Source organism: Medicago truncatula, chromosome 1 (genome assembly GCF_003473485.1).
Source record: "Medicago truncatula cultivar Jemalong A17 chromosome 1, MtrunA17r5.0-ANR, whole genome shotgun sequence".
Lineage (NCBI taxonomy): Eukaryota > Viridiplantae > Streptophyta > Magnoliopsida > Fabales > Fabaceae > Medicago > Medicago truncatula.
This window is the reverse complement of record NC_053042.1, coordinates 50,198,301-50,270,389: the sequence shown is the minus strand read 5'-3', so window position 1 is coordinate 50,270,389 and position 72,089 is coordinate 50,198,301. Positions and strand designations below refer to the sequence as shown.

The 72,089-nt window shown below is 31.1% G+C and overlaps 3 protein-coding genes and 2 long non-coding RNA genes across 18 annotated transcripts in view; 2 read left to right on the top strand and 3 right to left on the bottom strand.

Moving 5' to 3' along the window:
• LOC25485150 (3-oxoacyl-[acyl-carrier-protein] synthase I, chloroplastic) overlaps window positions 1-1,708 on the top strand; it is a 5,318-nt gene extending 3,610 nt beyond the window's left edge. The window contains exons 5-7 of the mRNA XM_013614319.3: window positions 1-96; window positions 1,136-1,202; window positions 1,299-1,708. The exon at window positions 1-96 is cut by the window's left edge and continues 6 nt beyond it. Coding sequence (XP_013469773.1) covers window positions 1-96; window positions 1,136-1,202; window positions 1,299-1,366 — 231 coding nt within the window. The 3' untranslated portion in view covers window positions 1,367-1,708. The remainder of the gene's footprint in view (window positions 97-1,135; window positions 1,203-1,298) is intronic.
• Window positions 1,709-29,428: 27,720 nt separating this feature from the next.
• Window positions 29,429-33,089, top strand: LOC25485148 (VAN3-binding protein). Its single transcript, XM_013614317.3, has 7 exons — window positions 29,429-29,725; window positions 29,845-29,949; window positions 30,561-30,978; window positions 31,136-31,363; window positions 31,798-31,847; window positions 32,082-32,139; window positions 32,292-33,089. Exons 1-7 carry the CDS (start codon window positions 29,429-29,431, stop codon window positions 32,504-32,506), a joined length of 1,371 nt encoding a protein of 456 aa, XP_013469771.1. The 3' UTR covers window positions 32,507-33,089.
• A 7,115-nt stretch (window positions 33,090-40,204) lies between these two features.
• On the bottom strand, window positions 40,205-46,231 carry LOC112416414 (uncharacterized). 5 transcript variants are annotated; one of them, XR_005643875.1, is made up of 9 exons: window positions 45,067-46,231; window positions 44,818-44,910; window positions 44,248-44,346; window positions 43,444-43,528; window positions 43,252-43,351; window positions 41,772-42,546; window positions 41,253-41,343; window positions 41,052-41,128; window positions 40,205-40,938 (listed from the first exon to the last, which is right to left on the bottom strand). It is a non-coding gene; the product is annotated as an uncharacterized lncRNA (long non-coding RNA). The 5 variants fall into 5 exon arrangements; XR_003006866.2 differs by lacking the exon at window positions 43,252-43,351 and having other exon boundaries at window positions 40,205-40,785; window positions 40,876-40,938; XR_005643873.1 differs by lacking the exon at window positions 43,252-43,351.
• A 3,846-nt stretch (window positions 46,232-50,077) lies between these two features.
• On the bottom strand, window positions 50,078-53,515 carry LOC112416386 (uncharacterized). Its single transcript, XR_003006803.2, has 4 exons — window positions 52,655-53,515; window positions 52,487-52,555; window positions 50,893-50,990; window positions 50,078-50,540 (listed from the first exon to the last, which is right to left on the bottom strand). It is a non-coding gene; the product is annotated as an uncharacterized lncRNA (long non-coding RNA).
• Window positions 53,516-53,843: 328 nt separating this feature from the next.
• On the bottom strand, window positions 53,844-62,683 carry LOC25485147 (NADPH-dependent diflavin oxidoreductase 1). 10 transcript variants are annotated; one of them, XM_024770056.2, is made up of 14 exons: window positions 62,076-62,683; window positions 61,428-61,510; window positions 60,817-60,978; window positions 60,556-60,633; window positions 59,874-59,978; window positions 59,504-59,595; window positions 58,880-59,055; window positions 58,261-58,340; window positions 57,870-57,944; window positions 57,520-57,630; window positions 56,671-56,793; window positions 55,916-56,035; window positions 55,374-55,590; window positions 53,844-55,053 (listed from the first exon to the last, which is right to left on the bottom strand). In XM_024770056.2, exons 3-14 carry the CDS (start codon window positions 60,970-60,972, stop codon window positions 54,524-54,526), a joined length of 1,863 nt encoding a protein of 620 aa, XP_024625824.1. In that variant the 5' UTR covers window positions 60,973-60,978; window positions 61,428-61,510; window positions 62,076-62,683; the 3' UTR covers window positions 53,844-54,523. The 10 variants fall into 10 exon arrangements, with proteins under 10 accessions (XP_024625824.1, XP_024625842.1, XP_024625846.1 ...); XM_024770074.2 differs by having other exon boundaries at window positions 61,428-61,497; XM_024770078.2 differs by having other exon boundaries at window positions 61,428-61,490.
• Window positions 62,684-72,089: the final 9,406 nt, after the last annotated feature.

Below are 72,089 nucleotides of genomic sequence, written 5' to 3'. Positions count from 1 at the left end.
ATAGGTCACTGTCTTGGTGCAGCTGGGGGTTTGGAAGCTATTGCCACGGTGAAAGCCATAACAACAGGATGGCTACATCCATCAATCAATCAATTCGTACGTTTATTTAATTCTTTGTTTTTCAGGATTAGGATTGTTGTGTCTTTGTTAGAATCAACTGAGTGCACGGGCATTTATTATTGGTAGATAAATTGTTGTTACTCCCAAGTCAAGATCCTCTCCATTTATGTCCTCCATTTCTTCCATTTGGAGAAATAAAGACACAAAGTTTTGAAAAAAGTAAAAAATAATTAATGATGGTGGGTCCCACTTAGTGGTAGGACCCACATCGTATTTTGTGTGTATCTCTTTCTAAATGGCATCCTCCCTTTATTTTCATAAATGGAGAGGATCCTTGCTCGTTACTCCCTCTGTCTCATTTTATCTTTCAATAATGGCTTGTCTCAAATTATCGTTCACTTTAGAATATCAGTAAAATATTAATTATTTTCCGTTCAATAATAACCTTATTTATCGGTACCTCAACCTGTTTTTTAGCTTTCATTTTGCTCTTGCTACAATAAGGACATTTTAGATGGGACATTTTTTTTTTCTCTTAAAAAGAAGTATAATTAATGATTTCTTTACTGTGTGTCCATTGTCTTAAATGACAAATAAAAGGAGACAATGGGAGTATTAATCAATGTCCGTATTTTATCCCTTTATTTATTTTATTTTTTTTTGTTTTGAAAACTCGATATCCGATCCAAGGACCGACTAATCCGAGGGGATCAATCCCACCGCCCACTTGCGGGGGGGCCTTTTAAAGTCAGAGCAAGCTCTGTATGGACTTAGCCCACCGAAATTGGCACCAGAGGGAATCGAACCTGAGACCTTTGGAGGAGCAAACTCCAAGATCCCAAGTCAACCACTAGGCCAACCCCAAATGGGTTTTTCCCTTTATTTTTATTCACCTGGATTCTTTTTGTTGTGCTGATATATTGACTATCGTGTTATTATTGAGAAGTCAAGTCTTGTTGTTTTCATTGCTCGGTAATTGGGATGGACGTTAGACTAAAAGACGTGTTTTAGGTTTCATTGTTAATTAGATGTTATCTTTTCATAATCATTCTGTTTGCCTTGGTCTTGAGTGCAGAATCCAGAACCTGCAGTTGATTTTGATACGGTGGCAAATGTCAAGCAGCAGCATGAAATTAATGTTGGTAAGATTATAAATAATTCAGCGACCGGTGCATTTTTCATTTTCACATGATAAAGATCATAATTTGGACTGCTAACTAACTGGCCTTTTTTTCCAGGCATTTCAAATTCATTTGGATTCGGTGGACACAACTCTGTCGTGGCTTTTTCTGCTTTCAGGCCCTGATTGCCAGGCTTGTCTTCTCTTCATGTAGAACACTGAATCTAAATTAATTGAAATTTTGTTCTCTCTACGTCATTGAGGCTATTTATTAATGAGTTCATAATATATAAAAGTGTAGTCCTGTAATTGTTCATTATATGCTAATTGTGAACAGCCAGTTAGCTCCAAAGACTTTTGCTGTAGAACTTTTTAAATGTAGCACTAAGATTTCATTGGTTTGAAGTTATATAGCGGAGAGAAAGTGTCGAGAGAGCTTATTTAGACATTCTTCCTTATTGTTAATTAAAGATATATATTAGCATGTATTTATGATACTTCTTGTTATTGAATCTTTGTCGGTTATAATTAAATTAGTTCATAGCCTTTTTCGATACATGCTATAAAATAAAGTTGTTAAAAAAAATTATTTTGTTTTTTGCCAATTTCAGGATAAATTTGTAGTTTCCTGAAAACCAGTTATCTGCACCTGGAATTTCTGTAATAAGCATGTCTTATTTTGTTTTATTTTTTGGCTGATTATTCGACTGCATGCTGATCTGTTTTATGGTTGGATAATCTTCAGAGAAATATAGTAGACTGATATAATAGTAGTTTGAAATCATCGTTATGGTACTTTAAATCTTAGAGTTCAGATAATTGTCTCACAAATTTAAGTGACAAATTAGTTTCTAAAATTAACTAGACTTAATTACATATTTGGCTCATCAAGCATCGCCATTAGACAATTTTGACCTCGATTTTTAAAACAAGCAATTTTGACCTTTAATGATTTGTATTTTGGAATCCCCTTCATTTTGACGACCACATTTTTTAGCCTATGTGAAGATGCCAACATTTTTTTTTTAGAAAAAATAACAAAGGCCATTCATTGTGTCTATTTGTTAGTCGATTGTGTTGTTATTTCTACCCCATAATATCCCTCTTCACCAAAGCCAAATGTGTCTTTAAGTTGCCTTAGATGTTCTCACTCCATTACAATTTTCTTGTCACCATTGAATTAACATTTGAAAAAATGAGACAAAAATAAAGCACCTCGAATGAGCCAATTGAATCCTCATACACACCTCCAAACAAACCTATGTCTATGATTTTTTTTATATATATAAAAAAGTCATTACGTCTCTTTGTTATTCGACTATGTGTTGTAATATTTGTCCAGTCTCTACAAATAACGAACAATTACAATCATCTCGAACTCTACATGTGTATCATCAATCACAAACCAGAAGCCACTCACGTGCAATTCATGAGCAATCAACAATATCGAACTATATTTCTGCAAATAAAAAACAATTATACAAAAACATGAGGTGTGACTTCATCACCTATCTTAAGAATTTATCTGCCTCAGCCTCATAAGCATTAGTCCTCCATGATAAAGAAAATTTAAAGGCTTAAATAAGAAAAAGGTCCCTGAAAGTCCGCGCGTTTTTTGTTTTAGTCCCTGTAAGTTTTTTTGTTGCGAAACAACCCTTGTATTTTCTTAACTTTTTGAAATTCGTCCCTGCCGTCACCATCCGTTAAAAAAACGCACATGTGGCTAACGGAGGCTGATGTGGCGAACTGTGACGTGGCGAAATTGGTTGATGTGTCCATCCATGTGACCAGTCACCATATTCAAAGGACCAAATCCAAAAACGAAAATTACGAGAGGGACTAAATCCAAAAAAAGACGGTAGTCACGAAAAATTTAAATTAAAAACCAATTTCTCTTCCATCTTCTTCCTCAATCCTCACTTCCTCACTTCCAAGTTCTTTATCTTCCTTCTGCATCTTCCTCATCTTTGTAATTACACGCCTAAGAATGTCTTCATCATCCATTGCTAACTCTTAGGTGAGGATCCGGATCCTCTAAATCTGTATTTTCTCTCAATCCTCTCAACAATAAAATCCAAACATTAATTTAATCTAAGGGTGAAAAATTGAAAGACCAAATTATTAAAACCAACACATTCCACAAAACAGAACACAATCCTAATAGCGCATAGAACCATTCTAGCGTCGACTTGTTTTCTTCTTCGGTGTGTATCTTCTCTCTTTCCTTTTTATTGATTTCTATAGAGTTGTTATGTCTTCTTCCGATATATAGCTGCAAATCCAAATTGTGCTGCCCACAAAGCAATTCCTCTTTCAATTGATTTTACACAAGTTGTTGACTATAGTCTTGTGATATCACCGATATGTATAATCATTTGCAGGGAAGTATATAATCATTTGAATTATAACAAAATCATATATGCCTATATTTAAAGAAGATGCCAAATTTTTGTATAGCAATTTTTCTTCTAATTTTGTATAGCAAAATAATGAATAATTATCGAAGTAAATATTCCTAACACTCCTCACCATGTTTCCATAAACAATTAAACGACGTTCAAAACTGTGTCCAGCAATAAGAGCAGAAAGAAAAAGTAGACGCATTTGCTACCAATTCCCCTTATGAACATCCTTTACCATATAAGCAGCTTTCTTAGTCTTCCCTTCTTTAAAATATCAGGTTTCACTTTATTCCTCTCTATCTCCTCAAAAAGCCCAATCCCCATTTTACTATTACCATCTGTTGTTAGAGATGAAGAAAATGAGGTTGGAGATGAAGAAGAAAAAACAGAGAGATGAAGAAGATCTACTTTTTAAATTTTAAATTTTGATTTTTATGTTTTTTCAATTTCATCCCTTTGCACTTTTACGTTTTTGGTTTTGGTCTCTCAAATCTAGTCACTTATGATCTGTCAGTACACATAAGCATGTTTTGTCATGTCAGCGATTGCCACGTGTGACTCCGTTTGCCAACTAAGCGTTTTTCTAACAGAGGTTAACGTTAGGGACTAAAACCAAAATGTTCACAACTTACAGGGTTTGTGTTAGAAAAAAAAAAATACAAGGACGAAAACCAAAAACACGCAAACTTACAGGGACCTTTTACATATTTAAGCCAAATCTAAACTCTTGCTTACTATTGTCAAAGTATCACAAGTAGGTGAGTGATATGAATACTTTCTTTAATACTCATTTCCTTATTAGATGAAATTTACATGAATTTTACAATTTGTAAATGATTTCGTATAAAGTGGTGAAAGCCACGTGAGTTTAACCCAATAAAAAGTGAAATGTAAAGATAATATTAAAAAGAGAGTGTTTCTAATATGCCTCATATCACAAGATTGTGTGTAGTCGGAGGAAAAAAAAAAGATTTATTGTCTTTATTTCGCATCCCCCTTATATATTTTTTCTCCACAGGCTAGTTTATTTTTGTACATAGTCAAAAAAAACTTGCTCAATGATTTTTTTTTTTTTTAAGAAACTTACTCAATATAAAGATAATATTAAAAAGAAAGTGTTTCTAATATGTCTCATATCACAAGAATGTGTGTAGTTATAGGAAAGAAAAAAAAAAGATTTATTGTCTTTATTTCGCAACCCCCTTATATATTTTTTTTCTCCACAGGCTAGTTTATTTTTGTACCTAGTCAAAAAAAACTTGCTCAATGATTTTAAGTGAATGTTAATTTACTTAATGTTTTTGCATGGAGGTAAATTAATATCCCCCCCTTTTTTTTAACTACAAATTTTATTAAAAATGAGATCCCTACTCAAGACGAATAAAGACCGGTGGTTCAGATAATACAAACAAAAGACGTTGTATATAGGCGGAACACCCGAAAATAAAACATCATAAAAGACCCCTGAAGACAACACCCACCAAAATAAAATCACCATCTAAAACAGACTTCTTCACGAAACGACCACTGGAACACGTTATCCATAATCAACATCGCCACTACTCTTCCCAAAATAACACCCCTCTAAATAAACATTATGTCCTTATCACCAAAGTTGAGCCAATTCTACAGATCAATCAACTCCCACCACCTCTCAACCTCCGGTCCGCCGAAAAAATACCCAAAATCAAAAATTGAACCAAAGAACTGACTCTCGATCTCGAATCAAAAGCGAATGGCCCACCAGACTACATGACCTAATCAGGAGGGCATCCCAAACTCTCGATCCACCAGAGAAACAATGTAACCAGCCAAACAAAATTGGTGGGTATCAACTTTAGCTCAGAAGAAAAAGAGCATCAACTTCTGTAATTTGGTTCAAAATTTTACCATAAATCAAAGAAGAATAAATATTTTTGTAATAAACATATTTTCCCATATTTCGCATTTAAAGTTATGAATCAAAATATTTTTAAAGTTTTTAAAATATACTTCAAATTTACAACAATGTTTATTTACCATTGAATGTGTCTTCTTGTTGCCTCAGTTGTTGCTCTACCATCGCAATCTTCTTGCCGCGATTGAATTCACGTTTAAAAAGAAAGAAAAAAAGAGACACCAATAAAAAAAGTTTGGGTGTAGCAAGAACAAATTCTCCTCCCTCTCTCTTCTCCCTATCTTGAACAACCTGTAATTAGGTATAGATAAAATTGTAATTTAAATAGTTTTTAAATGAATTGTATAATTTGAATAGCTTCAACATCTTCGGGAGAATTTTTTTTCTGACCCTGTTTCTCAAATCAATTCCACTTTAGACCCCATATGAGAATTAATGACATAAATGACCTACTTTCACTTTTTTTTTTGAGAAAAAATTTCAATTTTGCTCCCAGAGGGAGTCGAACGAGGCGCCTATGGGACATTGCTATTCTGTTTTGCCATTAAACTAGTGTACATTTGATGATAATTTTCGCATCCAATAATATATATACCATTTTTAAAACCAGATTCACACACCATGAGGCATGAACCAACCAATTTTTCATTTGTGTTCCCTCAAAAAAATAATTCATTTTTGTTTTTTTAATATAAGTCTTATAAAAAAAATATAGGGTGAAAAATTTTCGCATTATTGATGATAATTTTCGCATCCAATAATATATAGGAGATTTTATAATTTTAATTGGATTCTAGATTTTATTTTGAAAAATTACTCGAATATGAACAAAATCTAGATTTTATTTTGAATATATATATATATATATATATATATATATATATATATATATATATATATATATATATATATATCATTTCGTCAGATAATTTATCGGTGAAAAATATATATTTTGTCGGATAATAATATATATATTTTGTCGGATAATTTTTCACCGATAAATTATATATATATTAGTCGGATATTTTATCAAAATATATTTCGTCGGAGATCCTAAATTATCCAATAAAAAAACAAAAATGAAAAAGTTGCATGGTTCATGCCTCATGGTGTGTGAATCTGATTTTAAAAATGGTATATATATTATTGGATGCGAAAATTAATATCAAATGTACGCTTGCTTAGTGGCAAAACAGAAAAGCAATGTCTCATAGGCTCCTGCTTCGACTCCCTTTGGAAACAAAATTGAAATTTTTTCTCAATTTTCTGAATACACTACAGGACAAAAAAAAATAAAAAATATGAATGGGTCATTTATCATGGAACCATGTTTGTTATAGGATTTGAATTGTATAATTTGAATAGCTTCAATTGGAGGGGAATAGAAAGCCAAACAACTTAGGCAAAATTTATTTCTTGGGAACAAACCGTTGGTTCCATGATAACAAACATGTTAACTTTTTATTCCAATCTTATAACTTTGGAATGTGTTGAAATTCCATGAAACATGCTTAGTCAGAGTTTTGTATTGAGAATATTATGATAGAGACTATGTTGAGTCCTTAAAATTAATAAAATCTTTTGAAATCTTATAGTAAATTCATAAAATCATTTCAAATCCTTTAAAATTTTATGACGTAAATCCATTGAAATCCAAATTATAAATCCTAATAGTCTTTCATAAAGGTCATTAAAATCCTACAAAGTCTTTCAAAATCTTCAAGACTTTTTTAAATAAAAATTGTCTTTTAAAATCCTAATTGAATATACCCTAATTATAATATATAAACACAAATTAAAGTTGTAATAAGCATCAAGCAAATTTGTTAATGGATATTATGCAGGAGATTTGAAACCCATGCAAATTTGTGCGTTTATAAGCCTTCGCTAACATGGGTATAAGCATCACAAAAATCACATATGCCACTTTTGAAATCGGGGAAAACCATAACGGTTAAAAAATTGTTTAAAGTCTCGCAAAATAGATTTATAATTGAATTATTTAAATTTTTCGGATGGGCCACTGCACCACTTTGCGGGAATTTAGACCAACTGAATTCTAAAACCGACACAAAGTTGTATAATCTTTCACAAAATAGACATAGGATCGTTAATTTTTAAATTTTTCCGGATGGGCCCCATCAAGGGCTTCGCCACTCTAACGCTCCTCTACTCAAACGTGTAATCTAATGGTTAAAAGGTTGGAACATTGACACTCTGTTTGGTTGGAGAGAGTTAAAGAAGAGAGAGTTAGTGAAGAGAGAAATACAAGAGAAGTAACAAACTTCTCTTGTTTGGATAGGAAAGAGTTTGTGAAGAGAGAATAAAAATAGGTGGACCCTACCACCTTTTTGCTTCTCTTCAATTAAGGGAAGAAATGTAGAGGAGTGACGTAGAGATGGTAAGTTTACACTTATGCCACTACAAATTCATCATACTTATGCAATTTTAATTCTTTTTAATGAATTTTGGGATGAAAATGCCAAACCCATTTTTTTTCAACAAATACAAAAAAAAGAAAACTTGACGTGTGTATTATAAAAAAATAAATAAATGAGGCTGAACCAACAACAAGCCATAGCGGTGCTCTTTTTTTTTTTTTTTTTTGAGGGAACAGCGGTGCTCAAATTTGTGTTTCGAAAATATAAAATACACTTTAAGTTAGTTAGATTGTTAAATTATATAAACTAATTTTGTCTAAGATTGAATTAAAGGATATTTTTACATCAGTTAATAATAATTTGATTATATCCTTAAAAAAATTAATTATATAGAACCAATAAATTATATTTTAGTTTTAATTCAAGGGTATTTTTGTCTTTTTGTCTTTTAAAAAAAAGTAGCTTCTTTTTCTCTTCTATTTCTCTCTTCTTTCTCTTATACCAAACAACTCATTAAATCTACCTTATTTTTTACCTTTTTCTCTCTTCACAACTTCTCTCTTACCTATCTCTCTCTTCATAACTTCTCTTCTAAACCAAACACACCCTGAAGGAGATACAGTTTCATCCATAACTACTAAAATTTTCCTTCTTTAATAATATATTAACAAACTAATATTTATAAAAAAATAAAAAATAAAAACTCTCACAATTTGATTCTTTATTACACAAAAATACGCGAATGATAAATGAATCAATGTTTTAAAAATTGGATCGGTGATGTTGCTCGAATTATTAAATAATTGATCGAACTGCATGACAAAACCGATTGATTGAATCTTTGAATTCCGCAGAACAATTTATTAAGATCATGTGCATACATATTGATAGTTGAACAAAACTCGTTGAAGATACTTGATCTATGATCAACCATCAATTTTTTTAAGTTCAATTCAGTTTTGTTAGACGGTTCAACCAATCATCTAATTGTTGACCCGGTGAAAATATTCTATTGGTTGAATCCAATTTTTATCATGCACTTCAAAAATTGATAGCTGAACAAGATATTATTCACTTTCTATAGTTTGGAACCCTGCAAAAAAGAAAGGAAAGAAAGTTTTAGGCAGGACTCATGCTAAAATCTTTTCTTTGCTGGATTGGACGTAAACAAAAGTGGAGACCATATTTTATTGAAAAAGATAAAAATAACCCTATTTAATGTAATATTAGCAATATGTAACGCATTTTTTTTCCAGAATAAACAATGTATACATTGGTATTAAATTCCTAAAAAAACAATATATGATGTCCCTAACAAAACAATATATAATGCTGAGACAACATTGCATAAGCAAAATATATCTTTTTTGAACAAATAAGTAAAATATTATATTTTTTAAACTGCAGCGCATTAAAAATTATCTACAAATTACTGTCGTTTTGCCGGTTAAAATTCTTGTATTTAAAGTTGGAAAATCATGTCATTAAAAAAAATGTTAGAATATCATGTACTCAAGATAAAGTTGGAAAATTGTTGTTAATATTGTTTAATTGAAAATTTTAAAAAGTTTACTTAAGATTTAATTAAGATATATTGTATATATTAATAATTCTATAGAAGGGTATTTATGTCAATTATTGAACATAGATCATTCTTTCCTCTTACTTTCTATTCTACTTTCTCTTGTACCAAACAATCATAACAATCCTCTTACTTTCTACTCTCTTTCTTTTTTGATATAATCATTCCTTTCCTTTCACTTTCATTCACCAACCAAACACAGCATTAGTATCTATCTATCTTTCCACTGATTTCAGTCGCTCGACTATGTGGAAAATTGAACTACAATCGTTCTTTTCCAACACATTGATTTCAATCACTGATACTACTGGTCAGCGAAACCATCATTAAACTGCTAGTGCTAGAGAAGTTTCTACCAGAAAAACTTTCCATAGCCAGCAGCAGCTACTAAAACCTAAGCTAGGACTATATCTGTTCCATTGCATAAATAAATAAATAAAATGTCTAATGTCAAATGACACAACACCTACTGCAACTGCACAGACAACGTAACATGGACAGATTCTAATAATAGGATTTTCAAAAAACAATATCCTCCATTTTAAAATGAATTTTTGTTTTATTGTTGCTTATGTATCAAAATTGTGATGACAAATATATTTGATCAATTTTTTTTTATCTATTTGATTCAAATTTTTGACAAAATACAGCTATTTTTGTTGATGCATAAGCAGCAATAAAATAAATTCCAATGATTGAAAATCTCCAAAATTGAGAATTTATGTTTTTGAATTTAGAATTTGGTACAAGTACATCAAAAACATTTGTTGAACTTTTATTTGTATTTAAAAACTAAATAGTGAAAAAAATATTGAAAATAATTGGATGCATAGTATTGATTGGCACCCCTTAAAAGAAAGGTCTTGTTAATCGGTGTTTCCAGGATTTCTAAGAAAAAACAATAATTTACATTAAAAAAAGTAATATTATAACTTGTAAAAAATAGAATACATAACTTTCAAGAAAATATTTTCTTTCTTAATTCCTTAATCAGTGCTTTGAAGGCACGGTTAACATTTTCCTTAAAAAAATATCATTGATTCACAATGACTATAGAAACTCTTTACATGCACCCATTGTAAAAAAAATTGATTAGTTCGTAAAAAAAATTGATTAATAATTTTTTTAAGAGGTGTTATAAATTCTCTCATCAGATAACAGATGATACAATAAATTTATAAATAGAGGTGATTTTGAATTTACAAGTCAATTTTTAAAAAATTGTGTTAGACCTGGTCACAAATTCTAAGGAAAACATTAATTAGTAAACCTTTATTTTATTATGTGTTAGAGTGTTGGGGGTGTGGTAGGGGAAAATGTAAATAACGACCTATTTACGGCGTACATAGGTAAATTGTATTGGACTGGGTAATGAAATTTTGCAACCTAATGGTTGTAGTACTCAAATGACTGGCTTCAGAAGCAGTAGCCTAGTAGTAGTTACTATGATGCATAATCTTTTTGGAAAATCATTATACTGTAGATATTTTTTTTTTGTAGATAATCAATTCTTTTGCTTTCAATCTTCTGTATACATTTACATCCATCTATCGCTTGCTTATTGATGCCGATCAGTCGCATCTCATTATGTCCCCTCTTGTCTTTCAACTTTCGCTAGCTCAACTGCAAATTCAAAATAGACTAGTACTTTTTCTATTCGGCTGCCTTCTCGCGCACCCTGCAAAATTTATTAAAATACCCTTGATTCGGATTACATAATCGGATCAGGTTGTTAGTGATTTCCGAAAACATAAATCCGAATCAGATGTTATGTAATTTTCTGTGTCTTTATTTGATGTCAAGGATCTTTGTTGACCGTTATATAACAATGCAATGCATTGTTATATGAACCCCACATATTCTAATAAATAATAAAAATACATCATTTAATAAAATACAACACACCACAAAATCAACGTAATTCATATAAGTCATATAAAAGAAATTAGGTTATTTGGTTTGTTGTTGAAATTTCACAATTGAGAGAGACATTGAAGGGAGAAAATATATTTGCATTATTGTGTAGTCCTAGGCTCATGGCGGTATTAGCTTTTGGGTTAATTAAGTTTTTAGTCCTTACTTAATTTTAATAGTTGTTTTAGTCCTTACAAAAATACTATCCATTCAGTATTAGTCTCAGCTCAATTCAAATTTGTTTAATTTATGCTTAAACTCTTAAGTTTTTTAACAATTTTTTGTAGACGTGTTAAGAACATTACTAAAAGTTCATCCGCAAAAAATTATCGCAAAATTTAGTTGATATGTCCAGATTTATTACTTTTATCTTTAACTTTTATCGTTTTCAAAAATTCATATTTAATTCGTTTTATGTTAAAAAAATCTAAATTTTAATAATTGAACCTTTCACAGTGTTCTAAACTTGTCTAAAAAAAACCGTTCAAAAATTTAAGAGTTTAAGAATAATTAAACAAACTTTGTTTTAGCATAGACTAAAATTAGAAGTAATTTTTTTTTGTAGGGACTAAAAAATCTACTAAAATTAGTTATGATAATATTTTCATCATGAAAAGATATTTTTGATTAGTAATTATTCCAAAAAAAAAATATCAATTAGGCAACCAAACCACTCATGCCGGACAATGCAAGAGAAGTCATCGATAAGATAGTGAAAATCGTGAATATTTTTGGCATTGGGATAGCCATTCCGCTCATTTCGTCAAGATAAAGAAGACGTAGTTTATCATAACTAGTTCCTGCCAAGAAAAAAAGGGCAGCACCAATAAATCCATGATATATTATTTGTAAAACGGCCTCGTTGAGCCCAATTTCACTTATAAAACCAATTCCTATAATTATGAAACTCATATGAGATACCGAAGAATAAGCTATTCTTTTTTTAAAATTATGTTGACCAAAAGATGTTGAATGGCATAGATTATTTGAATAGAACCTAATATCATTAACCATGGGCAAAATATTGAATGAGCGTGGGAAAATAATTCCATATTAATTCGAACCAACCCATATGCTCCCATTTCATGCAAAACTAGTGGCAGTATACAAGAGTTTAAGCATAAATTGAACAAATTTGAATTGAGTATGGACTAATACTGAGTGCATAGTATTTTTGTAAGAACTAAAACAATTATTAAAATTAAGTAAGGACTAAACTTAAAATGCCTCAATTTTACAGGGACTAAAAACATATTTAACAAAAAAAAAAAGTCAGACGTGACATCCATGTGTGCTTCACCGTTTGCTCAATCAACAACAATTAACAACGAGGACTTATTTTGCTAACGGAAAAAAACGTTGGGGACAAAAAATTTAATAAAATTTAAGTAGGGACTAACGTTGAAAACGCGCCTATTTATAGGGACCTAATTAAAACATAATTAACCTTTTTATTCAAGCATTTTAGGGACCAAAAATGTTAATGCAAAATTTTGTACAGGGACTAAAAATGTTGATAGAAAATTTTTATAAGGACTAAAAATGTTGTTGGAAATAAAAAGTGTGATTTTATTTTATAGAAACTAAAAACAAAATTTTAATATTTACACAGATCATTTACTTAATTAACCCATAAGTTTTTATCATGAAAAAAGGAAAACACATATTGACATTTTTTTTTTTTTACATGTGGGGTAATTTGTACCTAATCTTTCACCATTCAAACAAAAAGAGAAACATATAAAAAGTTACATGAGATAAATTTCAATGATAACTTATTTTAGGGTTAATTAAGTTTTTAGACTATATAAATATTCACAGTTTTATTTTTAATCTCTATAAAATAAAATTACACTTTTTAGTCTCTGCGATATTTTCCTTAAGCATTTTAAAGACAAAAAATGTTGATGGAAATTTTTTACACTAAAAATGATGATGGAAAAATTTTATAGGGACTAAAAATATTAATAAAATTTTGTATAAGAACTAAAAAATGCAATTTTATTTTGTAGAGAATAAAAACAAAATTCTAAATATTTATAAGAATCATTTACTTAATTAACCGAAGATTGTATATTACCATCTCCCGTGATAATCACACATTAGAGCATCTATACCCTATAAAAGCCTAATATGTGCTTATGGTAATAGACTTTTAAGGTTAGGAAGTTGATTGAATAACGTGTTGATTAAAGTCGCTTCAACCTTCAAAGCGCTATACATAATTTTAGAATACAAAAGTGGTAAATGAAATTCTCAATTTAAAAGAAAAGAAATGCGAGAATTTTTAATGATCAAGCAAAGGATGTTTATGAGATTGTGGATGAAATTAAAGTGGTGTCTTGGTTTTGGGTATTGAGTAGACTTAACATAGCTTCCTTTCTCTTTTACGAGTGGACTTGAAATCCTAAAGAATGTTTAAATAGGAGATGAAAGTGGCTTTCTTTTTGGATCTGCTGTAGGGTCTCTGTTGTGACCGTATCAGCTGTTATGGCAGGGGATTTTCCTGCGTTGTAGTTCAGCATGTTGGGAGGGGTCCTTGTGCTTAGTTTTGTTTTATTTTTGGTTTGCATGTTTGTAATGCCCCATTCAGCCGCTGTACTACTTGTTTTTGCCTCCTGTAACAGTAGCCTGTGCACTTCTTGTGCTAGGCAATATTCAATATTCATAAGTTGAATCAAAAACAAAAGTAGACATTAGAAATGATTTTTAAGTGTTAGAATGAATTCTAGGGTCATGTATGAAGCCCTCATACTCTAAAATGGAGACGTATCCGTATCCGATATGTATCGAATACTGATACTCCGCAGATACTGTCAGATACGTACTCACGGAGTATTGGAATTAATTATTTTAATTTAAAATATATATTTTACCGGATATTTATAAGATACTCGACAGATATACACATATACTTATAAGATACTTCACAGAGACATATCCTGAAGAAAAAAAAATGAAGTATAAAAAAATGAGACTATGTTGTGAAAATTCAATGGAGATGTATATGATTCAATTTAAGATATGAATCACTATAATTGTTTTTCGATGACCAATTAAAAATTATGTTTTTGGTGGATGAAAGTAACGAGAGAGAGAGGAGATAACCTAACATTAATGAAAATGGAAGATGATTTATACGAAAACTTTACATTTTTTAATTTGATCACATGTATTATTTTTTGTAAATTGTGAATTTATGATTATATAGTATTGAAGAGTAGTCAATGTTTTTTTTTAAGTATTTTACATGCATATAAATTTTAGTATAAATATTTTGTTAACGTATCTTAACTGTATCGTATCCTAATTTTAAAAATTTCGCGTATCCGTGTACCCATATCGTATCGTACCCGTATCCGTACTACATATCCGGGCTTCATAACCAGTGCCCCAAGGAATTGGTTAAGGAAGCAAATATAGTAATATTAGCATTGAAATTTGTGTAATCAATGTATAAAAAACTTAAAAAGTATATTTTTTGACTTACAAAATTCTTCTTTTGGCTTCCTTAACCAGTGTTCTGGTTAACATTTCTCTTAATTCTAACTCTATCGAATTATGTTTAACATTTTATGAGTAATCAATTTTCGAAACTAAAAATAATTTATTTTAGGCTAAATTACTTTTTTGGTCCTCTAACTATTTAATTGGTATCGGATTGGTCCTCTAACTAAAAATTGATTTATTTCGGTCCTTAAGTTTCTCACTGTTACTATATTTAGTCATTTCCGTTAAATTTAATTAAAAAAAACGTTAGGTTTTATACAATCATCATCTTCATTCAACTTCTTCATCATCTTCCTCATTCACCTTCATCAAAAAACAACAAAACAAAAATCTGAAAAATAAACCTCCCTAAAGAAACCAAGTTGTTACGAGCCAATAGGAGGAAGAAAAACTGCAACAAACAAAAATAAACCTAGTAAAAAAACTTCCTTTTCATCATCATCTTCATCAAATCCCAGCAACCAAATCAACCAAAATCTCAAACCCCCAAACTCAGAATCGAATTCAAGAAGAAACCCTATATCAATTTTGAATTTAATTTGCCTTTCAACAAGGAATCATAATCGAAAAAAGGTTTTCAATTGAATATAGAATTCGTTTTATGTCATTCAAGCAAAGCAGATTTATCAGATTCAATTTTATCCCTTTTTGTTTTCCCCCCTTTTAGAACCCTAATTTTATGTTGGTAGTGCTAGATTTTGTTGCTGTGGTTAATGGGTTGTTGTGATTTTTTATTGTTGGGTTTCGTTGTTGTTGTTTGTTCATGTTGCTGAGTTTTGTTCTTGCTGTTGTTGATGGTGTTCTTCCTATTTTTCAGAAATTGATGAACCCTAACGTTTTTTAATTAAATTTAACGGAAATGACTAAATGCAGTAACAGTGAGAAACTTAAGGGATCGAAATAAATCATTTTTTAGTTAGAGGATCAATCTGATATCAATTAAATAGTTAGAGGGCCAAAAAGGTAATTTAGCTTTTATTTTATTTTATTTTTCTAATCAAGGCAAGAGAAATTAAAATGCAAAACATGAGGAGGTTTGAACTTATTACAACAGAAAGACCCAATAAAGGAAGCTAAGACTAACCTTAATCTAGTCAACAAGAAACAGCGAAAGGAAGTGGTGTTTGCACTTTGCAGGAGAAGATTATTCAGGCCAATTGACCACTCTCTATAAAACAAGGATTTTGTTAACGAGTGTTACAGGGTACTCTTTAAGCATGCTAAATTAGGAAGTTATTCTTTAAAAAAGTCAAACAGTTTAATTTCCAATATATTAAATAGACAAGTTTTCATAAAAAGTTACTATTCTAGGCTCTTAAAGAGTGCTCCGGGGACACTCGTTAACATTTATCAAAAAAAGTTCTTAGAGCATCCACAATGGAGACCCTCAATTTAAAGGTCTTAAACGGATCTCGCTTGTACACGAAAAGTTTAAATGGATACCACAACTAACTCTTCCTCACTTACATTCAACCACTAACATATTATTTTAATAAAAAAAATGTGTGGGAACCACTAAAAATTTTTTCCACAATAAAAATACCTATTAGATACCAAATCTTAAATGGTGAAAACCTCACCATTGTGGATCTCTTATATACTTAAAACCTTCGTGTGGGCTAACCAAACCCATTCAGATCCAAAGGACGCTGCCTACAACTTTAGCATTGTTGGGTAGCATTGTGCTAAATCACCCCATAAAGTTTTCAAAATTTCAAACACTTTTTAAAGCATTGTTGGTAGCAGTTGGCGAGATATTGCAGGAGAAAAGCTAACTGGCAGTTTTTCAGGACCAGTAGCCGAGTAGTTGTTATGGCCACAACCATGGACAACGTGGGAGAAGAAGGCATGGGGAATGACGGCCTTCCAGGGTCCGTATAACACATCCACGGCGGAGATATTCATTTATAGGTAATTAAATGGGTCATACGTGTATATATTATTTATTTGTAATTTTTTAAAGGTAATGTTAACCAATGTTTAAGGAAACTAAAAAAATGAAGTTTTATAAAGAAAATAACATTTTTTATGCTTTTTAAAGAGTTAATAAAACAAGTTTCAAGGTAATATTTGCTATATTTGATTTCTTAACCAATGTCTCGGAGTACCGGTTAACATTATCCTTTTTTTAATAATAATATCTAATAAATATTTAATTTTCCAACGCAGTATCTCACACATATTTCTTAAGTAGAGCTTATTAATTAACTATTAATAATTTTATATAATTAAATTTCAATTTTTTAACATTAAAAAAAATACATGTTTCCACTTAATATTGAGGTCTAAGCGAGACTTTGAGTCTCATAAAACTGCAAAAACTTTTCTCCTCGTGAAAGTATATAATAGGTATCAAATTTTAAAAGTTTGAAACTCCTCCGTTAAAGATTCGTAATGTTCCTAAACTTCTCATGGAGGTCAATTATTTACATTGAACTACTCCCTCTGTCCCTATATCTAAGCACTCATTTGACTTTATTTTTGTCTTTAGATGTAAACTTTTTTTCAAATTACTAGATGTATTTATTATCTTTTTCCCAAATACACCCCTAATTAATATTACTAACTTGTCTTGAAATTTGAAAAATCAAATTTAATACACATAGAAACAAAGGACAATTCGATAATATTAACACACAAAACAAACACATTAATTACACTCACAACTTTTCTTAAAATATGTAAAACAAGTAAAAGGGGCTTATATACTCGGATGGAGCGAGTAGCATCCACATGAGGATGAACAAAGATAGTCTCTCTCATTGATAGCTGCCTTATCAGATTGAATTTTGACGTATTCGTTACTTCCTTCGTTTATGAATATAAGCAAATTATATTTTTTAGGTTCATTCAATTAATGTTGTATGTGGTTTATAATATGAATCACATACATCATTAATTGAATTAACCTAAAAAGTATAATTTGCTTATATTTAGTAACGGAGGGAGTACGTCTTAAATGAAATTGCCTCCAAACGGGTGCAATTATGGTGCATAAGGAAATCTTTATGCACCCTGTATAAATCGATAAATGGTTTTGAAGTACAACTCACAAAAATCATTTCCACAACAAAATGGTTTAGGCATAATTTTATGCAGGGTGCTGGAAATCCTTATGCAGGGTGCTGGAAACCATTAAGTACATCTAATGATTTTAGAGTACAACTCACAAAAACCATTTCTGGATTAATGCAGGATGCATAAGAATTTTCTTATGCACCATAATCGCGCCCCCAATAAAGTAGTAATTTATACAAAGAAATTCTAACTGTCAAACTTCTTTTGCCAATATGTTAGCCTAGTTAACCAAGATACTCCTACATTACATTTATATTTATATTTATATTTATATTTATAGAAGTCCTCCTCTCAATATTGGTATCCAAATATCACGCTCTACCGCTTATTTACAACCACAATTTCATGACCCAAGTACCACTACATATTACGACACGTACCGATAATATACATGCACCCATTAATGCATGGTTTCCCTACAAAATGTCTATCCATTTATTAGTGGGATACTACCCCTGCACAGTCAGTGAAAAGGTTTTGCAATCAAATGCCCCTTCGTTAAGAAAAGGAATTTAACGCTTGTTCATCAATAATTTTTCAATATTCATTTTGACATCTCTTTCTTTTTCTCTATTTCTATGAGAAATGATGAAGTGAGATAAAGAGAATGAGAAAGGTTGATTTTTGGCAAGGGCGTTAAAAAATCACCTCTCATAAGACTGACTTTGTGTAATATTCTTTCACAAACAAATCAGTATTGAACTATATACAAACTTTTTTTTCTCAATAAATAATTAAATCTTACAATAGATCATTAAATTTGATATTGAAATTTGTTGATACAATGGAATGGAAGAAACAACTTTGTGTATATCGTGCAAAACATATGTCACATATGCAAAATAGATTTAACCTTAAGATTATGATTTGGTTTAATAAGATGATGAAAAGTTCAATTAATAGCTGATAAGTCAAATGTGTACAGAATAATAAAGTGAGCGATACCATTTAGTTAAAAGAAAAAGAAAAGTATTTTTTTTCCAGTTTAGACAATTTTCCAAAGCATTTTTTCTTTTCTTTTTTGAAAATATTTTCGTTTTTGTTTGTAGTTACTTTTTTTTTTTAAGAAATTTGTAAAAAAAAATAAAATAGAGTATGAGTTTTTTTTTTGACAAAAATAAATGATATTCATTCATTCAAATTGATAGAGTACATCGATACAATGAAAATTCGCTAAAAACAAAAGGGATGAATATGTGAACAAACTCACATCATCCATGTTAATAACATAAAACGACAAAGTACTAAAGTCTACACATATGAGTATATTTAAGTCTCTGAAATACTCATGTGTCCGGATCTGCAACGTTGAGGACTCCAAAGTCATTGAATTGATTTTGCACTGAATTGAAACTGATCTGACAATCTGAACCGAACAAATACTTGAGCGAAACAAGAAAGACAAACACCGCCGCACAAAGACGACGAAATCACGAAAGAAAAAAACAAAGTAGATGTGAAAATCACTTATTTTAATAAAAGAGAAATATAAAACGAGTTAGAGGGTGATTTTGAGTCAAAAATTGATCATAAATCACCCCTCTTTGGTGGGGATGAAGGAGAAGAAAATTAGGTTTTTGGTGACGGCTCACAAGAGAGGAGAAGGGGAAGAGTATGTACTGAGTATGAGGTTGTTTATGGTTACTTAAGTAATTAAATCTTTCAAGATTTCATGAAAACGACATCATCCTATCTATCATTATTTATATGAAAGTCAATTATATGTAAATAGGAATGTTCCGGTTGAGACGAGAGTAGTAACAGTTATACACAATATTTTGTACCAAAAGAGGAACAATTATAGTAGACGATTTATTGTCAATCTCTATTTCTCTATGTGACGGATATTGTCAATCTCTAATTATCTATGTGATGGATAAAATTCGATATAAAATGCAAAGAACACTCACTTTTAAACACTCATCCATAAAAATGATTCAATTATTTAAATTGAAAAAGATATAGATTGTTTGTTTAATTATAAATAAATTTCACTTCTTAAAATACCGTTGAATTCAATTTTTTAAATGGTCAGTGTATATTTTTTATTTTCTTCGTGTTGATTTAATTTACATTTAGTTGAAGGGATTTAAAGTGTGGCAAGTTGATCAGGTTTTTCTTGCTCATGATCTCAGTGGCACGTACAACTACTACAACAATGTTTTTCTCTGACACTTTGTTTTTCTACAGTCTTTTTACCTGTTGCGCGTGGTGGCGTGCCTGGCTACGTCATCATCTTCCTCCTTAATTTGTTCATCACTCTCAAATAAAGCACCACACTGCAGCCAGTGAAATCGTATGAAAATAAATCCGCTTAATACATCGTTTGGTTCATTAACTTAATTACACAAAATAAACGTCATTGAGTAAATATAGTATTGGTAAAAATATATCTTTTATATTTTAAACATTTTTTCCCTTCAAAAAATATTTTAGACATTTTTTTATTTATTATGTTAATTCATAATGAATTCAAAGTTTTTTTTATTTATAGACAATGCATAAATATATGCAAGGTCCCGGGTTCGAACCCCAGACACCACCAAAAAATAATAAATTCAAAGTTTTATATAATATTTTGCCAAACAGCTTTTAACTCAAAAATAACTTTAGAACTAAAAAAAATAAAGAAACCAAACAGCTTTAGCCTTTTTCTTAAAGAGCTTTATTTTAACTTTGTTTTAGAGTAGCTTTTAGACCGAAAAAAAGTCTGGTCAAACGGTACCTAAAGTAAGATGAAATAAATTTATCAATCATGTGAAAATTGTTTGACTTTCATATTTCTCCTAATTTTTAACAAATAAATTTATTTAGTGGGTCACGTTAACTTGTGCCATTAGTGTTAATTTGTGCCCTTAGGACATATGTTAAGAAACTAAAAACAAATATTTTCTAAAATTTTGTGCATTTAATTGATTATATATGTTATTTCTAAAAATATCCTCTTAAGTTAAAATATTCTCTATTAATATTCTACGATACAAACATTTCAATAAATTATTTTTATATTTGAATCACTAACTTGTACGTGCATTGAGGGCACACGTTAGCATTTATCTTTTAAAAATCTTAACTAGGACTTCATATTTAAATGACTAAAATTATAGAGCTCTTTTTATAGTGACATGTGAACTTCAATTATTGTTAGGTATGCTTAAAGACTTGAACATTTTATGTACCATGCTACCAATGTTATATTGTGATAATTAAAGAGCACATCACATAGATTCTAATTCAATATTTCATGAGAGAAAACATTTGAAAATAGAATGTCATCCGGTAAAAGAGAAAGTTCAAAAGGTAATGTTATCTCTTTCTATCCATGAACAATTAGCTTATTTTCAAGTTAGGCATAACCAAGGATATATCTGCTCCAAATTCGATGAACATTCTTTATCCAACTGTCTTATTTAGGGTGGAGATTTGGAGTAAGGCTTGAAGTTCCGCACCATTAATTAAATATGCTTTATAGTTTATACAATTGACATCTATTTAGTAAACGATAGTGTAGGGATCAAACAATTTTTATCCAAATTTATTAGACTAGGATTTTTTTTTAATAACACACCGGTTAATGTTGGAATTATTAGATAATAAGATTGAAGTTATGTCATGAGTCCTTTAAATTTTAAGTTAGTAGAGCCCATTCTCTTGTAACATTTTGACACATCATACCATTTGATATTATTGGAACCCTAACCATGCATCTCCTTTGTTATTCTCTCTCAAACCCTAAATAGTTAACATGAATGACGCTCAAAACGACGAAATTGACCTCTATTTGATACAATGGGTAGTATATCAAACGTGATTTATTGAAAATGATTCTTAACTCAATCAAAATCACCTCTGCTTATGAATGGTTGTAGATGATCACAACTTATAATTTTTATGAATATCATTCTCAAAGTTATATGGTAAAATGTTTTGAAAAAGTTGATGGTGCATGGGAAATTTGATGGACGGTGGGTTGATGACAATATAGATATGTGGAAGGTGTGACTCCCAATCATTTGTGGTTCAATTCTTTCACATTCGAAGGTTGAATCATCGCAATAAATCAATGGCCCATTTCTTTAAATTCTCCAGATGGATACAGATCGCCATCAATCCATTAGTTTCAGCTCTAGTTTGTGTCCAATTAACATGTCACACCATTATTGGTCAGTTTATCTTCGAATCGATAGCGATATTGTAGCTCTGTTTTTTTTTTTTTTTTTTTTGGTGTAGAAATTTGGAATGACGATAACGTTAATATTTTTTAAAAGTATTTAATTTTACATATATCGACCGTGTATTTTTTTTTTTACCTAAAAAAAAATGATATTTTGTAATTCCTTAAAAAAAAAATTGTAATATTATCAGCGTACATTGATAGTGTTTTGGAGTATTAAAAGTTTGTTGCTTTCTGCTGATAATTACGTTTTTTTAACTCTTACATGTTTTTCTAAAAGAGGGTGGCATATATTTACTACAAAAATGAATGTTGAAAAGAACACTTTAGTCAACCTCATGAGTAAGGTATAATCGAAATATTGCTCACATGAATTTGGAGGATAGTACATGGAAATTAAAATTGCTCAAAGTAGCTAATATCCGTGACTCGAATTAGTCATTAGGATAAATTATTGATGGAATAAAATTGCAAGAAATGGGTATTGTCGTTTGAAATAGAACCAACTAAAAGCATAAGTGAACGAGTACGTGTGAGTGGTTGTTGTGGAACTTTATTATTAGGTTTACTCTAAAATCTAAATCGAATTCATATCAATATGATGGTACCATTTATTTCTTCCATAGAAAATGAGACTCCCTCCCACTCATGTTCCTAGCCACTAAATCTTCGTTAATTTAATTTTTGGCATGCAAATGCTGCAATTTGTAAATACTAAAGCTAAACAAACAAACAAAAAAGAGGGGTAAACGATTAAATAAGATACAAAATGGTGCCTTTTACCGTAAGAAAAGGCATCACAGTAAATTAAACTTTTCCCAGTTTAAGAGTAAATAGTCAATTTTTCCTCTGAAATTGTAAGTTTCGTCAATTACTCACTCGAAATTAACAAAACTTCAATTATCCCTTGAAATTGCATAATGTTAATCAATTTACCCCTTCGTCAAATTTTTCTGTTAACTGTTTACGGTTATGATCAAATATTCCCCTGAAATTTTGCACTTATGTGCAAAATGCCCCTTAAACTTAAAAATTTATATTTTTTTTCTTACCAAAAATCATACATTTAGTTCTTCAAGTAGTATATTGTACCTATTGTCATAAAAATTCTATTCACAAGAAAATGAATGAATATATGCCAAAGAAATCATGGTTTTGTCATGTGCAGCCTTTTCATTCATATTTCATATTTATCAACAAACCTTGTTTTTTCTTCCTTCTGCAGATATTAACATATGGACACACAATTATCAAGACTTGTGTACTTTATGACTGCATACTCTAACATAATTACCAACTTGTGTAAAAAAAAATCTTCTATATATGTACATATTTAAAACACATGAGAGTAGCATACCTTTCATAAAGATTTATATGACCAATAGCTGCATAAACATACATTTCATACATATTTATATGATCAATAATTGTTAATTTGTTTGCCTTTAATATCTTTTGAGTCAAGGATAAAAAAAAAAAATCAAGTTTAGGGGGCATTTTGCACATAAGTGCAAAATTTCAGGGGGGGTATTAGATCATAATCGTAAATAGTTAACAAAAAATTTTGACGGAGGGGGTAAATTGATTAACGTTATGCAATTCCAGGAGGGTAATTGAAGTTTTGTTAATTTCAGGGGATAATTGACGAAACCTACAATTTCAGGGGGGAAATTGACCCCGGTTTAAGGATATTTATTGCTGACGTTATTTTCTGAAAAAATTCAACGTGTAGAGTAAATGCATCTATAAATTACGGAGTAGCTTTGACAAACAGGTTAGCTTTAAGTCTCTGACTGATATACAACACACACTCACATTACTGTCTAGATATTATGAGTCTTCAGTAAAATTTATTTGAGACATAATTAAACTTAAGTAAGCTTTAATTAGGGTTTGCTTTTGGAAAGATCTTCCGAATATTGTAACTTCTTTGTATTTTTTTGTAAGAAACTTATTAATAGTGGATTATAGAGTTTATCGCACTCTTAGATTAATTGTTTGGACCGTTTGGTTGTCGATTGTTATTGTTATATGCTCCGCATCTTTGTCTTGTTGGTTTTGCACAAGGGTTTGAATTCACAACAAACTGAACAAATATTTCTTTTAACAAAAATGGATCTAATTAGTAAAGAATTGACTTATATACAAATGAGTTGATTTAACTCACGTTGTTGGTGTAAAGATTTTGTTGGTGGTTAATATTTAAATACATATATATCGGTGCTCTTTGATGTTTAAAGATTATTTTATGAGCTTTGATATTAGACTTTTAACATAAACATCTTTTATAAATGAACTGAGGTAGAGACTAAAATATTAAAGGGTTAATAGTGTTTTACCTTCTTGTAATATAGGTCATTTTTTGTTTTCCCCTCTATAAAATATTTTTTTTGATTTACCCCCTGTAAAATATATATTTTTTAGAATACCCCCAAATAGGTCATAAAAAAAATGAAAAATTCTGCAAAAAAAAAAATAAAGTCGTTTTTTTATGACCTATTAGGGGGGTATTCCAAAAGATATATATTTTACAGGGGGTAAATCAAAAAAAATATTTTACAGGGGAAAAAACAAAAAATGACCTATATTACAGAGGGTAAAGCACCATTAACCCAATATTAAATTACGTGCATTTTTTTTAGGGAATATGGTGTCCAATTTTTTCCTATAGATTCCATCGTACATAATGTAGTACTATTTATTTTCAAATACACAGCTGTTATTTTTAGTATTGAATTTATTTCCGAACTTCAAATAATGACTAATACCTCAAATTCGTCCTTGAATTTTGAAAAATCGGTCAATTTTGTCCCTGAATTTTGCGAAATATCAAATTAGTCCCTGAATTTTACAGACGTCCATCAAATTTGTCCCTCCGTCCAAAAGGTCCGTTAATGGTGATGATGTGGCTTCTTGCATGCTTTCTTGTCATGTACACGTGTCAGCAAGTCAGCCACGTGTACAAGGACTAAATTGATGAAAATGGTCAAAATTCGATATTTAACATTTCAGTCTCTCTTTTCATGTGTTTTCAATTATACCCCTCTATTACCTGTGTTGTCCTGGATCGATTTGAGACTTACTGTCATAATTTGAAGACTAATTTGATGGATTTTGTTAAAATTTAAGGGCTCATATGATTGACCAATGATTTTAAATGACATGCATAAACAAACACCACTGAGGGGTCCTGCTCCACAAGATCCAACTGCTCTTGGAGTTATTAGAGTTCCAAATCCAAATTACGGGTCATCCGTTTCTACTCAACCCCAATACATGGAGTTTATCCCAACTCCAGGATTTTCAAAAGCATTGATGCATGTTTAAATTATGTTTTTGGACTAGTTTAATTAATGTTTTTTGGACTTGTTTAGTTTACGCTTTTTTGGATATGTAATCACTTAAGAACATCAAATGATTTGATGGCTATGTAATGTTATTTTTTTGGCTATGTAATGACTTATGAACATCAAATATATTACTTATGATGGTATGAAAATATCAGTCTTTTTATAATCAAAGTGTTTGTCTTTTACTTTTTACTTTGTTCAGCAGATGTATGCACCAAGGATCACAGTGATATCTGTTGTGAAAATTCAAGGACCTATTTGATGGTATTTAAACTAATTTGAGGATCGATATGATGGATATGTATATAATTCAAGGACCAATTTGATTGAAATATTTTGACAGAAAGGTTTGGTTCATTCATTGACAACCTCTTTTCATTACAACAATACATGGACTTGGCACAATACAATATCATTTTAAACAACTCAATCAAACAAAATACTCATATCAATATCTTAATCAACCTAAGCTCACTTCCTACAAAATCAAGTTTATCCATCAACCTTGTCCTCCAAAATACACCTAGAGCTTGAAGATGAATACCGATTGTTGTAGTTGTTTTTGCCCATTCGCGCACCACCCATCAATTCTGAACACCGAATCTACAAGGTAGACCACTTGATTTATGAATTTCGAATTTAATCAAAAAAATTAGGGTTCTAAGTTTTTTGAATTGGGGAAGAAATTTGACAACAATTCATGGAAGAAATTTTGGGGATTTTGAACTCTATGTAAGGAGTTATAACATTAGGGTTCCAAATTTATATATTTGGGGAAGAAATAACCCTTAATGAGGAAGTGGAGAAAGAGCCGTTGCCAATTTTATGAAAATCCATCAATTTGGTTCTTGAAAATTTTGTGTAAATCCATCAATTTGGTCCTTGGAAATTTTGCGTAAATCAATCAGTTTGGTCCCTGCTTGCGTGGCATCTGACGTGGTAAGCTTTGTCAGAGGTTAACGTTACACGTCACCTCCGTTAACAGACCAACTTAACGGAGGGACTGATTTGATTGACATTTTGTAAATTCAGGGACTAATTTGATATTTCGCAAAATTCAGGGACGAAATTGGCCGATTTTTCAAAATTCAAGGACAAATTTGAGGTATTAGTCTTCAAAAAATCCACGTGATATAAAAATCGAGGCTAATGTTAGCTTATAAAACAGCTATTCTCCTCAACCATACTTCAACCAAAGACAACACTATGTGCCTGTTTGGTTGGGCTTCTGCAAGCTATAAACGCACGTTTTTACCTTCCAACGTGATTTCTGCATTTTACAACATGTTTGGTTATTTTTTCTTAAATCAATTAAGGCTTTCAAAAGCAATTTTAGGAGAAGCTCCAAATCCTAGCTTCTCCAAATCAATTCCACGTTTACTGTTGGTTGGCAATTAGAAAACATTTTTTCTTCCTTATTTGCGCCCACCTCTATCTCTCTTTCTTCACATATCTGACCCATTTTTTTCTTTCGCTTTCCAGGAACCTCTTTTATTTTCTTTTTACTTTGGTGTGAGCTTCCAGTAACTTCTTTTATGCTATGCGTTTTACTTCAGCTCTTTGCTTTTGTTATCATTATTTTTTTTCTCGGCTTGAAAACGCATAGTTTATGATTTATACAAAATGTATTTTATTTGTCAATATTCCAAAAAAAGGTGAAACTTGAAAAAAGAATATAACTTCTTTTTTTATAAATATATTATAACTGTTCCATTTTTTTGTGTTAAAAACTTTTCGATTTGGTTATGATATATATTTTTAAATATTATAATTTATATAATGATGTCTAATTTTGTAATTATACATTCAAAAATAATTTTGATTCAAATTATCCAAACAACTTGAATTGGTAAAAATCAATTCAACATAAATTTATCAAAACATAAATGAATTACATTCAACTCACTTTTAGTCAGAATCAAATTTGTCAAAATCAATTCTTGTTGCCACAGAACCAAACACACACTATGACTCACACAATATTTAAAGCGGTAAATACTTTAAAATACGGTGTCACATACTTGAAGTTGAAACATTTATGACGTCAATGAAAAATAGGGTTTAATTTGCACGCGTAGGGAGAGTGATATAATATAGTTCATCCTTTAAGCCTTTGGGAGCTCTTTTTCTGATGCACCAAAATGTCTAACATTGTTTAAAAGTCGAGATTAAAAGTAGTTCATAATCAATGACTCTCTTCAATTCTATGAATGAACTTAAAAGTTAAAATTTATCCACATACATCATTGATTGAATGAACCTAAAAGTAAAAATTTACTTATATTAAAAAACGGAGGGAGTATCAAAATTTGTGACAATTTATCCACATGACTTAAAAGAAACAATACTTGAAAAGAGTGATGTCGCAAACTTAAAGGCGAACCACGACTATTTATTTGTTTGTGTTTTAGATGTAAAAAAACAATGTAGTTTTTGATAGCAATAATTCATCTATTTTTTAGAAGTATTCTATATAGATTTTTCCATAAAATTGCATAGATTTATAATTGAAGATATTTGTTATTTTAAAAAAATCGCCGTTACACTAATTTATAAGAAAATATGATGTTTGTTAATTTTTGATATTTTGAATATAGTTTTTTTTTATTTTACCGCGAGCTTTAATGCTTCTTGCATTTTCTCGTCGAAAATAATATTTGCTATTAAAAAAAATAGTTTTTTTATAAAAATAAATAAATTAGGGTGATACATTATGACAAGGTAAAAAATCATAAGTTCAAAGGGTTTTACAAGATAATTTCGGTCAAAAGGGTCTTTAATACTTTGGATGTTGTTTAAAAAAAAAAATTGAAAATTACATCCCTATTTTTTTGACTAGTATTTCTCAAACTTTAATTCATTTATTAAATCAAAGTCTTAATACTACTATTAAATTAATGATTAGTCAAACAAATATAAACTTAATGAAAACAAAAATTCACCCAAAAAAAAAAACTTAATGAAAACCATCACTACTACTTTTTAAATTAATCTTTAAGTTTTCTTTAAAATATATTAATCTAAAGTTAAATCCGTGAAATTAATTTAAGTGAATTGTGATTATTAATGGAATAAAAAATTAAATGACAATGATAACTAGTACCCCTAAAATAAAAACCAAAGAGCATTCAAACTTAGATTTCAAGAACTCTACCTCAATTTAATCAAATCTTTTAAGTTGGAAATCAAATCTAAAGATTTCAAGAACTCTACTTCAATTTAATCAAATCTTTTAAGTTGGAAATCAAATCTAAAAATGCAATAACTTTGAATCATTTGAAGGATAATGCAGATTAAAAAATGTCACCAACGTTATCTTTTGGCTGGAGTTTACACAATTAAATTGTAGAGAAGTTGAATGTCCGACGTTCAAACCCCAAGCCCTGTATATAGTATGCAATATCTCTGTCCTTGTGAGATTAGCTTAACTGGTAGGGATAATGCATAATATATGCAAGATCCGAGTTCAAACCCCATCCACCACAAAAAAATTATGCAATATCACTACCAATTAAACTAAGCTCACGGATACCAACGTTATCTTTTTAACTCATACTCTTATATGTTTTATCACACTCTACCATTTTATGTAAAATACATTTTAAATTATGAGATTCAGGTTAAAAGTAAGAACTAAAAAGATAGTAATGTTAACCTTCTTTTATCCAATTTAAGTAATTAATTTATGTAGTTTTGCAGATATGATATGAAATTAAAAAGAATAAGAAAATAATGAGTTGTAGTACTTATCAAGTCATTTTCATTTTGTTGTAGGCTAGTACTAGTTATTTGATGCAAAAAATTTGACCTTTTTAATAAGACTGAAACCTGACCTGACTGACACACAAAATACAATCGGCTGCTTTGTCTCTCTTTCACTCTCTCCTCTCTGCTCTTCTCTTCTCTTCTCTGCTATTTCCACTCCCTCAATCTTCTCTTCTCTCTCTCTCTCTCTCTCAAATGGATAAAGCTCAAACCCATTTCTGGAGACCCGACCCACTTCACTCTTCCATGTTCCGTCCACCAGAAACACCACAAGCACCAATGGAGTTTCTCTCACGTTCATGGAGCGTATCAGCTCTTGAAATCTCCAAAACTCTCTCCTCCTCCTCTTCTTCCAAACCTCCTATAAACACCACCATAGAAGAAAACATCACCGAAGAAACCTCCTCCTCCTCCTCTGTTTCCTTAAACCCATTTTCCTTTGCTTCCACTGAAACCACTCAAATGATAATGGAACGCATCATGTCACAAACCGTAAGTTCATTTACAACACAACTCATGCATAAAAGTTTCACCTTATTTTTTCTTTTCTTTTTCGGATATTATTATAATGTTAAAAAAAAGACATCATGTGTAAATTTTTTGTTTTGAAGGAGGATGTTTCTGTGTCTCCAAGAACTTCAGGGAGACTCTCACATAGTAGTGGTCCTTTGACAGATAGTTGTCCTGTTTCACCATCTGAAATCGACGATATCAAGGTTTGTTTCTTTTAACTTTACTTTTTCATTTTTGTATTTGATACCTCCAATGTAAATTAATATATATATAAATAAACATGTGCTTACCTATTAAATTAATTATTAATTTAACTGTTTCTTCATGATTAACAGAAAGCGTGTGATATTAAAGTTATAATTTTGATTAGACCCACTATTTTTAGACAACCTTGTTTTTGTTTATTAATCTTTTTTGTTTGTTATATGTATTTGTTTTGTTTACCTGGTCCCTACAATCTAACAGAAAATCGTCAAATTAGTTAGAGTACCACCCAAAATTTGTCATTTTGCATCCTAAATTACAGGGTACAATTTTGTTTCTATCTCTCTCTCTCTCTGCATTAATGGTTGAAGATTGTGCAGATGAAGGCCTTTGCCAAGCCATTACAATGCCACAATGATTTATTCATTTTGATTTTTTTTTTTCAAATTAATTACAAAGGTGTTCATTGGTTTTTGTTCTGGTTATGAAAAAGGAACAGAAACAAACAAATCAAAGAAGAAATATTGAATAATGAAAATTATTTATTGTTACGCTTTTTGTGTTGTATTGTAACCCCAAAAACATGGCTTCTATGCCTTCTTCTGTGCAGTACGGCCGTTCAAACAATGGCGGTGGTGTAAGTTTAAATAGTTATCTTGGTGGCAGACCACCTGGTGGTGGTGGTAAGACGGTTGGAAGATGGCTTAAGGATAGAAAGGAGAAGAAAAAGGAAGAAGCAAGGGCCCACAATGCTCAGGTTCATGCTGCGGTATCCGTGGCTGCTGTTGCTGCCGCAGTAGCTGCGATTGCTGCGGCCACGGCCGCCTCGTCTGGGTCTGGAAAAGATGAGGAGAAAGCGAGTACTGACTCGGCTGTGGCTTCTGCAGCGACGTTGGTGGCGGCTCAGTGTGTTGAGACGGCCGAGGCGTTGGGGGCAGAAAGGGAACATCTTGCTGCTGTGGTTAGCTCCGCCGTGAATGTTAGATCTGCTGGTGATATCATGACTTTAACTGCTGCTGCTGCAACAGGTATATGTGATTGTGATTTATGATAAAATAAAAAAAAACAAAATTTTAATGAACATTCATTTTCTGAAATTGTGATTTGGTGTTTGTTTTGTTGGAAAAAGTTTGTATGTTGATGTTTTTGGCGTCGGTGTCTTTTTTTTTTTTTGTGTTATTGTAGCTTTGCGTGGGGCTGCAACATTGAAAGCGAGGGCATTGAAAGAAGTTTGGAATATTGCAGCAGTGATTCCTGTGGAGAGAAATTTGGGGGCTTCTGGTGGTAATGGTAATGGAAGTTCCCATAGTAGCTTCAGCGGTGAGCTTGTACCTGAAGATATTTTCTCGGGTACTATCTATAGTAGAGAATTACTTGCAAGAGGTTGTGAGCTTCTGAAGCGCACACGCAAAGGTATATTTCTTATTGTGTGTTTGGATGTGGTTTAGTAAAATTGATTTTAGGTAAAAGTGAATTTAATGTAAAATTTTCAAGGCAAAAGCTACATATCCTACCTTAATCCTAAAATCAATTATGGAGTAAAAGACGATTCTATTACGGAGCCATCTAACACTAAAACCAGTATCAAGTCTTAATAATCACTTTTTGGTCTCTTAAAATTGAATCCAACCATGCACTTGGATTTTACTTGTCATGTGTTGTAAGATGTGTGTGATTTTGAATTTATATGTTTTCATGCTCTCAATATTATGCTCATAATTTGGAATCGTTTTATATGGACATGATCCATTTATTGTAACAAAAAATAAATGTTTTTCCTTTCCATTTTTCCAGTCTTATGATGTTTATGTCTTTGAAAAGTGATTTGATTCCTGAGTTTTGTGCAGGTGATCTTCACTGGAAAGTTGTATCTGTATATATAAATAAAATGAATCAGGTGTGCTTCTTTTTACTCTATTCCATAATAATATTGCGCTTTTATGCGCCTTTAGTACTACATAATCAGTCACTTAATTATTTGGGCATCAATTAGCGTTAATCACAAGTGTAAATTTGATCATGAAAAAGTTATATGAAGTGGGGGCACCTTTAGTATGATAAGGTGAATGTATCAACTTACTTTACTATCTTACAATATTTATATTTACCTTTGAAAATTCTTTATGTGAAGGTTACTCTAAAAATGAAGAGTAGGCACGTTGCTGGGACCATTAAGAAAAAGAAAAAGAGTGAGTTTTCAATAACTTTTGTCTTGCTCTATAGTTTCTAATTATTTAACAACAGATTTGGAGGTGGGTCTTGTTCCATTTAGGGATTTGTGAAGGGCAAGATCAAAAGGGTTCTTCTTTAATTTAATTCCTTTTATGTTTTGAATTTACAGATGTGGTGATTGAACTGATCAAAGATATGCCAGCTTGGACGGGACGCCATTTGCTGGAAGGCGGTGAGAATCGTCGCTACTTTGGATTGAAAACACTGTTGCGTGGTGTCGTTGAATTTGAGTGCATGAATCAAAGAGAGTATGACGTGTGGACTCAGGGTGTCTCTAGCCTGCTTTCCATTGCAGCTGAGAAGAACACCAGAAATAGATTTTGAGCTCCTGTTCTGAGGGGGGAGAAATTTAGGCAATGGGGGACATTCAAAGGATCTATGGTGCCCTTAGCACTATAGATCTTTTTGATATATGGTGGGGTTTTGATCAATGATAAAGGGGGGGTGTAAGCTAAAAACTAAAGGCAAAAGTTATGCCAGTTGGGGTTACTTTAATCTTGGGAAATATGCATTGGGGTATTTGGATGTATTTTTTGAACTGAAAGTGCACCCAATGTGAACCATAGTTGGTATTGTTCTTTTCATCACTATTATGGAAAGAAAATGGAAAATGAGAGTATCTTGGACTAGGGAACAGTCAAAAAGAATGGGGAAAGAATCATATTAGAAGGGAAAGTATAATGTTAAGACAAAATACTCTTATCCTATCTGTGTTGTTTGCACATTTGGTCTTGAACCTTAAAACAAAAGTAGTCAAAAGTCTAGATTTTCATGTGATTAATACAATATAAAATTGTTGGCTTTGGCTCCTGGGTTGGATCTTTGAACTATTGTTGCACATTGTGTGCCATCATTGTCTACTTCGTGCACTTTATCTTTAATCAAGTGCTTCACATTGAATATTTTATATTTTTATCTAAACAGTAGCAAGAAAATTAAACTATTGTGTGTAAATGACCTTTGAGTATGTTTATTTTTCAATTCTAAAATAATAATTTGTCACACAAGATACAATGGAATATTGGAAGACAAATTAAAAAAACCACAAACCTTAAATAGGATTAGTACCTCACAATGAGTAGGTCAGTATTTTGGTTCTTGGTGGTATTCTTTAATTTAAGGGATTGATGTATTATTTTTATAAGTTTTTAGGATTAAATTTAAACGGCTTAAAATACTTGTTGGCAAAGGGCGTTTTTCTTTTGAGATTCAAATTATATAAACATTAAGGATGTAAGGGAGGATTATCAAAGAATTTTTAAGACAGCTGAAACTTTTAGTTTTGGATCCAAGTAATAATTAGGATCACACGATACAACTCTGCCAACAAGATTCAGAAAAACTTCTAAATATCAGAAACTACGAAGAACTGAAGTCAAACTTTTTATCTTCTTGTTACCAAAGACTTTTGTTTCAATAGTGTTTCAATACTTAAAACTGAAATCAAACTGAACAATTCATTAGTTTTGAAAGATATTTTTTCCGAAAACCTTGTGCAGCCTGCATCGCTAGCATGCCCATCCGGTTGCCTCTCGCTGCTTGTTCTGTTCTCCACACTCATGTTTATGCGTTCAATTCTCTGTGTCGTTGCTAGTAGTCCTTGCTGACAGCTTCCTACCGTGTTGCCTATCGACTGTGTTTATTGTCAACAATTGACCTTATGGCGACGTTGCTGTGATGTCCAAGAATCGGTCATGGAGCTGTATGTTATTTTCTTACAATGGCATTAACGATGATCCTTCAGTGATCAAGCAACGTTGTTCTTTTACGCAGACCTTAAGTAATGCGATTGACGCCCTTATTAGCCCGCTCTCAACCTTGTATCAAGGTTAACTTAGCATCAATTTAAATTTTTAAGGAATTATACCAATGAGGGTTGAAAAAAATGCAAGAACAAATTAATGGTAAACTTACACTACAAAATGGGGATACACAACTAAAATTGAGTGACCTTTAATCCAAACTTAGCCAAATTGTGGAAACATTATACTCATGGAAGATGATATCACCAGGTAAGGGTTTTTACGTTTTACATGTTGGTATCTTACGTTTGTTGTAATTGACTCCAAATTTTAGTCTTAGCAAACAAATGTTAGTCGTTGGTAAATTGTTAGAGAGAAAAATAAAATGTTGAATTTCGAAAATCTAACCCATAATCTCCATTTTAACTCTCCTTTAATGTTCATAGTTCGCCAACTGAGCTACAAACGCAGGATAATTTGTGATTCATACAAGATTCGTGTCTTTGTTCCTTTCTATTCCAAACATTAAAGAATAATCATTAGTCCCATCAAAACCTCTATGCCACTTAATACTCACCAATTACCTCTTTACATTTGAATATCATATGTTCTTAGTTTATTGCAAGTGATAAAGAATTTGGATTGTCACTTTCTTTGATGACTCTCAACCCTACCACTCGTGTAGTATAAGTTGATTAGCACTCAACAATAGATGACTCTATATATCATATGTCTAGGGACCCAAGTGATACTTGAGATGACATTCATTTGAACGTTTTGTTAGGATAAAATGTGATCATTAGTTGCTTTGAGAAAGAAAAAAAAATGCATGATGATGAGAGAGAATAGATTTATCTTTGTATTCGAGGCAAAACTTGAGCATAAGAGAGAGCTTAATCATTTAGACCGGTGTCCCTTTCATTTATCAATTTAAAAAAATAAAAAAACTTTTTCAATTTTTCTGTTTCCTCCACGGCTGTGATCGTTTAATTTGTCTTATAATTTTGCATTTAGATAAACTCGATGGTTTTGGACTTTTGGTAAAAAAAAATGAAATTCTTTTGTGTAATTTTTTGATTAAATATTTTTGGTTTGCTTTTATAATTGGTATAAAAGTTTTAGATAAAAGTTGTAGATAAAAGCTGAAGAATGATGAAAAAAAATTGTAAATAACAGAGTTTATATAAAATGTGAAATTACATCTATTTATTTTTTACCAAAACTTTATATATATATTATTCTAGCTCACCGACATGTTGTGTCTAAATGCAGGAGGTAAATTTTCACAACGTGACAAACTAAGGTTTCAGTTCCGATTAGAAGAGACAATAAAAAAAAGCATTTTTAATGCCCAAAACGCCTCCTATAATCTCTGGTGGAGGAAATTTATAAAATAAAAAAACTAAACAAAATTATTATAGCTCAAGTTTAAAAGTTGCTGGGAAAATTAATTTCAATTTCGAGGTTACCATGACAAATCATAAAAGTTTTGAAGATTTATTTTTAGGCCCTCTATAATTATGAAAGGCTTAATAGCAGTTTTTGTCCTCTAACTTTTACGAAGTTGCGATTTTGGTCCCCTAAGAAAAAAAACTACAACACTGCCCCCTAAGTTTTGCAACTGTAGCAGTTTTGGTCCCCCGAGATCAATTTTTGATAAAAAAAAAATTAACACGTGGCACCTCACTTAGGGTCTCACATCAGCGTAGACCAAGTCAAAATTGGCCTTGGGGCCAAACTGCCACAAATGCAAAACTTAGGGGACGGTTTTGTAGTTTTTTTTCTTAGGGGCCAAAATTGCAATTTTGGGAAAATTAGGAGGCTAAAACTGCTATTAATTATCGGATGTTCATTTAAAAAATTTAATGTTTTACCTCCGGTAGTTGACTATCGGATGTTCATTTTAAAAATCTTCATTTTGTACATCTGGTATATAACTACCGGATTTTCATTTTAAAATTTTCATTTTCTACCTCCAGCATTTTACTATCGAATGTTCATTTTAAAAAATTTCATTTTGTACATCTAGTAAATGTCTACCGGATGTTCATTTTAAAAATCTCCATTTTGTACATCTGGTAGATAACTATCGATTTTCATTTTAAAATTTTCATTTTCTACCTCCAGCATTTAACTATCGGACGTTCATTTTAAAAAATTTCATTTTATACCTTCGGTGGATAACTACCGAATATTCATTTTAAAAATTTTAATTTTATACCTCAGGTAGATAACTACCGAAATACTCATTATATAAATTAGATTGTAGTTTTTAAACAATTATTTCTTATATTACACTCAAACTTAACATGCTTCTAAACCTTGCGATCTTTGAGTGAAATCATTTCCTATTTTTCAAAACTAAGTCATAGATAATGCAAGTGGAACTTGTTCAAAAAAAAGATAATGCAAGTGGAACCTACAATCATTTCTGTCAACACACGTTAGCAGTAAAGTCTACTTAAAATCTCAATGAAGTCATATTTTATTGAATTGATATTCACAAATACTTACTAATTAGAAGATAGCAAAATAGATATTCTTGGATAATAACACAACTAGTGCTCAGCATATTTCAACAAACAACTAACTACTCAGAATTACAACTGAGTTAAAAATAAAAGAAACAGTATGATCATCAAGAATAAAGAAATTTGTGAAAAACATTTCATGAACTTGACTTTCCAACTTGTGAATGATAAAGAGGGCAACAATATGATGCTTAGAGCTCAGAACTCATATGTTACAACATTTGTATCAACAACAGGTTACAAGAAGTTATAAGGAGCAGGTCAAGATATGAATAATTTGGTAAGGTACATGGCCTACAAACAAGATCGATGGAGAGGCATTTAATTGTTGAACTAATGTAGGTAATTGAGTTGTTTGGGATACAAGTTACCAAAATGTAAGTGGCATTAGAAACAAAAAGTAGCAGCAGCAGTGCATCAAAAAGGAGTGCCAATTATAGTGCTGAATCATTTTGCATTATGGCTAAGTTGTGATGTCAGTAGTTTGAGTGAGCAATGTTGGGTGAGATGGATGTAGGCATTGCAGGGAGCTATTCTAATTGTATTTGGGTGCTGTCTTTTGGAATTGGCCAATGCACGGGGCTGGTAGAATTTGGTGAGATACTTTAGTGTCATGTAATGTGACTATTCTTGATGTAAACCAATATCACATGGCATGTGTTGTGCTCGTTAGAAATATTCATTGCAATCCTATGACACTTCTTAGTCCTTCTTTATCAAATAAATAGAAAATAAATTCATCATAAAACAATGTCAGATATTTAACAAGCAAAAGTATGCAAAGATGAAATGGTTATGCATTGACTGAAATACTATTATCAACTCATTGCCAGAAATATTATTTGAAACTTGAAACCATTGATCAACTGAAATTTGTCCACATACTAAAATGGTTAGTAAGAATATATAACTTCAGCTCAAAATTTCCACAGCTAGGGAATATTAAAGCCGGAAGAAGACAGCTAAACAAGCTTTATCACAACTCTTTATCCACACAAGCTTTTATCTACCGAAGGTACAAAATTGAAGTTTTTAAAATGAATATTTTGCAGTTATCTATCAGAAGTAGAAAGTAGAAATTTTTAAAATGAACATCCGTTAGTTAAGTATCAGACGTGTTATTAAAGGCAATTTCGTAATTTTAGGGGGTCCAAAGAGATATGGAGAGGGGCTTAAAAGAAATCTTAGAAGTTTTTGGATGTGAAGCCCAAAGGCCCATTTTTTCAACTTGACTCTGGTAGGACAGATGAGGCTAGCTCACTTGTACCAAATATATTGAAACAAAAATATTAGCTTCTTGCGCACCAAAAAATATTTTAAAATTATATAATTTGAAACGTATAAAAACACATAAGAAAACACTATTCAACATCCTATATCATTTCAGATTGTATAATACGAAACAAGTGTGAAGTGTAGAAAAAGAAATACTCATAATCTCCTCCATACTCTCACACCTACCGTCCATTCTAATACTCACACATTTTATGAGCAATGTTATTCATCTCGAGAGGATCATCATGAAAAACGTTTGACCAATTAAACTTCTTTAATATTGGAAAACATAGGAATTCGTGATTCAATTTAGGAAATATATCGAGTAAACAAACGTTCGTGAAATATTCATTGGGCTTTCTGTCGTGATAACTAGCAATTTCCTTTGCTAAATTTCAATACTGAGGTGCATCTTCTTAGATGATTTTTGTCTAGGTCTTAACTTGAAATACATCTCAATCAATTGTTTAAGAGAGAAAAACAATACTTAAAATACAGTTCTATTTTTTCCAGGTATCGGATGTCCCCGAAGGGACTTTTTTCCGGTTATAACAATCTTTGAAAAAGTTATAGATTTGAAAGAAAAGAAAAAAAAAAGGTTAAAAACCATACAAAGAAATACACTTAAATTTTGTCTTATCCTAAATTATAATTTCACCTCCACCTTGAAAAAAATATCTCAAAACCTTTTGTATATGTTACAGGACAAAGACAATCTCTGACCATGCTTGAGGACTTCACCATGTGTTGAATCTTGCAAACTAATATGCGAATGATAATGAGAGACAATCCAATAATCAAAGACAATTTTGCTAATGAAAAACTATTTAAGCCTACAAAAGTTGTATTTAATAATTAGAGGTTTAAGCAATTATAGGTCCAAAAAAGTTTTAATTAGGCAACTTAAGCCTTGAGTGTATCTTAGCATCGTTACCTTAATATATGTATTCCATTTTTCACATACGTAACATATAAAAAAGTACAAACTTAAGTTTGATTCAACAAAAAAGAAAGGAGATATAAATGAAAACAGGTCATAGTTTCTTGGCGCTACTATATATCGCGAGAGCAAGAAATAGCATCATCACGAGCAGAGCGTGTCACTGCTTAAAATACATGAGGAAATGTTTAGTAGGCATTTGGCGGAAAACAAGGATCCATGCATGGACCATAACTTGCGCCACCGCTACACGATCATCTCCATTTTTTTAAAAATACTAGCATCACACCCACTAACACTCTCTTTTAACTTGAGCCATGAATGTTTTGTTCTGCATTTTGCGATTGAATTTGCTGAGAAGGGGGAATTGGACTTGGAGTTAATTTATTAAAAAAATAAATTGTTTAGTAACTTTTTTTTTTGAAAGCAAATTGTTTAGTAACCTGTAGTGCCGGTTTCCAGTAAAACAAATAAAACAAGTTGATGATGTGGCCCATTATGATTGGTGTGTGTTAAAAGGGAGTGTTAAAATGCATGACTCTAGCATTTTTCATATATTAAATACATGATATGAATGCACATATTATTTATAGGAAAATGTTAACATGTATCCTTAAAACACATATTAAGGATTCTGTAGTAATTGTTATAAATATTTATTATTTATGAAATCATTAACAAATGTCCTAAAGGAACAAATTAGCATGACTCATTTTTACTCCCTCCGTCCTAAGTTGTATGTCACTTTAGAAAGAAAAAAAATTGTACCAAATTATATGTCGTTTTATAATACAATTAAACATTAATGTTATTTTTCCTATTATATCCTTAATTATTTATTACTCTTTCTTCTTTCAATACTTTCATTTATCTTTCCATATATTTGTTAAGGACAATTTTGTAAAACAACTTATATTATCTCTTTCACACACAATATTAATTACATTTATTAATATGCGTGAAATACCTAAAACGTTGTACAATTTGAGACAAAGTATAATACGTCACATTAATTAGATATCACAAAACGTGATATTCCCCTTATTGGGGTAGAACTGTTCATCAAGAATGGGATTTTCTCAGAATTTTGATTTATTTTATATGGAAAATAATTTTTATAGGGGATGGCCCAATGAAATTACTAGGAATGGTAGCTGTTTATAGGTTAGTTCTAATGTGATGTAACTTTAGCCTGTTTTGCCTACACCCTAATTTGCTATGCCCGATGAAATGTCCTTGTTTCCTGCTACTAGACTCTTGACCCGTGCTATCGCCCGGATCTGTTATAGTTTGGATCAATAAATACACTTGCCAAACATGGAAAAAAATAGAAGCAAAACTAAAAGCTATGTAAAATTTTGATTCTTGTTACATAAAACATTTCTCACTAAGCTGTTAACATGAGAAGCTTTTAACTCCTTCATAAACGTGTGATTATTAATTTTGTTGGGAGCAACTTGCATTCTGATTTCTCTTGCAAATCAAGCAAATCAGGTATAGCTTTCCCTTGCACTAAAAAAAAGAGTACAACAATTAATAATTCATAGCTTCAAATTTTGTACCATAACTTAATAATTCATGTTCATATATAATTTCTAATGCTTTACTATTATTCATGTTCAAAGAACAACGCCATAAGAATAGCCTGATGCAATCTTACTTAAAACTGAGTTGATACTAACACTTAATTATCTGAAATTATATGCAAGACAAAAGAAAGATTATGCTGAACAATTTCCATGAATGAGCAATAAAAAAAATTAGAACACAAAGAAAAACTACCGTGCTATATAAATTTAAGCAACAAACGATCAACAAAGATAAATTTAATCCATGCCAATGCCATCAATTGAAGATGTATTTAGACATCTTTTGTTGGATTTATGCATAGGAGAAGTGTGAACCATAACCATAAATAAGCAAGAGAGAAGATGTGTAACTCTTAAAGATTTCGGCCTAAACAAAGGAGGGATGTTGATGCCAATTTGCTGATATGAAGAACATGTTATCAAGTGAGAAAGAGAGTATGCAGTCGCTAATCTAAAGGCAGAAGAGTAAAAGAGGTCTGCTATAAATGGTGATCAATATGAATGGGAAACCCCTGTTCTTTAGTCTCTGAAAATAAAACATAATAGTAAGAATGAAAGCGATGATCATGAACTATTTATATAGAGATATTAACCACTCCAATATCACTTTACTTACACAATAGTCAACAATGACACACGAACATATATTCCAAAGAGGGAAGCATCAATCTAAATGTCACTTAAAGAAAAGAAAACATTATCAATACAACTCTCATTACAAGTCTCATATCCTATTGGATTTTTTATTAAGAGAAAATCAAAGCAAAAATATTATTAAAAATGAAAGCTTACTTGATAGAGAGGACTAACTTTGGAGAGAAAGTTTCCCATTCCACTACAACATTTTATCAGAAACATGGTATACATATCTAAAATTGAAAGAAAACAACATAAAATTCGAATTGATTAATAAATTAATTCAGAAATCTTCAGTTTGCAATACCAATAAAAAATCAAAGCAAAAATATTATTAAAAAAATAGTGAAAGCTTACGTGGTCAAGAGGGCTATCTTTGGAGGAAAGCTTTGGAGATCCAATTGCTCACTAAAACATTTTATCAAACATGTGGTGTGCATATCTAAAACTGTAAAGAAAAATCATAAAACTCAAAGTAATTACTAAATTAAATTCGGTGAATGATTGTGAAAAAGTGATTGAAAACAGAAATACCAATTAATAATAATTGTAATACTGAATTGATAAAGGAAATCACAAAATTGAAATGAGAATTGAAAAATTGAATGGATTTAGTGAGTGATTGTGATGATAATACTCATGATAACAGTTCTAAATACTGATATAGAAATGGATGGGGTTTTAGCATATATACATGCCTTCGATTTAGTAAGAAAAGGGTATGGAAATGGAGATTTATGCCTTCGATTCAAGGAAATGAAATATGCAGAGGGATAAAAAAACTATGGAGAAGATGGATAGAAAACGTAGCTGCATTTAAGAAAATGAAAATAGGCTGGTGTGAGTATTAATTAGTCTCTTGAGGAGATGAAAAACCTGATTAGCGAAGGCTTATTGAGTAGTGTGCTGCATAGTTAACAGAGATATGTGCATGCAATGTGGGGAAGTGTACAACTTAAGATTATGATTGGGTTATCTAGGAACATGAAAGGTCATCAGATCAAAGGCTGAGATTTAGGATGTGGTTGGCAGATGAGATTAGCATTAATTACAAATTTGGGAGGGAAAATAAGAAGTGATTAGGGCAACACTGCCAGCTCATCAAATCTGGCTTTTATAATAAAGGATTAGGAGGTGATGGTTCTTGATAAAAAAAATTAATAGAGTACATCTGATATGCTTTCTTTTGCCTATCCATTCTTTCAATATTTTACAGCCCCATTTAATATGTTTAAGAAAGTAAAAAAGCCTATCAAACTACAAAAACAATATACACAATATAGCCTATAGAGGCTCCGCCCTATAAAGCAAAAAAATAAAAATAAAAAAATACTATAAAGACAAGTTGAAAGTTTGTCTTATTTGATTTTATTTTTTTATATATATGATGCTTTTGTTGCAGGTCATCCATCCCTTTCTATATATATGATGCTTTTGTTGCAGGGTCATCCACCAATTTCCATTTCCTTCCACCTCTCCATTGCTTTGTCGTTGAAATCTTCACTTTGCCAATAATCTAATTGTTCTACTACATGTTCAATTTCCCATTGCCTTCCACCATTATGTTTAGGTCCAGATTTGGCTGGTTCCATAATACTCAAAAGTTTACTTATATTCTCCAATTGACATTAGTTTCCTTTTTTTGTTTTCCCTGCATAATATTTCAAGATGGATAAAATTATAAGAAAAGTTATTCCATGAGAAAGGTGATGAATGAGAAACAACAAATATGAAGGAACAGGGGAGAAATTGTGTGCTACAACAAACCATAGTGTTTGACCTCTTAATTTTTTGCTTAGCAGTTATAGAAAGATATTCCTTATATTTATAATATACATCCTTTTATGGTTTTCGTTAACTTTTTATCATCTTCATTTTTGTAGATGAAATCCTTTATAATGAAAGCAAATGATCTTCTCAAACACTGTTGTAATCAACATTTAGAAATTAAAGATATAGAAAACTCAATTAGGAGCATAAGCATCAGATTTAATTTGTGCACAATGATTGGCAACTAAAACAAAATTCAAAAAGTAATCTTTTTTTAAAAGGAATAAAATCTCCTTACTTTATGCACAATGATTTTTTATAATGAAGATTTGATCAATACAATTATTAAGTGAGAAAGAAAAAATGAATCACATCTAATTTCTATGGAATGTCCAAGGTGTAAATATAATTTAACAAAAAGGTTCGCATGATATATTCAAGAATGCAGTTTATCTATTATTGAGCAGTGCTTGCATGTTATATTCAAGTTGTTGATTTATATTCTAAACAGTGCTTGAAGCACCCACACCAACAAGTTATATTAAAAAATGCAACTTATCTAAATACATTTAGAAAGAAAACTAACACGTATCGTTGATTTACAAGACACCAGAAGTCCAAGAAAGAGGTACTTAAAAGCATGTTCCACCTAATAATCAAGGTAATGAAACTCATCCATGCACAGACTGCACAAAATGCATAAGGTTGTATATTTTTTTTCTTTAATATTTTCCATTAAACTTTCTAATGTAGAGAAAATTTTGGCATTATTCCTTACCAAGGTTGGTTGTCTGATTCCAGCTGTAGAGTGGAAGATGCTGATTAGGTACCAACGTTCTGCCTAATAAACCCTTTCGAGATTCCTGCACACGATAATTTAGTTTATTAGCAGTGAACTTAATAGTGATAGGTTGAGGTTGACAATGTGCAGTTAAATTTCTAATTACTACTATAAGAAGGTAATCTTTGATTGTATAATCCAACATCAATAACTCTTTCATAAATATTTCCTCTTTCTTAAGTTTATTCTAAAGGTTAGTGAAAAATGGAGAATGTTTTTCAGGAACACAAAAAAAAGATGAGAAATGGAGTAAGGTTGAAAATCATATGCAAATGCTACACAACACAAGAAACACAAACTTATTGGATGCAAGTCGTACATCTCAAAATACGAGTCCTCTTCAAAGAATCGTAACAAAGCACAAGGCAAAGGTTAGATCCTTTTAATGTTTGTAATTGGGTCAAGGTGATTATCACCTAATAGTTTAACCATTTTTAAGAGAATGTTGATATTTTGTTTTTAAATGTTAAAAAATAGTGAGATGGCTTTTAAAAAGGGAATATATTTTCCATTTATATGCTGCTCACAAGTCACATCTGCAACAAGCTTTTTTAAACTTCCAAGTTATATAGCATATATAACGAAAGAAGGTTTTATTAGGAAAATGTACAACCGATATGTATTCTGGAAACATAATCATTCAAACCCCTAACATTTTTCTTTCTAAATACTTTTAGAAAGAACATCCTATGCTCATCTTACAACAGAAAAAGAGCTATTAGACAGAAAAGGAAAACTTACATGCTTTTGTTTCATTATTTTCACTCTTAATTACTTGCGTAACTGTTTGAAAGACCTAAATTGAGGAAGCTACCATTTGAAACAAAACAACAATCAAATCTGCCACCAAAAAACAACAACCACAATCTTAGAATAGTTCCCAAATGAGATTAAACAATACTAAAAGTTTCAATCTAGGTTCCAAGACGAATTTTCAGATTTTAACAGTAAAAATGAGTTTGGATATAAAATAAAAATCAATGTTGAGACTTAAACTGGGGAATTTAAAACTTGAACAAAACAATCATATCTATCATAAAAAAAATAACTTTTCCGATTTAAATAATGAGAGGAAGTTTGAGTTCAAAATAGAAATTGGGGATTTGATGACCTATATAGAAAATAATCTTTAGATTAGATTATGCAACAAATTAGAAAAACTCTATTAAAAGTTCAAATTTGAAATGAAATTTCATTAGAATTTGAACGATAAATTGAAACTTAACTTATTTTATGCAATCTGTCCAATAAAGAAAAAATAAAACTATTATTAAAGAATTATGCAAAGAATAAAACTTTTATTACCATTACCTCGTTATTATATGAAGGCTGAGCATCATCAACAGTCAGTAGCTCTACCTTAAATCTTGTGAAATCAAGAGATTGTGTCTTTTTATCATTTATCTGCATCAAAATAAAAATCAATGAAGTTAGACAATATTAAATAATTTGTCGCAGTACCTCATAGTCATGCTCAAGAAGTAATATGAAATAGAACAACAAAATTAACTTAATTAAACATAAGCTTGAACAGTAAAAGGGGGAATAAGCAATCCTTACAAATAATAAGCACCTAAATAAGTCAAAACTGAGAAATAAGGGAATATTGAAGAGGAATAGTTTATTTATTAACAAATTGCATAGTGAATTTCTCTTCCTGTAAGCATTCCTTTTAAGAGGCTAAACTACCACAAAGTAAGGAACCAATTATTCTTATGACAAAAAATTGTATGAAAAAAGGATCTAAAATGCTTAGACTTGGGCAAAAAGGAAAAATATGATTTGATAAATGAAGAAAAAAATAGAACTTAGGCTTGAAAAATTCCAAACAAAAATTAGAGACAAAAATAATAAGTTTCCAACATTGGAGTTTCAACACGGAAATCACTTTTTTGATGGTGAATTTACAGCCTGAAATGGAAAAAAAGAGGAGCAAAAAGCGTTGAGTAGTCCTTTATATAGGAGTAGCAATTTCAGAGAAGAGAACACGCTGAATAGACATTAGCAAACCGATCAAATCAATCGTCATTAATTGCTTTCTAAACTCACGGCTATTTGTTAATTTTTTAGTTAACAGAAATTTTTGATTTTGGTAATTTGTTTATTAGATATTGGTACTGAACTCGGGATGCTAACATCAGATCCCTGCTTTGTTTGACTATGAAATAATGACAACAATGTTCAAACCTAAAATTTAGGATGATTATTTGCGAATTTAAACAATAGAAATAGGTTTAGACATCAATTAAAAAAAAAACGGTAGAAATGAGTTTTGACACCATTAAAAATAATCCCTTTTAATGTTAAAACCCAATTTGAGCAATATGAAATTTAAAAATAAAGAGAGAGAGAGTACTTTACAAGAATTGTAGGATGTGAATTATGAGAGATATATAAGAGTGTTTACCTCTTCGCTTGAAGTGTCATATAACTTCCATGAGTTTGATACTGTGTCAAAAAACAGTATCAAACTTTTCCTTCATGGCCATTTCATAAATCCTGACAATAAAAAATGAAGTCATGCAAGTCTAATGCAAGATGCACTTCCATGAAGAAAACATAAGCTTGAAAGATCAAACTATCTTAGTATTATGATCATATATTGTAACATTCAGTTTATAATTGGTTCGATTAGTTTGAGAATCAGTCAAGTTAGTTACAAGTTCCAGGTTTGTCTTTATGAATTTCTTGAAGTTCAAAAAACCAAATTGAGAATGATTTCCACTCAAATAATGTATAAGCTTAGATACACATTGATGCAAAAAAAAAAAAAAAAAAGTATTGTTACAGACCTCACAATTTACACTAAAAAAGTTAATAGTCTACTCACGGATGTCATTTTAATATTTGTCATACCAATTTAACTTTTTTCTTAGAGTTAACCAAATGTCTAACATATTTAACCAACCAATATTAGGATATTGCAATTATCACCTATTAGTTTCGGCTTTATTGTAGTTTTGGTCCCCCTATTTCAAAATCTTACAGTTTCGGTCCCTACATCATATTTTTGAATTAAAATTGATGATTTGATATGTTTTAACTGACATAGTATATGATCTAATAATGAAAAAAATAATATCGATTTAATTGTAAGAAAAATTTCTTAAAAACATCATTTAAAACATGTCATATCACGATATTTTAGACAATATTTTTTTTTGGAGGGACCAAAACTGTCAAATTTAAAATAGGGGTAACATCTCTGCAAAATTATGAAAAAAGGGAGATCAAAACTGCAATTAAGAGTGTATATCCTTGGTATCATAAAATAGTTTGATAGCAAGGACCATGAGATAACCAAATAATTTGACGGAGAAGTAACTTATAATTTAATGCACATATGAACCTAGATATTAATGATCAGACTTAGACTAAAAAGACTAAAGAATTAAAAATAAAAAATGACCCGACAGAAACTATAGGGTATGGAAATATTTCATGAATGAGGAGGAGGACTATACAGTTATTTTTTGTTGACTAAGACCATTTTTTTTTAAAGGAGATAAAATTACGGGTTAATAGGTCTTTACCCCTGTAATATAAATTATTTTTGATTTTTCTCCTATAAAAAAAATATTTGGTCTATTATGGGTAAATCAAAACAAAAATATTTTACAGGGTGTGAATCAAAATAAAAATTTTACAGAGGAAAACCAGAAATGACCTATATTACAAGGGGGTAAAGACATATTAACCTTAAAATTAAATATGCAATCCAATCCAGAAGTTCTAGTTCAACTAGCAAAATGCCAAAATTGTTAGTCCGGATGCCATGATCGGGGTTCGAACTCCGTTACCTCCACTTGCGTGTGTGAGTTTATAATGATTTTGCAATTTCGTCTATCTATAAAAAAAAAAAATGCAATTTTTTTATGAAAGAAAAGTTAAATTAAACATACAATTAAATGCTACTATTAATTCATATTAATACGGTAATCATAAGTATTTTGTCAAAAAAAAAGGTAATTATAAAAATAAAAATTCTTTAAAAAATATTAATGAATTAAATGAAAATGTTAATTTGTGTCCTTAAAGCCATAAATTAGAAGAAAAAAAAATTGTCAAAAATATTATATTATGTCAAAAAATAAAATAATGAATCATATGTTAATATAGGACCATATTTTATAATTTATTCATGTACATAAAATTTTACTCATATATTATTATAGGGACATTAACTTCCAGTTCCAAACCAATCACGGCTAGAATTTCGATTAATTTTTGTATTGCATAAAAATTAATTCAATGGCAAATTTATTATTTTATACTCAATATATCGATAGCACATATAGATATCGTATTTTTAATTGAATATTTTATATAAATATTATCACGTATATATTAATTTGGATTGTTTGTATCGCGTTAAACAATAATAATTTACGGATGTAATGTTGAAATATTTATCTTTAACGCCAAAATATTTTACACGGATGACTAAAATTAATTCTGGAGATGAGTTTTTTTCCCGGTGTTCTACCTATAACTGAGGTGTTGGGTGTAACGCCCTCTTTGAATTATTTAATTATTTGATTATTTTAATGAGTTTAGAATATACTTATATGATTTATTTTGATGAGTGATATTTTGTTATGTTATATGTTGGTATTTCTTAGTATAATATATGCTATTTGGTTTAGAAATATATATATGTTATAGAAATATATTTGTTATAGAGATATATTTGTTATTTGTTATAGAAATATATTTGTTATAGAGATATATTTGTTATTTGTTATAGAAATATTTTATATTATAATAGAATATTGAGACTGGTAGGACAGATTTGAAAATAAGAGAAAATAAGTAGGTTAAGGATTTATATAAAAAGGGAGAGTTAGAATTAGAAAATAAGGATTACGTGAAACATGTTTTTGGAGAAAAAGGGAGAAAGTGAGAAGTAAGAGAAGAGAAGAGAAGAACCAAGAGAGGTTGCCTGATCGATTTATTAAGGTAAGGGTGGGACTAACATTCAATAATCTTGAGTCTATGATTCTGAAAATTGTATTTAACATGTTGTAGGTTTAGTTTTTGAGAATTAGGGTTAGAAGTTGTAATTCCGGATATGAGTTTTTTTCCCGGTGTTCTGCCTATAACTGAGGTGTTTTGGTCTCGAGCCCAACACATACAATGAATTGTCTCCATCGAACGAATAGTCTATACCATCTATTCTTATATATAGCTAGAACAACTTCGTAGAGTTGAAATAAAAATTAAAATATTAGGCGTTTTAGTGGATGTTTGTCTATCGTTTTTATGCTTACTTTTTAACTTAAAGTATTATACAATATAAATAGAAGTTGGTGTAACATGTCCTTTGTTTTTTTAGCTTGCTTGGAAGACTTGTCGGATATTGCGATATATCTTTTACAACTTTTGGCGAGTTTAACGTGTTTGTGTGTTGTTATGGTTTTTATCTTCACACAACTACTATTAATCAATGATATTTATCATGAATTGACGACAACAATAAATAACCTAATTATTACATAATTTCTACCGCGTTGTGAATTAGTTTGTCATTGTCGTTTTCAACTTTAATTAAAAATTAATTTCGCATTTGTATTCAAACTAAGGACATAAATAGGATACACCTAATACATAACACACTGACAAAAGATCCAGGTAAAGGAAGGATAGATTAGGAACAATGGAACAGTGAAACAGCGTTGATATATTTGGGTTATTACATTCTAATACAGATTAAAAACAAAACCAATATCCAAGACGATGTTATTTTTATTGTAGGGTTTTAAGACAATACTAGGGCGATTTACTTCAAATACTATCTTTTAGTATTTTACTAGACTTTCGACCCGTGCGACGCACGGGTCTTATCGACCATAATAAAAACAATAAGTGATCTTAGACCCGTGTAATGTACGGGTCTATCAATAAACACAAATGACAATAAATTTAACAAACACTCAAATGAATCTTATTTCTAGAGGAATAAAAAATAATTTTTTTAAAGTGTGAAAAGACTAATTTTAACTGTACTAAAAAAACTATTTATAAATGGAGAAGTGAATGTTGACCTCTACTAAATATGGTGTTCATTAACAATAAGTTTAACCCATAACCCAACTTTTGGGTTCAAATTGCAAGTAGTATGATGCATATATGCCCAAATCTCAATTGCACCTTTCACGTTATTCAAATAGATGTAAATGAATAGGCATCAGCTACTACCATCAAAATATGGCTGCAAGTTCTACACATGAGTAATGCATCAAATCCACTACTTTACGGTCCAAATGTAACGTGTCATATTGGAGCTTTTTACAAATCTGCAAATTGTACTTCAAATCTAATGCATGGCCTATGGTTACGTGACTATTGTCATGCCATCAAGTGATCAAATCTTTTTCAGATAGAAGTATACACCCTCTCCCTCCCCCGTTTCACAATGACGTTTAGCAAATAAAATAAATAAATGGAGTACTACAATAACTTATATATTATCCTCAAACATTGAGTATCACTATCTATAAATGATCATCAATCTTAACATATTTTAGCCAAGTAAGGAATTTTATATAATAATATAATCATAAAAAGGAAATAAGCAAGATAAATACTCAATTTAGATCGAAATGTTTCGTAACTAATCAGTGAAAAGACACAAATGTTGAGAAAAAAGAGCAGCATTGCTTCAAGTTTTAAAAAAAAAAAAAAATCATAGCCTAAGGCATAAGCCACAAACAAATATAATATGAAGTCTTATGAGAGAGCCTATTTTGATCCCTTTGTCAAGCCATCTTCTTTCCATAGATAACTCACAACTTTGTTGCTAAAGCACATTTACTAACTCCTTAACTACTAAGGATCTAATTATTGTGTTACTGTGTTAGGGCCATTATAAAGATGGAAAGATCTCCATTGTTGTTCACTGTGTCCACAATAATTTTCATATAATAGATGAAAAATCTTTGTTGCTTTACATATGAAGAAGGAAATATCTCCATCGCTTTCATGTTCTATAATATTCTGCAACATATTGGGCAGCTGTGGGATGACTTAATCACCTGTAACATATGAAAATAAATTGTATTTTAGCATTTATATATTTGAATTTGCTGCTTCATACTTGGTTTCAATAAAATTAAGGAATTACATACATAATATGGATCAACTTGTATTTCCATCTCTTGAAAAAAAACCTCAAATGAAATATGATGCCACACATGGATTTAATATTTTGAATCAAAAGCCAGACTAAGACATTGACTTGAAATACAGCATAGAAGACTAAAAATGGATAAATAATGAATCAAACCCAATTTGATCATATGCATACTATGTTCTTATGAAAATTAAACGGGAACATGGATACATCTCACAGTCCACAAGAATTACTGAAATTGATATCAAACTTACATTTTTTTCTATTCCTTTGATTTGCTAGTCTAGACCACAATTCATGTCATATGTACAATTAGAAACTTTCTCAACCTCTGTTGCAGTGATTCCTAAACCTGCATAGTCAATTAATATGTCTTTGAGCATATTACACAAATCAAAATCCCCAAATAGGAAAAAAAAATCCAAAATATCATAACGCAAAGGAACGCTTGAAGCCATAAAATGACATTCAGATAGTTTTTTTTTTTCTTTCCTTCTAAACAATTGCCAATAGCAGTGCCTGCTGCAGCAAAAACCAAGAACCAAAACACTTGAAATGGGGAACAGTCAAATCCAAACAGTAGCTTAAAACAAACCCAAAGCTGCAACAAAAAATAACAGCCGTAGCATACCTCAAAAAACCAAAGCCGAAGGGCCATGCTACCGACTTGTAGACCCAAAAATTAAAACCAAAATGTAAAATAAAACAATAGCAGAAAACTAAAACCAACATATGGCAGCAATGAGAGCCCACACTTCGAATATAACTCCTTTAACCACAAACGCATCAGATTAAATTTACAAATGACTCAGCTTCCTTGAATTTGTTATATAAATATCACATCTAAATGATAAGTTAGTAACATGTGTTTTAGGACCCATGATGCAGGGGAACATTATTTTAGCTTGAGCATTTCAATCAAGAATCTCTTATTTGTTATTTATTCTGCATAACATTTAAAAAAAATTGTGGCTACTAATTTCTTACTTCAAATGTTTAGCAGGATGGTTACCTGTTAGAAATATGGCATGCTATAAGAAGTATAAACTAAATAAAGTGTCATCGATCCACATTTGAACAACTTTAGTTTAGCACTTGTTATAAAAGGTCATGATCAACTACCTTAACACCATGAATTATTTATCCACATTTTGACTTAACCTGGAAAGATAACCATCACTACTACTAAGCTATAATAAAACCAGTATGTTAGTGTCATAATATCTATAAAGAAATACATACTCCTACGTATCATACTATTGTTAGAGAATAGACACCATTATAAAAGTTACTTTGATTCACCAATGACAATGATTATCACCAAGTGCTATTATTCAACGTAAAAGATACTAATGAGCTAATCTATTACATTAATGATTCCGGTGTAATAACATGTCTTAGAAAATTCAAAGGAGTTGAAGGCCAAAGGAAATTTACCAAAATAAGAGTGGCATAGTACGGTAAACAATATACATGGACAAATGAAAAATGCATGAATGTCAATTGCACAAATCTGTCACTTTAAAAACTATATATTTTGATGTTATTTGCTTGAAACAAAAAGCAGTAGTGTTACATAATAAACAGAGTAAAATTGAAATGATTAGTAACGGGGGAAGTTAAATAATGATATTATTAACATATCATTGCTTTCAAAATTTTGCATATGCTCATAATCTAGTTCTTAACATAACTAAAGACTTAATTACCAAATATTATCTCTTTAACAGTGGATTTCAAAACAGTTTTGAAAGACAAACTCAGACAAAAAATTCAAGTAGAAAAAGAGGAATAAGGTGAAAAGGAAAATGTTGATAAACAAATCTAAACATGCGCGTCGATGAGTACCATATTAAATAAGCTCGTCCTTGTTCAGTTATTTTTGTCGGGAGCGAACCAAATATGTCCAATCTGAACCTGCAAATTTCAATTAATTCTTACACCAGCAGCCAAAAACATATCCATGACGGAGTTCTGTTTGTGATCTAAGAAAAAAGATAGTGAAAAGTAAAGTACCTTAAACTAAATGGGATGAAAACAGAAATATGCACTTAATTGTTAAAGCTAATTTGCCACCAAACCTTCACAGGAAAAAAGAAAAACTCTCAAGAGATCTACTATTAAGCTATACTGTCTGTTTTAATTATGGTGGAGTTTTAATATGCAAAGGGAGCATAATTGGCATGTTGGGAAAATAAAAGGGCTGCTAGAATTGAAACTGGCGTAGGATTTGGGAGAAAACAATACAGATGATTAAATGCATTAAATACAGTAGGAGAATAATGGATCGGCAGAATTGGAATTTTGTGGGATGAAAACTTGAATTGTTGAGTGAAATGCTGATAAGGAAAACCACTCAAGAGAATTAAATGTTTGATTAGTGGAGGGAAAATATTAGGTTAAGAATTAGGGTTACTAATAGCTTGACCGGACAAGCTTTAGTAATAAAGATACTCATGGCCATGCCAATTTATAAAGATTATGTGAAAAGTCTCATGAATAAACACCATCATCCCGAATTAGTACATATACCAATACCAACACCTATAATAACCCAGACTACTGTACTATGAGCATTTCCACAAGGTAAACTAATATGCTTGTATTCCACTGAGTTTAAATCGAACCGGGATGCTAAATTGAAGACCAGATAAATGATCAAATTTGAATTTGATAGCATTCTGCGACTCGGAGATTGTGTATTATGCAGTCTTGAATTTCCTGTCGATGGTTTGTTTTTCCATATAGTTCAATCAAGTTGATAGATTGTCAATGGTTGGTATTATGTGAATGATATTTTTTTCGGGATTTCCTGATTGATTGTGTCGGCTTTTCGTGTTTTTTTTTTTTTCTGCTTGCATGAGTTGTGGTAGTGAGCGATGTTAATGATCTATTTGATCTTGGTAGATTAGTGTACTCTCTCTCTCTCTCTGAAAAAAATACTCCCTCCATTTCAAAATGAATGTCAAGTTAAGGTTTTTTCACACATATTACAATTTGCATTAATTAAAAGAAAGAGAGATGTTATCATTCTTTTTTTATTAAAGAAAAAATAATACTTTGGAAGTAGTGTATATAGTATTAATTGAAGGGTACAATTGAAAATAAAAAGTTATTATTGCAGTGGAAACTGAAGGTGACATTCATTTTAAAACAATTTTTTGGTTAAAACGACACTCATTTTAAAACGGAGGGAGTAAAAAAATTTACATTGAAAAGAGTATTTCATACACTTTTAAGAATTTGATTACACAAGTTCTAAGAATGTTTTACTATATTAACATTTTCCTTTTGTCATTAATTGGCTTGAATACTTTGCAGTAAAATGAAGATTCGCCAAACAAACGGATGTCCGTTTAGCATATTAAGGTTACTTCAAAGCGAAGATTCGCTAAACGAACAGATGTAACTCGCTTAACAAATCTGCTCTCATAATCCTCGTTCAATTCTCTACTTTATTTCACTTCAACTCTCCGACTTAGCACGCTTCAGGTTTACTCCATGCTTGCTTGGCGAATTATCGGATACTCAGAATCTTTGAACATATTTTGGATTTTTTGCAGGTACAGCCCCCTCCTCCCCGTTTGGAGGAGCATACCCACCAATCCCAGAGGATCAAACCACCATCATGAAGAAAACATTTCACGCTCATGAGGCAGACCATGTTGCACAGGAACATATATAAAATAATGTTGAACCACAAAATTTTATTAGAACCACAAAATTTGCACCAATTTGATCCATGCAACCGTATTAGACTTTAGAAAAAACTGTATGATTGGACCTCCTTGACGAACCCGGACCCTCTACAACCGTCTGCAGACAGTTGCACCGTAAAACGGCTATAGAGGACCCAAACTTGCTATCTGACCCAAAATAAAACTCTCAAGACCATGCTTCAATGTGATATTTACCGCACCTTTCTAATGCCCTAATCCACCTAACTGCATCTTCCTTTGAAACCTCATTTTCTTTAGATACAATTTCCTCAAAAGCTGATGTTACATCCGTAGGCATTTTGGTTGATGAACCTGCTATATAAACAGCAGCTCCATCGGCTAATAGGTTCCAAACCCTTCCACTGTGTTCCTTCATCTTATGCTGAACATAAACTTTCTCAGGCTGGTCTCGAGAGAAAGCAACATAGAAACCTCCACCATTTGCTTCTGAAAGTACACCATTGTTCTGTGAATGATTCAACCACAAGTCTTTGTATAAAAAGTCACCGTCTTCATTCCAACAGCCAAAGAAGAACATAATTGGAGCAGTGGAAATAGTTTTACTTTGCAATGCCCTTTCCTCGATAAATCCGCGAAAAGGTGCACATCCTGTGCCCGGTCCAACAAGTATGAGGGGAAGTGATGGTGATGCTGTAGGAAGGGAGCCTTTTTGGAACCAAGCAGGAATACCGACAGCTGTGTAAAACAAGACACAAACAAGTTACTTAACAAAGGATCTGTCTGTTACAGTTTTCCTTAAACAAATAACATTTTTTTTAAATAATCACTTTTGGAAGTTTTCATCTGTTTGTTTCAACTTTCAAAAATAATTTTTTATAGATGATATTGTTTATAAAAGTGATACTTATTACGGTTGACAAACACAGAAGAACTTCTGCTTTTCTAAAAAATAATCTCTAAATTATTGAATATCAAAATCATTTTTTTAGAATATGTAATAACGTAATAACAGAACCTAAAACAAATGCAATAAATGGCTAATTGTTTGTGCATACCATTGCGGGGATCTAATGTGGCTAGCCATGAGGAGCACAGTCCTTTCTTTTTCCTCTTGTAAGGTGTTGTCCAGGACACCACACTCACAGTCAAGTGTACTTGATTGGGGTGAACTGATTGAGAAGAAGAAATAGAGAATGCTCTTGTTTTCAGCATAGGAACCAATTGGATTAGCCACTCAAGTGGCATTTGAACAGAAGGAAAATCTTCGAGCACCTTTTTTACCGCAAAAAATAAAACAAATATATGCATGAAATTGATTTAATGAAACTGACAAGAAAATGAAAGCATATAATCAAGGACTATCTAAACAAGCAAGAAAACAAGCATAGAATGTCACAAATTATGGCTTCAAAATATATTCTATTTAAACGAATTAGTGTTTGTACTCTAATTATATCATAAATATTTTCTACAAAGTACGAAGTTGCTTAACATCTTAGTAAGAAAAGAGTCCAAAATCAGTTAGATAAAGACTTCAATGCATAAAAAACTAGTGAATTGATTCAAAGCAAAATAATGCACAATTGATTGACCTCACCTCAAGAACAGTTCTCCTCTCCTTCTGGTTGTATTGGTACAGGTCATCTCTTCCTTCAGGTGAAGAAAAATACTGAAGTCTTTCCTTCTCATGTTCAGCTGTTGCAAAAAAGCTCATAACCTGAGACATCAAATTGTTGCTAGGTTAGCTTTTAATGAGGAAAATACAGGTATATTAAAAGCATGTTTATAGAACTATTCATTCATGTAGAACCACAAAAGTTTCCAAAAAGGAGTCCAGTTTTTTAAAATGAGGATAGGTATAATTAATTTTTCATAAATTAACACCAACATCCATAAACATGAACAATACATCCAGTTTATATAAAAGTGAACAATAAAAAAAAGGCATTCCAAAGCATACAGGTCCATTATCATCCTACATGTTAGAAAGAGTAGGAACAATTACAATGTTAATCAAAACATAGGTGAAAGATAGATGTTTGCCAGCATTATCAGGCCATTGTGTGGGCTTATGATTGATTTCAAAATGCTACCAACTCAAGAATTTTATTTATCAACTCATTAAATCATATAATCCCAAAGTGAAAATTTCAAATAAAAAGAGGGGTAGGATATAAAATGCAAGAAATAGCGAACATTGAATTCAATTATGTAAGTAATATAGGCATGTTTTGTAATTTTGATATAGTGATAGTGACTCACATTCAAGGGCCAAAATGACAATTTACTCATTATGTAATTATCTCTAAAATGACTTTAAAAGGAAAGTCAAACAAACATACAGCATCTTGCCTCAAAGAAATACCGCCGAGGTGAAGCAGAAGCTACATCCATAGTCAGTTCCACATAAGTTTTTAATTTTACGGGTATTCTAGAGCCATGTCCATTGCAATCATCCATTCCTCTAGGACTAACCTGAAAATTAGGGGATTTCTTATTAGAAAAGATTATACAAGCACTTCCATCAAACAAAAGTATGAATCTAATAAAAAATATCTATGCTTTATTTTGACAAAAAAATGTCAATGCTGTTGAGTTCGAGGCATGTACTATTAAACTCAATTTTGAACACAAAATCTGGAAAATATGGCTACTGATAATTATTCAAGTATAAACCAGAATTATACAAGGAGTTCCCTCTTTCAAACACTGCTCAAACGGTAAAAAAAAGACATCCCCCCATAATTTCTATATGTATATATGTCTATAACCACACAGATAACTGCCACTCCAAATACATAACTATCCTACAGCAAATAACAACTAATCACGCCTTTCCCTAAAATCCAACTTAAGAGATCTACCATGTACAAACCAGGGAGAGCATCACTTCTAAAACATTGCAAATACTGAAACTATAGGGAGAGCACCACATTAATATTAACTGTTGAATTTATAGGGTTTAGTATAGAGGGAGGGAAATGGAATACTCAAAATAATAAAATTATACTGATACCCTTATTTATTCTAATACTAACCAAATACTGAAACTAATCATGAAAGACACTTAATCCTAATGAAATAGGGGAACATATCATGGAATATAAACAACCAAGAAAACGGGGATGATCTATGATGTTATATGTTAAGATGAAGATATTTTTAATATAATATAACATTAACTACTCTTGAATGACTTACACTGATGAATGCATCAGGATCCAAATTACAACGCCGTATGAAAGCATCAACTGCGGCTGAATCTTGACCAGGAAGAATCTCAAGAACATCACCAGTGTCATACTCGATAGCCTGAGGAACCCAAAACCCATAAGTTAATTCAAAGAAGGAAGATGAATAACTTCATATCTATTTTAACACATGATGTAAGTAAAATAGAATCCAAATCATGGTAAATTGTGATTCTATGTATATAAAAGAGCTCTACTGCGTAATACATACGAATTTCAACACAAGCCTTTCGTATCTTTCAACAAGATACAAACACCGATGTACAGGTACATCAAGGTTAAAGAAATAGGATAACTTACATGTGACTCAAGTTCAAATTCAAAATGACGAACATCTTTTCCACAGTTTGGTCTGGTCAAAGGAAGATTCTTCACCTGCATGATCAGAAATTCAGAATCAAATAAATTGAAGCATGCAACAGATAACAGAACTATGACAAATACAATCATTCACATCCCTACATGCTTTCCTATATTATTGATACATAAAAAAATAACATTCCACATGTTACTCTTAATGGACAGAAACCAGAATAAAACTACATATCAAATGTCTCATTCTTTACGTTGAAAGACCTAATGAATTTGACTTATTGCTATACAGGTTGGCCGGTGCAATGCATACAAATAGAATGAGCATAGTCTAAATATAGTTTACAAACTACCCAAGATGAGGTTTATTAACCAGTACCATCTTAAGAAAGCAGTCAGGATGCCCACTTCTGTCGGAAGATGATTTTCCAGGATGCATTGAACGAACACTCCCAGTGTCTGTAAGAATCATATGTTCATCTAATCAAATATAAAAGAACAACTAAAATTTTATAATCAACAGTGAGGGTAAAAATGTGCAACTCAAAATAAAACCATGACAATTTACAAGAAAAACTCAAACTCGGTGAATCATGCATTGAAAACACTACAGCAAAACTTATACACACTTAAAGAAAACAACTACAGAATGTGTTTTCGCCCAAATATGACGTGATTCAACTTTGGAGTTTAAGCATAAATAACTTAAAAAGAATGTACCACATGTAATTCAAACACACATCACACGGCAAATAACTTGCCCTAGACTTCAGAAAATGTCTGGTGGTGAAGTAACGAAAACAAAGGTTCAACCAAATTTTTGCTGGCTAATACTTAAAACGCAAAGTTGCATATAATATGCATTAAATTAAATTCATACCAGTGATAAATTGTAGACGACAAAATGAACATAAATAAATAGATTGTCTGAGATTAGGTCACAATAATAGCTAATGAAATATTGCAACCCAACCAAAAGTTTGCCGAGTTTGTGATACCTGAGGCAGTTGAAAAATGTGACTCAATATTGTGATATGTAATTTGGACTTTAGGTTGGTCAATCAACGCCGTATCTTGAATCGAAACATCTGGACCATTTGGTAAGAATTCTGGTTTGATTGTGTATAACATTCTCCATAGAGAAGACAGCCAGGGATCAAGAGTACCTTCGTAGCTACAAATAATTATACCATCATTAGTCACTTAAATAAAATATCTACATTTCAATATTAAAGAAGAAGAAAGTATTAAAGCTTGCACGGCAAGCTATCACTAGAGTCTCTACTAACACTATAGTCTCTAAACTACATACAATTCAATAAAGAGTAATCAAACTATGTATATTCTAACAGTAACAATGTATATAATATAAAAATCCTATATAGGGTAGATTCATATCATCCAATGAAGCATTTATCAAAGAACAGCATAGAAGTATTTACACACTTGATTGAATACCAACAACTATTAGAAACAAGAATACTCAATCTCAAGGATTACATTCTAGATAAACCATTAATCTAATCACATCAAACCTTTTCACACTCCACAAGCACAAATGTAATTGTTTCTAATAAATCAAGCAGAATATTCTTAATTGACAACATAATCCATAAGCATACCCTGAAGGGTGCTGATCATCTCCCAAGCCTCTTTCTAAAATAGTTGTTCCTCCAAGGTCCTTTAATCTTTTGTCCAGCTTCTTTGCAACAAACTGCCACAATTCCCAAGGTTTTGTTCAAAACATGTAAATCGTAACTAAATAAAATAAATGCATGGCGAAATAATAAAATTTGTACTATCCATCGGAATTTTTAAGTCACGAAATCATTATCAAAATTTTAGGGCCTATTTTTGCTCACAGTGATTCATCATCAAGAAGGTACATAATCAATAAATAATATAAAACTCAAGTATTGCAATAATTAATCTAACAAAATGAAAGACAGAAAAGACTTTTCAAACACAAAAGCCACAAATCAATAAACATACATTGTACTTCTGATAACCAGAATCACCCAAACCGAAAACGGTGTAGTGTACTCCTTTCAGCCAATGCTGGCTTAGGCTTCTCTGAAGAAGAAACCTCCAAAAGACCTGGAACCACAAAAGAACTATCAGTAAAACTATAGACTAAAAACAACCTCAAATAATGCAAAGAAAATTCTTGACTTGTGATTTCATCGTTCAATAATTTATAGATTTCTAAAAAGAAAATCATAAGCTATTTTCTGATTTTTCACCAAAATGAAAATCACTGTTAAAAAAATTCATCAAAATAAGCTACTCAAAGCAAGCTTCGTATTTTAAACAGATTATCATTTTTTAAGAATAGAATTAACAAATAGTTGAAAAACTCCAAAATTGATTTTTAATCATGATCAGTTACAAACTGCCGCTAAGCCTATGTTTGGTTCCACGTTTGGAGCAGACAAAAATGATTTTAACATGTTTGGCTGCTCTAGAATTGATCATGAACTTGTAGGTTTGAGTCTAAACGTGATTTTTACACTAAAATTGTACATCTCACTTTTACCTAAAATACATCCAAGCATAAACCACTTTACATTCAACTTTTTAAGTAAAATCAATTAATTCAAAATCAATTTTTGTTACCGCATAATCAAACATCACTAAGTAAAACATCAAAAAATGGTTTGAAAGAAGCATTTACCTTCATAGAATCAGGGGAATCACCCTGACCAGTGGTAGAAACCACAAAAACCACAGCTTCTTCCTGTGGCAACAGATTCTGCAATCATAACAAAGCAACCCATTATAAAAAAATTCAAACTTTAATATCAAAAAAGGATTATGAACAAAACCCAACATTGAAAAAAAACAATCATAAGAAAGCAAAATCCATTAACCAAAAATTAAAACTTTGAAATCAAAAAAGGATTTTTAACAATGGCGAAAAGTAAAGAAATTGTACAGGTTCATATTGATGAAGAGAAAGAAGATTGATGGGACAAGCTCTGCGTTCAGCTTCACGAGCAAGACGTTCAGCAGCATCCAATGCGTTACCGGTTTGAGTTGCGTATAGAATCAGAAGCTTATGATGATGTTGTTGTTGTTGAATCTCTTTCATTATCCTCTAAACTCTACAAATACGAATCGCGTCAATATTGGAACAAGTAGTGAAAGTTTCACTGTTTTCAGAAACAACGACTATATGGAGGTTCTGCAATTTTTCAGAAACACATATTTTGATTTTACAATAATCTCATCAAAATTTCAAAATAGTCATTGCGTATGGGATATTTTAATTAACAAAGTGCACAATCAAAAATTATTTCTTTGAAATTTCCATAGACTATTGTAATTATTTGTAACTTATTCGAGATCAAAATGACTATTATCCTATTGATTTTTATACCACACTCATAATTTTTTGTGGGTATAAATTTGTTTTTTTAACGGTGGTCTTTTATAATTTAACCTCTTGTCAAAAAGATTAAACCAAAAAAAAAAAAACCTCTAAGGTATGGGTACTCTTAAACTAGTGACATACCAATACAAATATACCAAGCTTATGTCTCCCACCTTTTTAAGCTCCGAGATCCATCCTCTGTCAGCATTATGTCTCCCCTCAAGAACTAAGCTTGTCTGTGGGCTGGCAATAGCAACTGATGAAGCAAAATCATAAAGTAATATATAAAAAGTAAAACTAACTAGATAACAACCCCAAAGATTTATCAATGAATATACACTAGAATTTCAGTATATTGCACAAATTAGATACACATATTACAATAGGAAATATTTTGCTAATGCTTAAAGCTGTGATGTTAATTCATATTAAACCTGGATAACCTATTCCTAAAAGGTAGGCATCCCAAGTCATGTTGTGTCACAAAAAAGAAGGCTAAATAACAAGTAAAAGTTCAGTAACTACAATCTAAATATGCTATAAATTGCTGCATGCTTGCAAAATATATTTTTGAATGCTCTAATGAAATGAAACAAGGAGGGTTAGAACTTAGGAATGTGATAGATTTCAACTCTGTCCCAACCCCACTATTTCTTCAGTTACTTAGGAAAGAAGTACATACCTTTTAAAATTCCCCAATTCTAAAACCCTAAAAAAAAATCCCAATTGTAAAACCCTAAAAAAATTCCCAATTCTCAATTCTAAACCCGAAAACAAGCAATTGGAGAATGAATGAGAAATTAAAGAATCAGTTGACTTACCTTGGTTTAAGGTCCGTGATAACTGACAGAGAGATACTGGGTTTGAATAAAATAGTTGAAGAGAGAAGATGCTGCTAAGAGTGGAGAAGAGAGTCAACGACTGGATTTGTTTGTTCAAAGAGGAGAAGTGATTTAAGATGAGGAGAGGAGAGCAAAAACGCGATTTGCTTCTCAGTTCTCACCTGTGTGAGTGAAAGAAAAAAAATCGGAGAGAAGTGATCTGGGTCGTAATCTGCGTGAGTCAAAACATTACCCTTATTACCATAGTTTTAAAACTCGGACCGGACCGACCGGTTGAACCGGTGATATGTCCGGTTCGAATTGAACAACAGATCAGCCATGCAAACGAACCGGTAAGAACCGGAACGACTCGACCAAAACCGGTGACTCGGCCAGTTCGATGAACAAGACCGGTTCAACGCATAGCTACTCCAATTTGATAAAAAAAAATCAGAAAAAACCAGGAAAGAAGAGAGAATGGAACACGATAGCAAGCCTCATCTAGTTCATGGAAAGAAAATTTAGAAATGAGGTATAATTGTATACACCAGATCTTAGTTACAATGAAGAAAAGAAATGAGAGAGATCAAATATGAGAGAGGGTGGCGGCTACTAAATTGAAAGAGGGAGGCTGCTGCATAACTTCATTTTGGAAAGTAGTGTAATAGGGTTTTTATTATTAGATGGGCTTTTGTTTTTTTTTTTACTAAGTGGACCTTTAGGTTGGCTTTCTTGCATTTAAAAGATATTTTATACACCTCCCGTAAAAACAAATAATAGTTCATACACTTTTTTTTAGAAAAATATTTCACACACTTTTTTTTTAAGAAAAATGTTAATAAGTGTTTTATAAAAATATTATTTTTCCTTTTTTAAGTGTTATAATTTTTTTTAATAGAGACCGAGTCATACAACCGAGTTATCCGATTTAATACGGTTCAGTCATGCGGTTCAACCAATGACTCAGTGGTTCGACCAATGACTCATTGACCCAGTGATATGACCGACTCGATTACCGGTCCGATTTTTAAAACTATGCTTATTACTGGCGGATCATTAGAATTACAAGCATGTGCTTTTTCATTAATGGCGGAAAATTTCCGTCAGTAAACTTTGGCAGATTCCTTAAAGATTTTACTGACAAAATTATCCGTCAGTAATGTAACTCACTGAATTATTGAGGGTTTTTTCTGTCAGTAACATTATTGAGGTTTTTTTTTGTTGTTACCGAAGATTTATTCCGCCAGTAAATACAGAGGGTCTAAATCCCTCAGTAATGCAATTTTGAATTGGTTAGTAAATTGAGGAATTCTTGTAGTGATCCCTGTAAATATAGGTCATTTGAAGTTTCGTCCCTGAAGTTACTAATCCTTCCATTTTGCCACTGCAAATATTAATCATTTGAAAAATAGTCCTAATTGCATCTGATTAGTAACTTTATGGACGAAAATTCAAATAACATATATTTGCAGGGACGAAAGATCTATTTAAGCCAACCACCTCGCTCAATCATCACTTGCCACATGGGCACCATGTCGCTAATGACAGCCCACCTCAGCAAAAAAACCTAATTAGGATCAAAAGTCAAATGATTAGTAACTTCAAAGACGAAAATTCAAATGACCTATATTTGCAATAACGAAAGACTTATTTAAGCCTTTAATTTATGTCAGAGAACCTTCCTGGAGATACAAAAATCAACAGCATTGTTAGGTATAACTTCACATATCAAGCTTCCTTTTACCATTATATTAACAGCTATCCTTAAAATGAGATTATACCAATTATTTGTAGTATAGCACATTTATCTTTTGTATATTTCTCGACGCGACCATGATATAATTAAATGGGAAATATGATGCCTTTTTATTACACTTTGTGAACGAAGTTGATTCTATAACTAAGGTTCCATTTATAACAAGTGAAATTGATTCATGTATGGGTCCAAGTACTAGTAAACCATCATTTTTGGTACACACATGCTTTATTTTTCACTTCAATAATTCAGAACCGTTATATTAATTGGTCCTCGTAGTTTATTTATGAAGAATGTAATATGCTTCTTTTCAATGCATTTATTACCAGTATTTATGTTTCCATACATTGATTTAATGCTCAAACTTTTTTCCACCGGTGTCAGTCCAACTATAAAGAACGTTACGACTTTTACGCCAGTTAGCTAATGATTAGTGCTTAAGTTAATGATCTTAGTCGTTAATAATATAAATCTAACAATCAAAATTGCTATTTAAACCATATCATCTTAATTAACCTCTTGTATATCGAATGAGAAAAAGAAAAAGTGAAAAATAAATAGAGACAGTGGCACTATATATATCTGTTGAATTTAAACCAAAAATAGTTGAATGACATAAAAATTTGAAAGAAAGAAAATGAACTGATGAAGTATAAAATATGTACAATCCCACCACCATATCGCATCTTATGACAGTCATGGTCAAAAAATCAAAAGCCTATATGAATGAATGAACGATTAAAATGGAATAACATGAAGAAAAAAACACTGAAAAGGAAAAAAGTGTTTGATGGATGGGAATAAAGATGTGAGTCAATTAAGAACCAAATTGATGAAGACTCATTTATCACTTTCTTTGTTTCCCAGTTTCAGTCGCAACACCGAAAACACTATCAAATCAATGGTCACTTCTTAACATTGTCTCTTTTTCAGAAACCAAACCAAACTTTGTTGAATAATAAGGTGGGAGAGATGATTTGGTGCAATGTAATGGGCAGAGGGCACCATGATTTGTTTCAACATTTGGATTCTGAATTGGAGCTACGTATCAGTTAAGTTCTCTCACCCATGTCAATATGTCTTATCAAACTCTGAAAAAAAATACTATTGTATTCGTGATTTTGTGTGGGACAATGACATATTATAAGGAGAAATGATATTTGAACATCCATTTTATGATAATCTTTGTGATAATTTTCTCTCTCATACTCACACTATTTTTTACTTTATCTCTCTATTGCTTTGGTTTTCGTGCAAATATCAACTTTTTTTTTTAAATTATAATTGTCCCAAAAATTATCAACCAAATGGTTGTTCAAATAACACTCCTCTATCACAAGTGAAAGAGAACAAATAAAAAAAACAACACTGCCAGGCCTCGTGAAAAAGCACTGACTTCTTTTTTTTTTTTTAGGGAAAAAAGCACTGACTTCATTTCCTCTACATTATTGTGTGAATCCGTGCCACCTATATCCTCCCTCCCAAATTATAAAAAAAAAAAAAAAAAAAATCATATTTATTAAAAAAACTAAAACATAAAAATTTGGAGTATAGTTTTTTGTGTTTTCTTTGAAAAAAAATTTATAGGAAGATGAAAAAACAATTTCCATTGGCTATTGGTTGTGGAGAAAATGAAAGAGAGAAAATTAAATGCAATTTGCATTTAATTTTATGAGAATAAACAAAAGTTTTTCTTGGAAAAAAATGATTTTTTTTAAAAACAAAATTAAATAGGAGAAAAGTTTGTCTTTTTTTGCTTATATTTTGGGACAAAGAAAATGAGTTTTTTTTGCTTATATTCCAGGACGGAGCGAGTATCGACTATCTTATGTCATGAAAATTTATTACTATAATTTTTGTCTTTTTTTTTGCTTAGAACCAATATTTTTTGTTTTTCTTGCAAATTTATTACTATTGCAAAGCGGGTAGTAAGAGTCTTCTTGAAATTGTAATAAAATTGTTGAAAGTTAACATTTATATCTCATAGTTGTCTCGTTTTTTAATCGTGACATTTTAGTTCTCTTTAAAAGTCTGTAGTGTAATCTGGACATATAGGTTAGTTTTAGTAATCTATGACATGTGTTTTGAATTTAGCTTGCATACCTATAAATAAAAGTTCACACACATTTTTAAGTATTTCTTTATGTTAATAGAGTTTGACAAGTATTCCTACATGTGTTGGGTAGAGAATTATCATTAAAGGTTCTTGATTAAACCAATTCTGGATCTTATCAATAGCCTTAACATCTTGTGTATCATACACATTTTGATCTTGTATATGCCTCATGAAAACTATCAGTCATCTCTATATTCATTTTCTAGTCTAATCCATTTGTATATAGCAAGAGGATCAACCTCGTTTACCAAATACCAACGTATCAGATTTCCATATCATATGCTGACAGTTCGGTCCAACCTATTTAACATGAGGGCTAATTAGGGGAATAGATAGACCCTCCAATATTAGGTTTGTTAAGAGTTTCACATTAGATGAGATAATGTGACTTGAAAATTTATTTATAACTTACAAAGAAGAACTCACACCTTACAAAACTATGGGTTTAGTTAGACTTAATAACATTTCTAATTCTCATATTGATAATCATAAATTAGCAAAAATAGAGAGATCAAAAATGTATTTAAGTGGATGGTTAAACGGCTTTGATTTTATTTTTTTATGTAGGCAAACAGTAAAATACAAAAATTACGAGTATATATGTACATGTGTACCTTGTGAATATTTATAATGTGAGTGAGTGGCACCATACCTTACTGTTTTAGGAGTGGTAATAAGTAATGAAAGGGATTTGAAAGAAGAACCAAGTTTGTAAGTTGAGGGGGACCTGTGTATGGTGCCAATGCCATCAGTGGTGACTTGTAGCGGATGTTAGTGAATGGGGGCTTTCTTTTGCCAGTTTTTCACTTTTACCATATTTGATACAAACAACACTGACAACAGTATAGCTTGCCAAAGCAATTCTGTAACTCTGTTTCACCCCCTCGTGTGTGTATTGCAATTTTTTCTTCTCTCTTTTTTCACTTTGGAATTGGAGCACATCACTCACATGTCATCCACTACAATTACTATATTATACCCGTTTTGGAATTTTGGTTGATTGCTCCATTATTTTCTTCTTTCTAGGAAAATGAAAAAATGAATGGCAGAAATAAAAAAAACTTGGTATAATTACTCATTTCGTCTCTTAACTTGATTTCAAAACTTTGTCATTTTTTTACATGTCATTTTGATCAATTTGCATATGAATTTTCAAGACTCGGATATATGGTTTTATATCGATATGAGCTCTCAGTGTTGAAAATAAATGATCCTTCACTCATTTTTCATATAAATTTATTTGATGTTTGAAAATTCATATACAAATAGATCAAAGATAAAAATGACGTGAAAAGAAGATAAATGGCGAAATCGTTATCTTAAATTAATTTCTTATGACCCACGTTTGACGTGCATGATTAGTCTATGTATATGTTAGACAGATAAAAGTTTCATTTTATGTCAACTAATATGGAAGAGGATGTATGGACTTTTCATATATGCACAATTTTGAATCATGGGGCCAAAGTTTCACCATCTAGTGTTACTTCTTTCTGCATATGTGAGGTGATGTATATGGAACCTCATGAAAAAGAAATCGGCCTTTAAAGAGGAATGGTCTCATTAGTTAATAAAATTAAATATATTTTTATATAAATAAACATTTTCCAAATCAAAATTTTTAATGTAAGATTAATCACTACAATTACACAAAAAATAAAAAGATAAATTTTCAGTATGTTCAGCATATATATCTACTGATTTGTGGAGGGTGAGTTCAACAAGTGTGTATTTGATTTCACATTGAAGAGAGTCAAAATGATTTCAAACATCTAAAATTAATTTTGACATGTTTAGATGATAATGATTAAAATAAATTTTACCTCTAGAATTGATGTGAATCAAAAACAACTTAGTTATTTCAGAAATTTAATCTAACTTAGGTTGTAAGGGATGTAACTTAGCTCATTTCTTATCTTCACACTCTTAGAAATTTAATCTACATTTCTACGGTCTTATCCATTCTATTTTTGTAGAGAACAACTTAGCTCATTTTCTTATCTTCATACTCTTGGATAGGGGTATTTTTCGTTTTCAACGTAATATTTGGAAAACACGTAAGTCAAAGTACATTAAAAGAAGCAAGAATAAAAGCATAAAGTTGGTATGTAACATCAGTCATTAGGTATACGCTCATTGTTAACACAACTTCAAGCGTCGTATGCGGTTGGTTGGAATAATGCATGCGAGGCGGCGGTAAGTGATGAAATGACGGAATTGCGTTAGTTTGTGACACAATCGTTGAGGGTTTTAGAATAGTTTTTTTATATATAAAAATAGATAGACTCTCCGATCACTGTTATATACAAATAATAATTTTTTTGATGTATTCAATAACTTGTGTATTTAGTCTATAATATTGATCAATTATATTATTTGTTCTAAAAGGTGTAATTTTTTGATATAATAGCAATCGGATGATGTATATGTATATTTAGATTAAAGTTGAATTACGTAGATTTAAGTTGTTTTTGACAGAAGTATGTTTTAAACCTTCAACAAAATTAAGACTTTATTGAAATTTTGTAAAACTTTGAGTTTATTACTTGCTTATGCTTATAGTTTATGAGGATGGAATTAAGGTGTGTATTTTTTTTAATGGAAAATGTTAGTATGATAATTATATTGTTAGGTTAGTATTTTCTTTGTCATGACTTAAACTCTAGACTTTTAACTCTTCAATTTTCTTTAATAAAAAACTTATTTAATCTCTTAACTCAAGTCAGTTGAGTTAATAAACCTCTTAACTCGTGTCTATTGAGTCATACAAATCTCCAACGTTAGGACATTGTAAGCACTATTCAGCGAATACATACAATGAAATTTACTTTTTCTTTTGTTAATTTAAAAAAAAACATGGACAATGCTAAAGAGGTATTTTTATAATAAAAATAGAAGGTCGCTTCTTAAAAAAATTAATAAATACAAATACAAGGTTGCGACGTTAACCACTTGGACTATTTTATTAACGATTAAAATGGTGTTATTTACCATTTGTATTTGTATATATAATGACATATTTTAGTTGTTGGTATTATGTCAAGGTGAAGATCAAACTATTGCCTATTTTTTTATCAAGCATTCTAGTGACTAGAAATTCACCTCTTAAGATGTATAAGTGGGGTGTCTGGTGTTTGAATGTCGTCCCTTACATATATTATGCAATATTCATAGCAATCAAGCTAAGCTCGAGGAGACAACTATTAACATTTTTATTCAACTAACAAAAACATTGTGTACGTAAAAGAAATTATGTCCAAGTAACCGTGAGACAACGGCGCTAATTAATTATGTCTAAATATAAATGAAGAAATGTAAGTATTTTCTATTAAAAGAGAGAAAAAAATGAAATTAAGAATGAGTAAATAAAGGAAAGAAAACACGACAAGAGAGTGTTAGTCTAGTTGATAAAAATTTGTCCCTGAGTTGGTTGGTAAAGACAATGCATAGTATATGTAAGGTTTGGGGTTCGGATCCCGGCCACAAAAAAAAAAGTTGATAAAAATTTAATTCAAATTCTATAATGATATGAGTTTGAATTTTGTTGTCATAGTGGATAAGATGTAAGTAAATATATATCTTAACACTCTTGAGTTTTGAGATCTTCTCTAGCACTTGTGAGATCGCAAGACCCAACTGGTCTTATTTTTTATCAAGGAAAAAAATACTAACTCGTTATAACTTGAACGTGTGTGTATATATATATATATATATATATATATAAGGGAATCCAAATTCATTCTACACCTTGAAAGAGTTAGAAATAGAGAATGTTACGTGATAAATGTGATAGGGAAGAGAGATAGAGAAAAAATAAGGGTGGAATACTTGAATAAATGTTGAGGTATTAGGAGGGGGGTCCAAAACGAGAAATGAGTTGAGTTCAATAATTATAAACCATGACGATCACAAGGGCAATAAAACACAAAGTGATATCTGTGTTTTTTTTCTTTGTTGACACATTAAATCACACTACTGAGCTGCGTCGACAAACATTGGCATCTGCAGAGGATGAAAACGCCTCTAATTGGAATGACATGTGCACATTTAATGGAAAATAGTGAATGAGATAGTGATCAACAAAGAGACAACAGATCTATATAAAAATACTATCCAATCCAGTCCAATAGGTAACAGTACAAAAATCCAAACAAAGGAAAATCAAGAATGTAACTCATCAATACACTTATGTTCAAACAGTGATGAAGTAGCATAAACTTCAAACCATACATACAAGTACAACAAACACAATAATAAATAAACCATATACCATTAATAGATGCTCCCTCCATCTCAGAGACCTATATATCAAACTTAATTAATTTCAATTATAGCTAGATAGAAGAAGAATAACAAGCTTGTTCTCTGATATCTGTAACTGTAACCAAATAATTCATATAATTACAAGTTACAACCTTAACATAGTATTTTGTCATTGTTTTAAAAACAAGGTAAATTCAAACATAAACCTAAAACAAAAAAGGAAATAGAAATGATCTACTAGTATGTACAACAATATAGAGGGTGTGTGTGTTTTTTCTCGATAATCACACCCAAATATCTTACATTCCCAATGAAGAAGCCTTAAAAAGGTTAAACCAAAAATCAATATTTAGTACTCACAACAAGTAGCAAGCACCACCAAGTCCAACAATTCAAACCTCAGAGCAACATCATTAATACATGCATCATATATATGCAATAATAATACAAAAAAGCCCAAAAGGGGAAAAATTTAAGATGGCTGCTCTGCAACATTTTCCCTGTTCGGTTCTGCCAACGTTTGTGTTTTTTCTTTTGTACTAGGATATTTTATTTATTTATATATAAATATAAATAATAATTCATCAAGGCAAAAAATACTTATTCCCACACTTGCAACGCCATGCTTCTGGATAATACTCAAGGCGTATGATTAAACCGGGGTGAACCGGCATGCGAACCGGTTGACACGGGTTACACGAACTACACTTGGATCTACACGACGGAGGTGTTGACCCTGGCCCAGCAAGCTTCTTCTGCTCCACCACCTCTCTCTTCTTCCACGGTGATGTCGGAGACCCGTTTTCCATTTTTTGATGCTTCAGTACTGTTCCACTACTACCTGAAAATGAAAGAGTTGTTGAAATTGAAAAAAGTGAAAAGAAAATGGTTTTTGTTTGAAATGAACTTGAACTTACTAGGTTGTGGTGCGAGAAGAGTTATGGCTGAAGAAGAAGAGAACAAGAGAAAAATGAAGGTGGGTAATAACCAGAAGCAATGGTGTTTACCAGGGTGGCGCAGTACGCACATATTGATGAGGTGGAATGCGCACGTTAGTGTGTGTTAATAATGAAGAGAAGATGAAGAGGTTAATGAATGAGAGTGAGAAAGAGAGAATGGAAGATGTGGTATTATTAAATGTTACTGCAGGAAATGTTGCAGATTGTTGCGTGTGTGATGTTTTCCTGTGTGTTGTGAAATTGTGAGTGAGTGAGAGAGAAAGTCCAAGTCAAAAGAGAAGAAATAAACCTAAAGAGGGAAGGAGAGAGAGTGATATCTTGTTTGAGTATCTGAGAAAATGGACCCAAAGGTTTAGGGACATGGACCCTACTAAACTTCAGAATTATTTGTCATAGGCTCTGTGTGTGTTGTGTCTTGCAACTTGTGTTCTTACTTCTTAGTAAATGTAAATCAATTTTATCCTTAAAATTGCAGTAATAGTAAACCCAATTAACTTTTACATTTTGTTGCAGTGTTACCTTTAAATTTAGGGTTTTGCTAACTACCTTAAGGACAATTGTTAAAAAATTCATCAGTACAAATTCTATTTTGAAAATACAAGTTTTTACTTTTGTCTTATCAATAACTACACAACTTTGTATTGCAAAATTACTTATTTTAATACTTTAATCAATGTCTCAAGGGCACTCCATAACATACTCCTTAAATTTACCTTCAAAAAAAAACATTCTCCTTAAATTTATATGTCTCAAATCTCAAGTGTGAGTGATAGTCTCATATTCATTATGACTTACTCCCTCCGTCCCGAATTAACTGAGTCATTTGCTCGTTTCACATGTATTAAGAAAAATTTATAGATGAAGGAAAGAGAAAAATGGTTTTAAGTGCTCTTGTTAAATATTGTTGTATTCTCCACTAT

Excerpts from the sequence above, each read along its gene's own strand:
- LOC25485148 (XM_013614317.3), top strand. The coding sequence starts at position 29,429 with ATGGATAAAGCTCAAACCCATTTCTGGAGACCCGACCCACTTCACTCT. Across the intron at positions 31,364-31,797 it reads TCTGAAGCGCACACGCAAAG|GTGATCTTCACTGGAAAGTT; the intron begins GTATATTTCTTA and ends AGTTTTGTGCAG. Across the intron at positions 32,140-32,291 it reads CATTAAGAAAAAGAAAAAGA|ATGTGGTGATTGAACTGATC; the intron begins GTGAGTTTTCAA and ends TTGAATTTACAG.
- LOC25485147 (XM_024770056.2), bottom strand. The coding sequence starts at position 60,972 with ATGAAAGAGATTCAACAACAACAACATCATCATAAGCTTCTGATTCTA. Across the intron at positions 57,945-58,260 it reads CTGACTGCTTTCTTAAGATG|GTGAAGAATCTTCCTTTGAC; the intron begins GTACTGGTTAAT and ends CTGATCATGCAG. Across the intron at positions 56,036-56,670 it reads CTCGGCGGTATTTCTTTGAG|GTTATGAGCTTTTTTGCAAC; the intron begins GCAAGATGCTGT and ends TTGATGTCTCAG.